Raw genomic sequence first — 72,089 nt, forward strand, 5'->3', positions numbered from 1 at the left:
CCACTATAACATCCGTGGTGCTCCCATGACTGCCGCTTCCCCTGAGCGCGGAGGAGCGGGACCGTCTCCTGGGCCTGTAGGCTGCCCCGCTCCTCTCCTTGCCGCCCCCAGGGCTCCCGCCACGCATCCAGCATCTGCGACGTCAGCGAGGGGGGCAGGAGTTCGTGCCGGGATGGGTCCAGCCGGGATCGCCGCCCCAGCCCGGAGCCCTGCCGTGTGCTCCGCCCGCCCCGCTGTAGCTCCTTCCCGGACCTGCCGGCCGAGCTGCAGGCGGAGCCGGAGAGACACGGAAGCCAGAGGCGCCGTCGGGGTTCTCCTGGCCGGTGTGGGGACACAGGGCCGCTTCCACTTCTGGCTCCAGCGGCTTCCCGGTCTGTAGCCTAAGAGCCGGAGAACGCAGCGCTGGGCCGCTTTGCTGTCTGCACGCTGCGCGCAGGGCCGGCACTGGAACAACAACGCGGGGGTCAACTACACACTGCACCCCGCGTGCTACTTCTTTGATCCTTGTCTCTGGTGTGAAAGGGCCCAGATTTCCATCCTGGGCGAAAGAAATGTTTTTTATAAATGTTTTGTAAAAGGTGTTCTGTCCCCTGCCAAAATAAGATGTTTGGTGCCTTGAACTGTCCGAGTCATCCGCTGGTGCTGGCCGTGAGGTTGAAGAACAGGGCACGGCCCCAACCCCCTTTGGGTGCACAGAAACCACAACAGCTGCCAGACTCCGCTGGCCATTAGCCCTCAGAGAAGCTGGACTCTTAGCGGCTGGACTCCAAGCCAGGGGTGGGGCTGGAAAGGCGGCTTTCTGTCCTTCTGGGAGCCACAGAAGTTAATGGTGAATTGATGGATGAGGAACTGTGCCCAGCAAGTAACTATTGCTCAGAACTCTTTGGCCCTCTGCACGCGGCTGGACAGGGAGCACAGGGGCAGGACAGTCTCACTCACTGCTGGTGGCTGGGGACGCCAACATGAGGGGGCCATACATGAGCAGATGGGGGTACCCTGGGGGAGGAATTTATCCCCTCACATCTTGGGCAGATTTTGGTAATTTGGTTTTTTTTTGATTTTAGTTTTCATATTTTCTGGCGCAGGGCTAGTACAATCAATTTGTTTTGGAATGCTGGTCTCTAAGGAGGGATGTTTGCACTGTAACTCGAGAGAACAGTCCATTGCCTCCTACATCCCATCGGCCAAATTCCACACCCAGCTTGTGCTGGTAGGAACTGCAAGCTAAGAATGGTTTTTATGTTTTTAAACGGTTGAAAATAATTCATAAAAAGACTATTTGCAACACACGAAAATTATATAGCATTCAAATTTCCTTGTGTATAAATAATGTTTTACTGAAACACGGTTATACTCCTTTATTTACATTTTACTGTAGCTGCTTTTTGGCTACAATGACTGAGGTGAGTAGAAACAGCAGACATCATATGGCGAATCTAAAATATTTACTCTCTGGTCCTTTACACAAGTCTGCCAACCCCTGTTCTAGAAAAGCGGGAAAAAAAATTTTTTTAAACACGTATGCTGGGATTTATACTTTTAAAACAGTTAAACTTTTAGGGAATATTGTCCCTGGAAACAAACTTTAGGTAGAAGTAAATATGTTACATTACTCTCAGTAATCTCAGTTAGAATAAACACTAATTCACAATTATTCCTGCACTGAGGAAGGGAATCCACCTGCAGATTTTTTTATTTTCATCTAAGAAATAATCAAAAAATAGTGTAACTAAAACCTAGCACCATCTGAATTAGCATCAACTGCAAAAACTGCTAGATATTTCTGAGCCTCAAAATAAGACATTGTAAGCCATAAAAGTTTTTACTTTAAATTTTGGTTTGGCGACATCTCTTGACTGTGGCAGTGTTGTTTACCAAAGCTAATTGATCATGCAGAATTTCATCAAGAATCATTTTCTGATAGAAAACTATCAAGAGTTAATGCACCATAGGAGGAACCAAGATAGCAGAGTAGAAGTACGTGCTCTCACTCCCTCTTGCGAGAACACTGGAATCACAACTAGTTGCTGGACGGTCATCGACAGGAAGACACTGGAATGCATCAAAAAGGATACCCCGCATCCAAAGACAAAGGAGAAGCCACAGTGAGACGGTAGGAGGGGCGCAATCAGAGTAAAATCAAATCCCATAACTGGTGGGTGGGTGACTCACAGACTGGTGAACACTTATACCACAGAAGTCCACCCACTGGTGTGAAGGTTCTGAGCCCCACGTCAGGCTTCCCAACCTGAGGGTCCGGCAACAGGAGGAGGAATTCATAGAGAATCAGACTTTGAAGCCTAGTGGGAATTGATTGCAGGACTTCGACGGGACTGGGGGAAACAGAGACCCCACTCTTGGAGGGAGCACACAAAATAGTGTGTACTTTGGGACCCAGGGGAAGGAGTGGTGACCCCGGGGGAGACTGGACCAGACCTACCTGCTTGTGTTGGAGGGTCTCCTGCAGAGGCACGGGGTGGCTCTGTTTCACCGTGGGGATGGGGACACTGGCAGCAGAAGTTCTGGGAAGTACTCCTTGACGTGAGCCCTCCCAGAGTCTGTTATTAGCCCCACCAAAGAGCCCAGGTAGGCTCCAGTGTTGAGTTGCCTCAGGCAAAACAACCAACAGGGAGGGAACCCCACCCATCAACAGTCAAGTGGATTAAAGTGTTACTGAGCTCTGACCACCACAGCAACAGTCAGCTCTACTCACCATCAGAGCCTCCCATCAATCCTCTTAGATAGCCTCAACCACCAGAGGGCAGACAGCAGAAGCAAGAAAAACTATAATCCTGCAGCCTGTGGAACAAAAACCACATTCACAGACAGACAAGATGAAAAGGCAGAGGGCTATATACCAGATGAAGGAACAAGATAAAACCCCAGAAAAACAACTAAATGAAGTGGAGATAGGCAACCTTCCAGAAAAAGAATTCAGAATAATGATGGTGAAGATGATACAAGACCTCGGAATAAGAATGGAGGCAAAGATTGAGAAGATGTAAGAAATGTTTAACAAAGACCTAGAAGAATTAAAGAACAAACAAACAGAGATGAACAATACAATAACTGAAATGAAAACTACACTAGAAGGAATCAATAGCAGAATAACTGAGGCAGAAGAATGGATAAGTGACCTGGAAGACAGAATGGTGGAATTCACTGCTGCGGAACAGACTAAAGAAAAAAGAATGAAAAGAAATGAAGACAGCCTAAGAGACCTCCGGGACAACATTAAACGCAACAACATTTGCATTATAGTGGTCCCAGAAGGAGAAGAGAGAGAGAAAGGACCAGAGAAAATATTTGAAGAGATTAGAGTCGAAAACTTCCCTAACATGGGAAAGGAAATAGCCACCCAAGTCCAGGAAGTGCAGTGAGTCCCATACAGGATAAACCCAAGGAGAAACACGCTGAGACACATAATAATCAGATTGGCAAAAATTAAAGACAAAGAAAAATTATTGAAAGCAGCAAGGGAAAAACGACAAATAACATACAAGGGAACTCCCATAAGGTTAACAGCTGATTTCTCAGCAGAAACACTACAAGCCAGAAGGGAGCGGCATGATATACTTAAAAGTGATGAAAGGGAAGAACCTACAACTAAGATTACTCTACACAGCAAGGATCTAATTTAGATTTGATGGAGAAATCAAAAGCTTTACAGACAAGCAAAAGCTAAGAGAATTCAGCACCACCAAACCAGCTCTACAACAAATGCTAAAGGAACTTCTCTAAGTTGGAAACACAAGAGAAGAAAAGGACCTACAAAAACAAACCCAAAACAATTAAGAAAATGGTCATAGGAACATACATATCGATAATTACCTTAAACGTGAATGGATTAAATGCTCCAACCAAAAGACACAGGCTTGCTGAATGGATACAAAAACAAGACACACAAATACGCTGTCTACAAGAGACCCACTTCAGACGTAGGGACACATACAGACTGAAAGTGAGGGGATGGAAAAAGATATTCCATGCAAATGGAAATCAAAAGAAAGCTGGAGTAGCTATACTCATATCAGATAAAATCGACTTTAAAATAAAGAATGTTACAAGAGACAAGGAAGGACACTACATAATGATCAAGGGATCAATCCAAGAAGATATAACAATTATAAATATATATGCACCCAACATAGGAGCACCTCAATACATAAGGCAACTGCTAACAGCTATAAAAGAGGAAATCGACAGTAACACAATAATAGTGGGGGACTTTAACACCTCACTTACACCAATGGACAGATCATCCAAAATGAAAATAAATAAGGAAACAGAAGCTTTAAATGACACAATAGACCAGATAGATTTAATTGATATTTATAGGACATTCCATTCAAAAACAGCAGATTACACTTTCTTCTCAAGTGAGCATGGAACATTCTCCAGGATAGATCACATCTTGGGTCACAAATCAAGCCTCAGTAAATTTAAGAAAATTGAAATCATATCAAGCATCTTTTCTGACCACAATGCTATGAGATTAGAATTGAATTACCGGGAAAAAAATGTAAAAAACACAAACACATGGAGGCTAAACAATACGCTACTAAATAACCAAGAGATCACTGAAGAAATCAAAGAGGAAATCAAAAAGTACCTAGAGACAAATGACAATGAAAACATGATGATCCAAAACCTATGGGATGCAGCAAAAGCAGTTCTAAGAGGGAAGTTTATAGCTATACAAGCCTACCTCAAGAAACAAGAAAAATCTCAAGTAAACAATCTAACCTTACACCTAAAGGAACTAGAGAAAGAAGAACAAACAAAACACAAAGTTAGCAGAAGGAAAGAAATCATGAAGATCAGAGCAAAAAAAATGAAGTAGAAACAAAGAAAACAATAGCAAAGATCAATAAAACTAAAAGCTGGTTCTTTGAGAAGATAAACAAAATTGATAAGCCATTAGCCAGACTCATCAAGAAAAAGAGGGAGAGGACTCAAATCAATAAAATTAGAAATGAAAAAGGAGAAGTTACAACAGACACCGCAGAAATACAAAGCATCCTAAGAGACTACTACAATCAACTCTATGCCAATAAAATGGACAACCTGGAAGAAATGGACAAATTCTTAGAAAGGTATAACCTTCCAAGACTGAACCAGGAAGAAACAGAAAATATGAACAGACCAATCACAAGTAAAGAAATGGAAACTGTGATTAAAAATCTTCCAACAAACAAAAGTCCAGGACCAGATGGCTTCACAGGTGAATTCTGTCAAACATTTAGAGAAGAGCTAACACCCATCCTTCTCAAACTCTTCCAAAAAATTGCAGACGAAGGAACACTCCCAAACTCATTCTATGAGGCCACCATCACCCTGATACCAAAACCAGACAAAGATACTACAAAAAAAGAAAATTATAGACCAATATCACTGATGAATATAGATGCAAAATTCTCAACAAAATACTAGCAAACAGAATCCAACAACACATTAAAAGGATCATACACCATGATCAAGTGGGATTTATCCCAGGGATGCAAGGATTCTTCAATATACACAAATCAATCAATGTGATACACCATATTAACAAATTGAAGAAGAAAATCCATATGATCATCTCAATAGATGCAGAAAAAGCTTTTGACAGAATTCAACACCCATTTATGATAAAAAACTTTCCAGAAAGTGGGCATAGAGGGAACCTACCTCAACATAATAAAGGCCATATATGACAAACCCATGGCAAACATCATTCTCAATGGTGAAAAACTGGAAGCATTTCCTCTAAGATCAGGAATGAGACAAGGGTGCCCACTCTCACCACTATTATTCAACATAGTTTTGGAAGTCCTAGCCATGGCAATCAGAGAAGAAAAAGAAATAAAAGGAATACAAATTGGAAAGGAAGAAGTAAAACTGTCACTGTTTGCAGATGACATGATATTATACATAGGGAATCCTAAAGATGCCATCAGAAAACTACTAGAGCTAATCAATGAATTTGGTAAAGTTGCAGGATACAAAATTAATGCACAGAAATCTCTTGCATTCCTATACAGTAATGATGAAAAATCTGAAAGAGAAATTATGGAAACACTCCCATTTACCATTGCAACAAAAAGAATAAAATACCTAGGAATAAACCTACCTAGGGAGACAAAAGACCTGTATGCAGAAAACTATAAGACACTGATGAAAGAAATTAAAGATGGTACCGACAGGTGGAGAGATATACCATGTTCTTGGATTGGAAGAATCAATATTGTGAAAATGACTATACTACCCAAAGCAATCTACAGATTCAATGTAATCCCTATCAAATTACCAATGGCATTTTTTATGGAACTAGAACAAATCATCTTAAAATTTGTGTGGAGACACAAAAGACCCCGAATAGTCAAAGCAGTCTTGACGGAAAAAAAAGGAGCTGGAGGAATCAGACTCCCTGACTTCAGACTATACTACAAAGCTACAGTAATCAAGACAATATGGTACTGGCACAAAAACAGAAACATAGATCAATGGAACAAGATAGAAAGCCCAGAGATAAACCCAAACACCTATGGTCAACTAATCTATGACAAAGGAAGCAAAGATACACAATGGAGAAAAGACACTCTCTTCAATAAGTGGTGCTGGGAAAACTGGACAGCTACATGTAAAAGAATGAAATTAGAACACCCCCTAACACCATACACAAAAATAAACTCAAAATGGATTCGAGACCTAAATGTAAGACCGGACACTATAAAACTCTTAGAGGAAAACATAGGAAGAACACTCTTTGACATAAATCACAGCAAGATCTTTTTTGATCCACCTCCTAGAGTAATGGAAATAAAAACAAAAATAAACAAATGGGACCTAATGAAACTTCAAACCTTTTGCACAGCAAAGGAAACCATAAACGAGACGAAAAGACAACCCTCAGAATGGGAGAAAATATTTGCAAATGAATCAACAGACAAAGGATTAATCTCCAAAATATATAAACAGCTCATTCAGCTCAATATTAAAAAAACAAACGACCCAATCCAAAAATGGGCAGAAGACCTAAATAGACACTTCTCCAAAGAAGACATACAGATGGCCAAGAAGCACATGAAAAGATGCTCAACATCACTAATTATTAGAGAAATGCAAATCAAAACTACAATGAGGTATCATCTCACACCAGTTAGAATGGGCATCATCAGAAAATCTACAAACAACAAATGCTGGAGAGGGTGTGGAGAAAAGGGAACCCTCTTGCACTGTTGGTGGGAATGTAAATTGATACAGCCACTATGGAGAACAATATGGAGGTTCCTTGAAAAACTAAAAATAGATTTACCATATGATCCAGCAATCGCACTACTGGGTGTATACCCAGAGAAAACCATAATTCAAAAAGACACATGCACCCCAATGTTCATTGCAGCACTATTTACAATAGCCAGGACATGGAAGCAACCTAAATGCCCATCGACAGATGAATGGATAAAGACGTTGTGGTACATATATACAATGGAATATTACTCAGCCATAAAAAGGAACGAAATTGAGTCATTTGTTGAGACGTGGATGGATCTAGAGACTGTCATACAGAGTGAAGTAAGTTAAAAAGAGAAAACAAATATCATATATTAACACATGTATGTGGAAACTAGAAAAATGGTACAGATGAGCCGGTTTGCAGGGCAGAAGTTGAGACACAGATGTAGAGAACAGACATATGGACACCAACGGGTGAAAACTGCGGTGGGGTGGGGATGGTGGCGTGCTGAATTGGGCGATTGGGATGACATGTATACACTGATGTGTATAAAATTGATGACTAATAAGAACCTGCAGTATATAAAAACAAACAAACAAAACAACTAATACTAAACTTTCATTGGGTTATTTGTATGGAAATATGTTAATATAAATGTTTCAGACATTAAAAAAAAAGAGTTAATGCACTATAATTCACACTAGAGTAAAATAAACTAGAAAACAATCATATTGATGAAGCAATGAATATGTAAATTACATAAGAATATAAAAATATATAACAACAAAAAATCACTTATTACCTTATTTTCTGTTATTAAATATAAAAACATATTATACAACTTCTAGGTATTCTTGCATCTGGTAAGCCATTTCTTTCTTAAAAGGGCATTATTGCATAATGAAACACATAGGTAAATGCAGTTTTAGATTTTTTGTATTTAGGAATACATTTAAGTTCAAATTTACCAATACTGTATATAATCGCATTGGGACTATATACACTACAGAACACACTGGGAAATTCTGGATTTTATGATAATAATGTGTTATTTTGGATTGTTTTGGATTATGAAAAAAATTAGAAAGAAATTAAGACTCCAGTATAAAGGGCAAGATAGCAATCTTCTTGTCTGTTATCCTTTAAAATGGGAACCGGTTGAATTTTGAATAAAATGGATGATGAAAGGAATTTTAAGAGCCACGTACAGCAGAATTTTTATCCTTATAAAAATCGTTACTGATTTTCAAACATATAGTTTTGAATTCTAACAATTTTAAAAGTACTTATTCTGGAATATAGAGAACAGCAAACGTGGATCTTAAGACAGGTAATCTAGCTTTGCTCTCCCCAATTCATGCAGACTAGCTTTTCCAAAATTGAGAATTTTGTAAAATATTTTTACTAACCCGTCTTTCTAAAAATATATAACCTTTCAAAGTTCCGGAATTGAGACTGTTTTAAATGTCAATTTTATTTTATGAAGTGCAAACTTTTTATTGTAGACTAGTAGTGATATTTTGTAACTATACAATGTGTGAACATGTCTTTTTTTATGTCAGAAATTATATTTTGCAATTTATTCTTATTACTTGCATTAGAATACAGAGTTCTAGGAAGAGAAAAGCGTTGTGTTATTTACAGTTTCATCATCATAACAATCCAAGTTCTGAAATGTTGGAAGTTCTCATTAAATATTTAATAATTGAAAAGTTGATAAATGACTAAACAAGGTGATTTAGCTTATTTCTCTCCTACATGAATCCTTTATGCCAATAATTCCTGAGTCGCATTTTCCCTTTATGATCAGATAGTTGTTACAGTGTCCCTCCCTTGCATAGGTGTGTGTGTGTGCACTCAGATGCACGTACACACAGTAATGTTGCAGCTAACATCATGGGCTTTTTTAAAAAATATTTTTAAATAATTTTTTTTTTGATGTGGACCATTTTTAACGTCTTTTATTGAATTTGTTACAATATTGCTACTGTTTTATGTTCTGGTTTTTTGGCTGCGAACCATGTGAGATCTTAGCTTCCCGACCAGGGATCGAACCCGCACTCCCTGCATTGGAAGGTGAAGTCTTAACCTCTGGAATGCTAGGAAAGTCCCCATGATGGGTTTTATAGGCCCGAGAATACCATTTCTCAACCCATTAGACTTCAATGGACCTCAGGGCTATAACGAATGTTTTGGCCAACAAAGAAAAAGAAATTGAGCTGAAAAAGGGCCAGAACTCATCATGCAGCCTGTACACTCTCCCTAGCTAGCTTTCTTGAAGGTTTAATTGACAGAATAGACATTGTCTCTATGCTGATCTTTCTCCTGGAACTTTTTTTTAGTACCATTTTCCTATATCAAAGAGTAAAGCTTTAAAGGTAGACTTACCAATGGCTCTCGGAGGGATCTCCTTTGTGTTGACATGATTTAGTATATGCACCCCTTATTGTTCTAATACATTCTTGAAGTAGAACTCTTTTTATGTCTGCAAAGATCGTTCACCTTCTCAGTCCTGAAGATATCTATCTGTTCTTCTTGGACAAAACAAACAAAGAAACCCTTGGCTACAAAATGCTAAGTAGGGATTAAACCACCGTCTGACTCTGAATTCTTGAGTTCTTCCTGTCCATGTACCCACAATTATTCACCGTTGTTTAAATATAATTAATGTATAATTCTTTTTTAAAGTCATGTGGGTAATAGTAAATGAAAGTTAAGTAATAGAATTAATTGAAGCAGCAGAGGTTAATCACAAAGTATGTGTGTATTTATCCTTGAAGCCATTCATCCTGAACGTGTATACACATATTTGGACACCACTGTAAGAGTTAACAAACATCATACTATGTTTTACATTTTCAGTTAACATTCAACGTTGTTTCCTGACTGATCCCTGTCTTTGTAATTATGATTATAATTTTATAAAGACAGAAAGTGTCTAACTGATCAACAGTGACAGAGCATTAACAGAAAACGTGCCCCTTCTTACTCTTCCCAATATTTCATGATTTTGAATGACACATACCCACTCAGTAGTGCTTACATATTTGCAAATACTGATCTACTGAAGCAGGTTTGCTTCGTTTCTTCTTACTTGATACTGAATATTGCTTTCAGCGCTTCTCAAAAGCCTTCACCATCTACATCTTTATATTGTATATTTAATAAAAAGACAATTGCTGAAGGACTTAATTATTGTCTCAATTGCATGCTAACAAATTCTTTATAGACTATATTCCCAGTATGAGTTTTCTGATGTGAATAGCAAGTGAAAGATTTTCCACATTGTCTTTAGAATTGGCATCTCCTCAGTGTGAGCACTTTCTTGTTCACTCAGGAATAAGGAATCCCTGAAGAATGTCCTTCCTTCATTACACTGAGACTATTTTTTCAGTGTGAACCCTCTCATGTCCAATGACTCCATGACTAATGGAACTCTAGCATTCATTTCATCAGATTTCTTCTACAGCAATGATTAGATGGTGTACCCCCAAGAGGGCTCTCCTTGTAGTAAACCTTGGGCTGTTTTCTCTACTGTGTCAGGGATGCAGCCCACTCTGAGTTCGCTGTGTATTCTGAGTCTGGAGCTCCAACTGAAGGCTCTTCCACCACGATTCCAGGGTCAGGGTTTCTCTCCACATGACTTTCCTGGGGGTTTAAAAGGGATAATTTCTGGCTGAAGCCTCCATATCATTGATTACAGACACAGGGTTTCTACTCTGTATGAATTCTCTGGTGTTTATAAAAGTGGGAGCTCTGGGTAAAGGCTGCACCACATGGATTCCAGACATAGGATGTCTCTCCTGTCAGTTTTCTAGTGCATATAAGCATGAGAGCTGCTTTTAAATGCTCTTCCACATTCATCGCATTTGTAGGGTTTCTCATCAGTGTGAATTCTCCCCGATGACTAAGGTTATGGCTTTGACTACATGCTTTCTCACATAAATGACATTCATTGTGATTTCTCTCCTGTGTGAATGTGCTCATGACATCGAAGGGTTGGATGGTCACTGAAAGCTCTTCCACAGTCATTCCAAACATAGGGCTTCTCTCCCGTGTGAGTTTATTGGTGTGAATAAAAGTCACCTCTCTGCTGTATTACCTTTATAAGGTTCGTCTTCTCCAGTGTGAGCTGTTGGTGTATAAATGAGAGGCTTCAGCTGAATTATTTCCCACGTTCAGGACATTTGCCAGAGTCACTCCAGGGTGCACTCTCTCATGTTGTCTAAGGTTGCAGGGTGACTAAAAACCTTTCACATTCTGAGATCTGTATGGTTTCTCTCTCGTATAATTAGCTTATGCCAATTCAGTGTTGAATAACGGCTGAAGTCTCTCCCATTTGGGCTGAAAGTATAACACATGTGGAGTTAAGATTGTTGTATGTGAAATGTCCTCATATTCATTGCATTCAGTGGGCTCTTCTCCAGCATGAAATCCCTGCTATTGACAAGGAAAGGGAGGCTGTTAAAAATTACTCACATAATATTCATTCAGTCATTTCTCTACATGTGAATTCTAGGCGGTTCCCTCAGTGACGGTCTTCATTGAAAATCTCCCCATGTTAGTTACATTCACAGGTAGTGTTACTTTGCTGAATTCACACAGATTTTCTATCTGGTAAACCCTCACTGGTCATAGCTTTCTGATTAATCTTAGGTCTTCTCTATGTTTCAAACACTATATCCATGAGCTATGTTTAATCAATTACCTTTTCAATGAAGCCCAGGTTAGAGTTTGACATGTAATGTCAAGTGACATGGGTCCTCAGATGGTTCCACCTTTCATTAAATTGATAGAAAATCTCCTGGCCACATGTCCAAGGCCATGGAGGGCAGAGCTAGGGTTGAGGCTCTGATGTTCCTGATTCCCACATGGGGAGGAACCAAGGTGACTGAGGGCAAGGGCATCTGGTGGGGCGGGGGGCGCAACAGGGAAGGTGGGGTGCTAAAGGCCTGGAATGGGAGTTGGAGAACAAATGTTGGTGCCTTTCACCAAGAATTAATAAGTGAGAATTTTGCGAGAGGTGTCCTTGCTGTGGAGACAAGACTCTCCAGGAGACCATGGTAAGGGTTACCTGGGAATTAGTGTTAATCCTAGGAACTGAATATTAATAAAATAATAACTTTGAACAGTAAGTCAAATCAAAGTATAACACCCCATAATTTGCATTGTTTTCTGCAAAATGGGGATATTACATCCTCCTTACATGCCGAGTAGCCAATGCAGCCTTTTTTTTGACCATGGGAGGAAAAAGCGTTCCTTATGTCTGCGCATGACTGTGGGTTACGTGGGAGGGGTCTCTCCCAGCTGAGTGGTTGGGGATTCATGCCTGGTGTATCTAACAATACTTTGAAAGACTGGGTTCTCAAGGCTGCTTTCTCTTTCCTCAGATTTATCTGCTTGATTTTCGGATTGTCCCTGCATAAGGATGCAGAGGAGGGCAGGTGGTGGCAGAGTTCCTGATAATGAAACAACAGGTGAGAAAAAAAAACTTACTTTGATTCCTGAATTGATCCATCTTTTGCCAAATGGTCAGGTTTCTACTTTGGGTCCGGATTTTCTAAGTGCACCCAGGAAATATTAACGCCAGTTATGTTCACCACCCTGTTAGGGATATGGCAGGTCAGGGACCAATGAAGAAATACTCTCTTTCCCAACATTTACTTTCACTTGTTGCAGCCTCCATTAAGGCTGTGACCTCACAGAAGATGGGAGAGGTTTTTTCCTTCTCTTTTTTTAAAGGTCATCCCTTGGGCACAGTGGCCTCCTTCATCATGTTACTGGCTGCAGTGGACTTAGGAATGCGGTGAACACAGGGGATAGAGAATGACTCAGAGCAGAAATCTCTAGGCCAGTGGGGAGTAGGCGTTTCATCAGGTGAGTCCTGTGTCATAGGTGCTGGTGTGAGTGGGGGTTTGGTGAGAGATAGCAATAAAGAATCATTTATTTTTCCTAATTTTAAAAAGATTAACTTTTTACAGACTACTCATACACATTTTGATAGCTTCAAAAAGATAAACGTAAGTTCCTTAACAAAGTTGTTCACATAACTATTTTCCTTTGTGTTCTTAACCTTCATTCAATTTAGAAAGTTGAATGCAAGGTCTGCAGATTCTTATTTTCTTAATTTTGACTGTGTATGGAGGAGAAGAGGCATAGTACACAGAACAAAATGTAGAGCACTGGACAGCAAACCACAGTCTGGGGAGCTCCAAGACCTCACTCCGCCACAGTGACATCAATAAAACAACCAGGATCTGCCTGAATGAGCTGGGGTTCTAGCCCAGGGAACCCCAGAAGTGGCAACAATGGGCTTTCTGATCCCACCATTGGCAGCCCTGGTAAGTGTTCCTATTAGACCCGGGGATGTGTGTGTGTGTGTGTGCTTGTGTGTGTGCGTGTGTGTGCGTCTTCCTTCTTCCTGGCACCCCTGGACTTGCCGAGTGTGCGTCAGTGTTTCATGAAAGCCATGGCCATGTGGTGCTAAAGTTATAAGACCGTCTCAGTCTTGTATATTCCTGCGTTGGATACATAAAATTTCTCTAATAGGTCCAGATACAAATGTTCAGCTGTCTCCTTGGCTCCTACCTGCAATGGCATGGGGATGTCTTTTCCTTGGGAAAGCACCTCTAGGCTCATGGAGAGAAGAGCGGCACATGTGTAGGGTGGGCAGAGATAATTGGAGCAAGCAAGTGAATTGCTAAGGTCTCCTGATAAGGAGATAAGAGGCTGGGCGCTAGGGGAACGCAGGTCTGCAGAGTCAGGGTTCCGACTGCAGAATTCTCCACATTAGCGTGAGGAGCGCGTCTCCTTCGCGGCAGCCTCCTGCCCAAATCTTCCCAGCCCTGTCCGCTGCTGGGGTCGCGTCGTGCCGTGCCGAGCCGAACCGGCTGGTAGCTCCGAGGCGGACGCCCCGAGACGAACTCGAGCGTTTGGGCGGTCGGAGCTGATCCCTCGCCCGCCAGCGATCAGAATCCATCCCGCTGACGTTCGAGCCCGTTGTCGGGAGCCACCTGGCGGCCGCTTTTATATTGTCCCTTCCCTCCTGAGTTTTGGCGACCTTCGCGAGGGATGTGACTCGCCCGGCAGGCGCGGGGCAGAGTTCTGGGAGGCCGGCGACGCTGGCGGCGACCATCCCGGTGGTGCGGAGTGGTGGGCGCTTGCTGCTCTCACCGGAGATTGAATGTGGAGAGAAGTGTGTTGTGGGGCCGGCGCTGAGCTTCCTCCGAAGGTTGTGGGGAGGTCTGCGCCGGTTGACCAGCACTCCCTGGTGCCCCTTGGCCCGAGGAGACCTCCTGTCCTGCTACGCATGATCAGGAAAGGATGTCCGTGCACGACGTCTTCCTCCGTGTGTCACGATCCGTCGGTGCGTCCTCGCCGGCTTGCGGCCCCGGGTCCATCCCGGTGCAGTCGAGGCAGTGGGGCTGCACACCGGGGGCCACTTCAGTTTCTCTGTGTTCCACGCGAGGCGTTCATGGGGGCGAATCTTGCCCCGAGGCAAGGGCACGGGATGCGTATCCAGAGACGTGATCCACTCGGCAGATTGAACCGGCGTCTACGCGGGGTGCTCCCGTCCCCACTCCTTGGTCACCTCGTCAGCTTGGCGCTTGCGTCTGTGCAGGTCCGTTCAACGTGGACAGCGTGGAGGGCGCTAGTGGAGGGGCGGCAGTCCCTCCTAGACTTCAGTGGTCGTAGGTCGTAGTCGTTTCTTTGGGAAACAGGGACCGCCTGGGGCATCCGGTGATGGTCGTGAGCAGACACGAGCCTGGCCGCGGTCCTCGGTGGGCGCGGTTGTCGGTAGCGTCTCTGAAGAAGCTCTGCAGACAGGGAACGGTGTAAAGATGCGCGGATGGACGGGAGGATCCCCCAGGGCGAGAAATGGGACCGATGGTGGCATGGGTCGAGGACGGGTGTCAGGGGCGTGGCGGTGCGCCTTCGCCGGTGTGCGATCTGGATCCTTCCTGTTGAGGTTCACACCAGTTGCACGTCACTTGGCGTCTGCAGCGGCAAGGTCGACCAGATGGCCGGATTTCGGTATTGGGGCAAGAAGATAATTTAATGAATTAAATTTTTTGTTGTTGTGAGATTCACTACAAATTAAACATTAGTGAAATGAGAAATCCTAATGTTTACAGTAAATCGACATTACTGTAATAACTACTATCATTTGCAATTTTTTCACAAAATGTTGATTTACGAAATTTAAAATATATTTAGTACAATTTTTTGTGATACAATCTGCTAATGAGAAAAATGGAATTCTTTTGCAAGGGGGATGCCATTTAGGTTATTAGAGATTCCTATCATCAAAATTTCAGTTGTTAATCCTGACTTATAAGGAGATTTTGCATGGTTTACATATTTCATATTTGAAAATTCTTTTCACACAGATATGTACTACCAAATACTGCAGTTCATGAGCATATGATTTTAAATGAGCATATTCATTGCTTGGAAGGAATTTATAAAATTCCATTAGATTCTTGTATTGATATTTGCTTTTTAATATGTCATTACATTGTACAGTAGTCATTTCTAATTCTGTTTGCAGTTAATTTTAAAAACATTGATTCAAGTTTATCTATCCACAGAGGATCTGATTGATTGAAGATGATGAAGGAGGGTTTTGGGATGCAGAATTTTCTAAATCCACTTGGAAGTCTGGGAACCTCTCCCTCCAGCCACAAGGCCCTGCCCCACACCCTGCAGCAACCAATCTGGAAAACCAGACTTCAACCTCTGCAACAATAGGCCCCAAGGGTCAGGACTTGGTCAGTGACTCACAGCTTCGTCATTTTCAGTCCTTTCCATGTAGAACCAAATGCGGGGAAAGCCAAATATGTTCCCCTAAGTAATCACTTAGGATGCCCCTCTTCCTATGAGCTTGTCTCCAGCCTCCCCCATCACAAGCTCTGGGAAGGACATGCCTTCCTTTTTTTGCCACCAGAAAATGTCCCCACTCTTATGTGTGCCTGATTCTCAGCCTGATGTGAGTGGTGGTGGCTGACTCCCGTGCTCTATAGACAAGTTCTGAGTAAATAGTGCTTGTTCTCATTTGGGGGGGGGGGCGGTGTGTGTGTCTTTTTTCATATCACAGAGCTTAGTAGGGCAGGAAGCAAATAAAACTCATTATAATGTTCCCCATGTTATTTTAAAAATCACATTTATTAATCACCATTTTTTAAGTTGAGACACAATTCACGTACCATAAAATTCACCCTTTGAAAAGTGTAGAATTTAGTGATTTATAATCTATTCACAAAGTTGTGCAACCATCGGCACTAATACCAGAACATTTCATCACCTCAAAAAGAAACCCCATCCCCATTAGTCCCTTCTATTCCACCTATGCTCAGGCCGTGGCTACCACAAATCTGCTTTCTGTCTCTACGGATATGCCTATTCTGAATATTTCATGTGACTGGAATCATACAATATGTGCCCTTTATGTCTGGCTTCTTATACTGAATATCATGCTTTTGAGGCTCATGTTTTAGAATGTATCAGTAATCTACTCCTTCGTTTGGCCTAAGAATTTTTCTTTTTAAGCCATTAGATTTTACGTACATTCACATGCCACCAGGGTTTTTTGTTTTTTGTTCTTTGGTGTTTTTTTTGTAAAAAATATATTTTCCATTTTAACCATTTAAAGTCTGCAGTTGACTAACATTAAGTACCACGTCCCTGCCTGGCCCCAACTTACCCCACTCACCTGGAGCTGCCAGTAGGTCCAGAGGACACAAGCCCAGCCATGCTCCCCTTCCTTGGAGCTCCCAACGTCATCCAACCTGACCGTGACACCACTATTAGTGCCCCTCATTGTAGCAAAAAGAACTCCAGACACTGAGGGACTCTAGTGAAGAGGGCAGCTGCCCCCAGGCAAGTTGTTGTGCTTGGGACAAGGAAGCAGTGCCCTGGGACCTGCAGTCACCCAGGGGCCCCATGAGGTACAGTGCTGGTCTCCTGAGTGAGTATTCTGCTGGGATCCGCACCAGGACCCTATGGAGGAGAACCAGTGATCACTTGGGGACATCTCTTGTCATTCTTTTCTTCCTTCCTTCTTTTCTTTCTCTTTTTCTCTTTCCACCCGGAAGAGGTAAAGCTTGACAAGGAAAAAATAAATGACTTTCTAGACCGTCCATATTTCAGGGCTGCCTCATGGATCTGTCCTTATTTTCTCAATAAAAACCCTCTAAGGAACTAAGATGTGCTACGTGTTCCATGCACGCTCACCTGTGTGCCTGCCCCGCAGTCCTCCATCTTCCCTTCCCTCTGCCAACACTTCAGTCCCCTGTGGGGGCTTATTCAAGGGCAAAGATTGCTGTGAGTTCCAGCATGATGTCTGCCTCACCCCCTTCATGACTGTCTTGTTGACTCAATAGCCTGTGTCCTGGCTGTTCAGGAACCCTCGTCTGTCCGCTGCTCAGGGACACTGCTCATTGTTAGCAACGCCCACCTGTATTCTTCACTGTTCAGGCCCTGGGAAATCGGCTGTCCTGACCTGAGACAGCTTTAAATATAAGAAATTGCTACCTTCTACCACTGGGGTCAGAAGGCTGGGTGTGTGGTCCAAGGCTCTCGGAGGTGTTTTGCATCCTCCCAGAATCTCCTCTCACCTCCCTAAGAAAGTCAACTACCAGGACATCTCCAACCAACACCCTCCATTAGGTGCTGAGCTGTCAATATTTCCAGCCCAGAAAGACCACAGCCTGTGCTTTGCAACAGGGAAAACCCTCCCTTCTACCTCCATTCCATCCAAGTCGCCCCCCGTTCCTCAGCTCGTACAGCCCACAGACGGTTTCTGAGTCGTTCAGCAGGCGAGGTCCCATAGGTGCCAGGTCCTGAGTCTTTTCCAGCCACCATGTTCCACCCAACCCTACATGATGAGTCCACGGTCCTCAGGGAGTGCAGGGGCCCCTCCCATGTACCTCTTCTGACACTGTTGCTGGATCTCCTTCCTCCTTAAATCAGGGCAAGGAGCTTGGTTTCTCTTTGCCTGTGAGTGGGGAAGGGTAGGAGGGGACGAGTGGCCTAGAGAGTCCAGTCCATTCTGCATCCTGTGAGCCCATGACCCTGATGGGTGGAAGCAGAGGGGGTAATGGGACAGCGAGGCTCTAGGCCTGCTTGGTGGCTCGGGATTTAGGGCACATTCAAGTGGAGGCTGTACCTACTGGACAATGTTGGTCAACAAACAGTTTCTGCATGTGTAGGAGCTGAACCAGTTCACCAAGCTCTCTCAAAACTAACATCCATTTATAAACACTCTTCTGGCAACAGGGGAAGGACAGATGATGTTCCAGGAAACTGCTCCCTAACCTCCTGGGAACATTCTGACAGGGTCTTTGAATATGCAACAAATGTCTGCTTTGGTTAAGAAGACATTGGATGATTTGAAGGTACATTTTGGAAATGTAGAAAACTACAGTAATTCAAAATTAAAATCCTATTTTATGATTTAGAATCTACTGTACTTAGATGACTGATAAATTGTTTAATGAAGCCATTGGTAAAAATAAAAGCTGAGAGTTAAACAGTTTTAACATTACTTTCTATTTTCATAATTTTTACATTATAGTCTAAAACTGTGTCATGCTTAACTCTCTATCCATCTATCTCTCCTTCTCCCTCTCTCCGTAGTTTTAAGATGTTTGTCACTATTTGGTAGGTGCCAATGCTTCTTCAACACGCACACTTCATTGTGTAGGAGAAGTGGTAACGTTTGTTCACAGGAGTGTAAGTGAGGAGGTGATGCGCGGGCGGGCTGGGCCACTGCAATGTGGTGAAAGAAGGGCAGGCATTGTCCAGGGGAGCTGGGCCCTGGCCCCTAGGCTCCTGCTTTTTTCCAGACATCTGGGGCACCCTGATTCACTCTTGATCCAGTAAACAGGGGGCCTAGAAAAGCTCCGTGAGCAGCCCTGGCCAGGAGCCCTTCACGTACTTCTCTCCATTTACATCGTGGGCATGGAGTTCTCTCAAATATCTTCTAAGTTCTCAGTTCTTCTGATTTGTATAATCTTTGCTTTTCTTCTTGCCAAGGATGTCACTAACTAAATCAGCCTATGTATGATTAATATGAACATATATTATTGATATATTAATAAATATTATATCAAAATAATATTAGTATATAATAATTAACATTTCATTTACATTATATGTAATATATTTATGTAGTATTCTTTTATTATAATAAATGAAATTAATAAATATAAATAAGCTATTAATATGTATATATATTACACTGCGAGTCAGGATTTGCCTCCTCGGTGCTCAACTCTGCCCACTGAGCCACACTGTGTGCCTGGAAAAAATGAAGGCTTCAGGGCAAAGTGAAATGTGAGGGGGAGGCGGGCAGAGAAGAACCAACCTGCAATCACAGTGAAGAATGAGGTGTGTTCTCAAGACCAGCTTGAAATGCACACTCTTAGTGAGGGGAGTGGATGCAAACACCTTTTCCCGCCCCGTGCACCCCGTCTGGAGTAGGGGGGGTAAGAAGTGTCCTCCAGGCATTTCTCCTCCGGCTCCTCCCACCGGACCCACTCTCCTCCCAAGTCTCTGCTGTGACACTTGTGTTTTGCCACCTGGAGGTGAATTTACCCCTCCGCCACTGTTCTCCTGCCTCCTGTCTCTCTTTTCTTTCCCTTCCTTGAGGCTCTCAGGCCTGCTATCAGCCAGGCTGGGGCCCTTCATTGCATCCAGCTTGCTGTCCTTGCCCCATCTTCCTCCTTTAGAGCTGGGATAACTGGGTACCTGCTGTCACTGGAGACTTTCCCTGCTGTTAGTCTCCCCCAGCCTGGTGTTCAGATGTGCAGGACAACTAAAGGCGCCTCTGACTTTCCCCGGGTGTTCATGCTAGCACTGATTGGAGGTTGCTAAGGCTTGCCACCTAAGCACAGGCTGTGCGTCGGTTTAAGATATAGCTCAAAAATGCAATAAGAAAAAATCTCCCCTGATAAGATTGGCATGACTAAATATATTCAGAACTTCATTGAGCCTATTCTCATACACTCAATTAACTACAGCTTTAGAGGTTTCTAACTTCTACTCAGACTTGCAAAGATTGGTCACTGGGAAATTTATTAGCTGTCATTGTTTTCCAGATGACGGAATAAACAGGGACTAAAGGTAGAAACACCTGCAAAATACCTAATATGGTCAAAATTGTCTGACTACTTCTAAAATGTTATTGTTTAACCATCCAGACAAATGAGAAATGCCACAGAAATTCAAATATAGATGTGTTTTCGTTCAGCCAAAAAGATGACAGAGAGAGGTGAGGTGAGGTAGCTGGCCCAGTGTGGGTGGCGGGACCAGGCTGTTGAGACCTTATGCAGGCAGCTGTGGTGGCAGCTCTACCATGTCCTCCACGGGGCTGGTCTCTCAGCCCCCCAGACGGGCAGCTTTTCTTGGTAAACTCAGTGTCATGATAGCAGCCATTCATCAGGCACTTCTTTGGCTTCACACGTGAGCAGGACCCTTGTAGCTGCAAGGTTTACAAATTAGAGCCTTTGCAGTCACTAGTCTGTGCTCTGTGCTCTCCTCAACTGAGGCTTCTTCTGGTGTCTATAACAGCACCTAGACCACGTCCTGAGTGTCCAGGCTTACAGCGGTGCTGCTTGAGACTGGGCTGTGACATTTCCGTGTCTAGCATGTAACAGGCATTGCATGAACATTTATTGGGGACAAGGAGGCTAAACTGCACAAGCATCTACTCCTAAGCTGATTCACACAGCTTGTGACTGCAGCTGAGCTCCAGAGACCTCACTGCCTGTGGTGGGCGCTAAAGCTCTCACAGCTTGTTTCATCTGCGTGTTCTTTTCCCCCTGATAATATGACCCTTTTAGCTTTTCCTCCTAGAGGTTTGCATAGACCAAGTGGGAAGGATCAAAGTTGTTCCAGTCTTGTGTCAGGCTGTTAAAGCTCAACTACACTGGAAGCTCATGAGAGGTACAGTATCACGTGAGGGTGACTTTCAACAAGAGTTGTCACAATGCCACTAACCTCAACAAGCTTATTCACTTTTTGTATAAAGGTTTTCGTCCAATACTTTGCTTAAAGAGTGCAGAATGCACATTGTGTGATGTTTAAGCCCTTTGCTCTTGCTCTAGGGCAAGATTTCTCAACCTGGGGATGAAAGACATTCTGAGCTGGATAATTTTTTGCTGTGGGAGCTGTCCTGTGAGTTCTGGGATGTTTAGCAGCACCCCTGGCTTCTACCCACTAGCATCTCCTCCTGTGTTGCAACCCAAAATGTCTCTGGATGTAGCCACTTGTCCTCTGGGAATGGGGGATTGGGGGGAAATTGCCCCAGCTGAAAATTGTTTCTCAAGTGACACCAGTAGATTGCAAGGAGAACCAAAAAAACAGCTACAAAAACAACAACAAGAAATGACTCACCAAGACTTGCCCAGTGATGGAATTATGACAAACTAAAGAATAGGCTGTCATTGTGTAGTAGCTTCAGGCTATTTTTGGATCCTTCTGTGCAGATAAGATTCGAAGCCCTCCATCTCTTACTGGTATTTGGCCCAAGGCCCCAAGATGCCTTTACCTAAAGTGTGTTTAATGCCACATTTGTTTAATATATTCCCTCAGATCTGCCCCTCTGTGTGCCTGCATCAACAGCGTGTACCTACTTACATTATACAATGTGAGAAAACAGAATCCTCATTATTTCAATAGTCTTCAGGGTAACAACTCACAATGAACCTAAACTAATTTTACTGATAATAGTGTGACTTTGCTGCCAGAATATGTAGTAAATATTAGGAAACAATCTATTTTACAGTAATAATTCAAAATGAAGTTAAAGAAATTGAATCATCATGACTGTTTACCACCAGAATCAGGTAGTATAGCATGTTAGGTGGTGCAGCAAGGTGAAGATGACAAGCCAAATATCTCTAACATGTTCCACACTTACTCATCTCTAAAATATGGGGCACCACTCAGGTTGCACACGGATGTGCCACCCACACCTCTGGCCCAGAAAACACACACTGCCCAGCTGCTGGAGTGCTATCAACAGGCAACTTCCAGCCAAGATCCCCTCAGCAGCCTCACCCATGCACGGGTCCCTCTCAGGGCTGCCACACCCAATGGTCAAGTGCAGAGGGGCACTTACAACACCTATGATTGCCAAATATGCTTCAGAGCCCCCATGGGCTGAGCCAAGGCTTCCTCAGGGCCGGACACCTGCTCAACTATGCCATCTGGCCAATCCTGCTCCCTCTCTGCCCTGTCACAGAGGTTGACACCTAATTTGCACCCTGCTTGCCAAAATCCATCTTAACATTCCCTTCCAGAGAAACTGACTTGTGACGGGGGGAAAGCAGTGATGAGAGGGATTTGGGAGCTAGACTGCTCTGCAGTTGACAGTAACAAGGACTTCTCCACGGGCTAGGTGGAGTACCCATAGTGTCTGAAATAATGATGGTCCAGGTGTGCAAACTCTCACAGGTGACAGGGTAGTGATTGCTAGTCACCATCGAAACCAGCAGAGGAGCTTCCGGGTAGAAAGAAAGCAGAGAAAGCTGAACCCCCTACCCAGACCCAGGATTTTGATAAAAGATATTTTCACATATTGAGGTATGGGGAAGTCGTCTGGCTTATACATGAGTTAACTTGAATGTTACACATACTAGAACAGCCTGCGTGTGGCCTATCAAACATACATTGTGCTTCTGCTTTAATTATTAAAGAAAAGAGTGCATTGTCTAGAAGTAAAGAATGTCCATGTTAAAAATAAAGATGAAATGCCTCCCTTCCTGGGACGCCAATGCTGAAGCTCCTTCAATAATAAGCCTCAAGTCCCAGGTGCCAAGGCCATGCTGACTTGCTGTGTATGGACTGATCTGTACTTTGTTTGTTTGTTTTGGTTTTGGTTTTGTTTTTTTCCCTGAAACTTTAAAGGAATGTATCCCTGACGTGTTTAATGTTCTTTTTTTCTGACAATACATAAAACTGTACTGAAAACCATGCTTCCCTGGGACAGTTCCTCAGAGCTATCTGAGGGGTTGTCTTCCAGGCTATAGTCCACAGTTTGGCTCAAATAAGATGCTTTTCTATTCCTATTATAGATTGTTTATTGATTACTTCATCAACAATTTATTAGTTAAAGTAGCCAGGCTCCAAGTCCCAGACGAGGTTAGTCAGCCACCCACCAGATGTCTGCTAGGCCGTGGGAGGTTAGGGCCGCGAGAGGGACCCTAACTTGGTAGTGGAATTCAGGAGGATGCCCCTGAGTGTTGAAGCCCATGCTCTTCTGAGCCCTGTGAGCCTGCAGAAATGGCCAACCGTCCCTCTGGAGACCAGGTGCCGCCCCTCCATTCTGTTCTTGCAACGAGAATGAGTGCTTCGTCTCTTCTTCCTGCTCAATTTCCTTCCTTACAGCTATCAGCCCTGGGGAGAAATTGGTAACACCCAACAGCCCCCCAAATTGCCGCAGTGCTCACATGAATAGTTGCAGGAAGTAGTTGAAGGAGCAGACGGAATGAGATTTCCCTAGAGCTGGAAAAGTGCGGCCAGATGCGTCACTTGCGGGTAAGGACCCCAGCTGCCACCGTCCCTTTGGCCTTCCAGGTGTAGGGGGTCTGCCGGATCCTTGCTAAGTCTATTTTTCCCCACTCCCGGCCCTTCCCTATCATCACCCCTTCACCTTGAATCATGTTCAAGAAATTGATTAAAACGAAATGTGTTCAGCTACATCCAGTGGAAACCCTGCTATTAAGGGTATTAAGAACAAGTAGAACCTTTCCCAGGCATTGAACCACGGTTTCATCCAGTCATGCCTAAGAAGGAACCAGTTGAAAGCGTGGGATGCCATGAACAGATGGAAATCTTTAAAATCACTGGAGAGTTACTCTATTTAGAAAAAGAGAAGGGTTGTTTTATCCAATCCCAAGGTTATTCCACACAAAAAGAGATAAAAAAGACCCTTTTTCCACACCAGCAGGTGGATAAAGGAGCCATCAAATTTGTACTCAGAGGAGATGATATCACGTGTCTAGGCTTAGCTTCTCCGGGAGCTAAGCTTTGCTCCGCTTCAACAGATAGGATTGTTGCAATTGAGGCAGAAGGAAAACAGCTTGCTCTGGGTGCTGCAGTCATGAAGATGTCTGCAGATGATGCTGAGAAAGTCAACACAGCAACTGGCATTGAAACATGTTTTATTGAAAAGATGGGCTGTGGCATGTAAAAGCATGTAAATAAGCCTCAGAAGGAATACACTTGGGCTCCACATGGATGCGGTGCAATATCTGTGTTTGTGTGTGTGTGTGTGACAGCATGACGACAACACCCCTGTGATAATGCTGAATAAATTCAACACATGCAGAAAAGAGAACCAAACAAAAAAACAAGTGTTGCCGCCTTGCTTGGAAACAGTGCAGACGAGCTGTCCCTGTGTCCTCTCCAGGCCATCAGGATATAACTCTCCCGAAAGAGCTTCATGACCCAGCCAGTGTGCTGGTGGGGCTGCGAGAAGACAGGTGGGACTGAATTCTCAGTGTGTCAGCTGAGGTGCCCTCATGTGAGCGTCTGGACACGACCGAACAGGGAAGAGTCAGGTGTAGGGGCGCTGAACTGGCTGGGGGGCTTCTGTCCCCGCATCCCTGCTGAGTTAGAGCCCCTCTCAGCCCTTCATGGTGGAGAAGAGAGAGGAGGAGACGCCTCAGCCCCTACACACGGACAGGCTGCTCCCGGCTCCTGCGGACTTCCAAAGCCTCATGCTGTGAACTGTCTTGTAATAACTTTGTTTTTGTCATTAATGTGCTAGATATTTTTAGTAGGATTAATCTGAAAACCGGTTATTACCACCGATGTCTGTAATGGAATTAGCTGTGCTAGAGACAGCCTACAGTTTAACCTAAAGTTTACAACGAAGTTTTCGCCTCAAAGTTTTAAGGAATTCAAGACGAGAATAGAGTAAGACAAGACACCACAGAAACTGCTTGGTGAATGGGTTTTATATTCACTTTAAAGAAAATTATCTTTGAAAACTTAGAAACGTTTAATTATGCATATTGTTATTAGCATGAAGGTGCGAGATCGAAATGAAATATGAAACTGGATATGCTTATAGCGGTATTATGTGGTTCTGTGGAAAGCTTTCTGCAGTGTTCTCACATAGCAGCGGAAAACCCCAATACAGGAAATGGTGACACCTCAAAGTCATGCTGTTACCTGACAAAAGCAAGCTTCGAGACAACACAGAGTATTTAAGACAAGTAAAAGTGAAACTATATTATCTGTGAGTAAATAAAAATATATTTCAAAATGTTTTTTTTAAGTTGGAAGAATATATAAAAATGAACCATGGATACCTTGATACAGGTGAACGAGAAATTGTACTTGTACTCTGAATTATCTAGTTTTGTGTGTGTGTGTGTACTTGGAACTCAGGATGAACTTGAACAAGAGTGTACACTGTTTGTATTTTAAAACACGTGCGCACACTCGCACAACTTTACATGTGATTACATAGAAATGTCTTGTCATACAGCCTAGAGTTAAGTCAAATAGTAAGTTACGTGGAAGAGAATGGGTCTTTATTTAAGGATTAAAGACAGAACACACTCGAAGCACAAATAATGAAACCCTCGCTGCACAGTAGTAACTAGAACATTCCTTGAGCACTCGCTGGGTTTAAGCCAGCCTGGAAATCAGTTATTTGTCTAAAACAAGTGAGAATTTATGCCAGGTTCCTAGAAAACACATGTTTTAATTAACTTGGCTGCCAGTATCTCTCCGGGGAAGAAAATGTACATTTTATTCTGAAAACCCATTTGGGCCTGTTCTGTCATGGATTGGTCCATTAAAAACAAAACTCCCAAATCAATATTTAAAACTACCATTTTTGCGTACCTGAAATCTTCCTCCTTTTTAGAGCTTTTTCTTTTTCTGTCATCTGTTCAACACAGTGTAAGGTAAATAGAGTCGAGTCCGCAGCAGGAGCCGCTACTCAGGGGGCTCTGGGCTTCGGTCATCACTAGAGTTGAAATGGCAAAGAGCATGTTAGATGCAGAACCCTAAAGGCATTTTGCTACTGGATAATCTGGATCTACAGAAAGCACATGATAGCCTGATACTGCTTCCTACATCTGCCACAATTTAAAATAATTTTCTAATGTTTTATTTTCTGTAACCTGAGATTGGGAATGTTGGGGAGAGAGTATAAATGTAACTATTTACATAACTCATTATTAATAGAGTATAATTAGAAGGTATAATTAGACATGAGTCTAATTCACCTTCATATCCTAGTTCCTCTGGCTCTCAGTAGACAAGGCTCAGGTTACACTCCGGGCTCATTTCTACAGACTGGACAGTAGGTGGCACCTTCAGCCAGTTTAAAAAACAGTTCACTGGTTTGGTTGGTTGTTGTTGTTGTTTTTCAACCAGTTTACCACACTTGGGCAGGAACCTAAATAGTTTGGTGCATAAGTGCATTAAGTCCTGGCCATTGTTACAGGAGAGTAATTTTAGAAGAGCACAAAGCCATTTAAATAGATCTGTATGAAGTATTTACAAATAACCACAGGAAGAGACTTTCCCTCTCTGTAGATGGAGATTATCCAATAATGAAATGCATTCAGGGTTTTGTGTTATAAATATTCCTTGCCACTTTAATTTCTGGTAATGACAAAAGTCTGCCTGTGACCAGCCCTAAACTAGTTTGTCCTTTGACCCTGGCCAGACACAGAGACTTTATATAGTTAGGTTTTCTTGTCCGGGAGAAAAAAAAAAACTTGACCTAGCTGCTCACAAGTGGAAAACAAAGTAGTAGACCTTAAAATGTTCCAGTAGAGTGCAGGTCAAACACTCCTGATTCCAGAGACTTCATAGAATGTTTTTAAACCTTTTCAGCCACCAGTCGCTCTTGATTCTGAAAGCTTACTTTACTACGTACTGTTCACAATGGAAATGTGTTGAAATCACTGCAGCTATGTTCTGCTCCAATGCACAAGGATCTCTACAGACTAGGAACAGTGATAAAATATTCTGAAGGTGTAAATCCAGGGCGTTTAATTTTATTTGAAAAAACACCTGTGCACAAACACATTTCATACATGACTTCAGGGAGGCCACAGGCTCCCTGGGTTCCCTAAGCCCCTCAGATTAAGAGCCCCTGACCTGGGAGTGAAAGAAAACAAAGGCACCCCTACCACCCTCCCCATTCAGACCTCGGGTCCCATCTCAGCCACACCCGTGGGAAGGCAGGTGGACGATCAGCACATGTACTGTCCCAGCTGCACGGCGGTCAGACGTGTTATACGAAGCAGATCCGCTGCACTGCATCTCTGCTTCCTACATCCTGCTGGCGCAGAAGGAGATTTAGAAAAAGCACAGAGGAGAACATCAACTCAGAAGAGCAGGCTCGAAGCACAAGGGAGTGGAGAAACAGGAAGCACAAATCAGAACAGGGAATGTCTGACTTCTGACGTTTTTGTTGATAACAGATGTGGGTGAAGCCATCCTGCTCCCTGCTGATGGCATCTCTGTATCTGCAGGCACTTTCTCTTTGCCTCGCAATGAAATGCAACTGCTTGTCAGAAGGCCGATCTCTTCTGTCATCCATAGATCGTCTTCTCCCGGTTGTCACCCCTGTAACCCAGGACTGTATGCTGATTGTTTCATTGGTTGTTAACACTTCTATAAACGGAGATCTAACTGCCAAGAGTTCAACATCCCAGTGCTCTGTGAGGTACCACCACAAATTCACTCCCCAGAGTCATCTGTGAAATAGGTATAAATGCCACAAACTCAGGATTGAAGATACTACTGTGGGAACATAAAATAAATTTAGAACGTTAGAAAGTCTAATTGTAAAGGTATTTGTTTCCCTTTAAAGTCTGATAAGAAAATGACCATCTTGCTTATCTTGTGTAAAGAATAAAGATGGACAGGTACTTACTGAAGAAAAGCTACAAAATTTGAGACTGAAGAATGGAATTAAAAGAGAATGGTCTCATGCAGAATAACTACTCTGGGTTTGACAAGTTGAGAGGAAAAAGAAATGGATTCAAGAAAAGATCTTATTACTAGAGCTGAGACCATATGCCATTTAGTCAAATTTCTTTTTCTGAAGGCCAGATCGCCTTGCACAGACTTGTACAGACACAAGCCTGCAACTATCTTCTCTGCTGATCTACAGAGGGGTCCACAGCCACCACTCCAGACCACCGCATTGTGCAGAACTCGAGATGCTCAGGACTCTGTCCTATGTATGCCTGGGGAGTGACTCCCAAAGGGTCCATCCACTGGGCCTAGTTCTACATGTTTTTAAACACCCTTTAAACCTCTGAAGAGAGCTCTCCTCTCTCCCACATGAAATATCCCCTCACGTGTCACATCTCCTCACTGTCAACATGGCTGCTGGGTTTACAATCAGGCTTAAGATATGGTCTCCTGACTAATATTTCTTATTATATTAAAGTCAACGGTTTTATATAATATCTTACTGGCCTTATTAATATGTCAGATGCAGAGAAAGAATTCAAGTATTAAGGCAAATAATTGTCCTCCAGCCATATGAATTACCTAAGTATTGTCTCAACTGATAATGAATCTACAGAGCCTTCTCATAGGGAAAAATGGGACAAAAGGGAAGAAAATTAGATCATGCTTAACTCGTAAAATTAGCAGTGGTAGATGTTCTTTGAAAAGAAGAACACAAAGGATTATGAATCAGAAAACTGCTTCCAAAGTGAAAGAAAATAAGCAAAAGCAACCAGAAATTTCTCATGAGTAGACATTTTAGAGAAGCCGGATAATCTTTCTGGTAAAACAAATTTGACTTTCATTCAGTTGGTAGAAATCGTGCTATAACTTTTAATCTTTAGAGGTTTAAAAAAAATTTAATGTCCATATTTCTGAGAAGTGGATAATACGTGTACAAGGTGCAAGAACCTAAAAATATTAAATACTTTATATTGTATTCTGCCCCCTGCCCTTGCCTAGGACACCCTGTCTTCAAAGTCGGCCACTGTGGTTGATTTCCCAGGTATCATTCCAGAGTGTATTTTTATGTGTATAGAAGCAAATGTGAATATCTATTTTTCCTTCACTCCACATTTTAATACATAAATAGTTGTATAATGTTTCATTATATCTTCCTTATATTCAGTTGACTATATCTGGGGGAAAAATTTTCTATCAGGACGTTGTTTCCTACAAAGCAGTCGACTGAGTGGATGATTTACTATAATGCATGTTGTCAGTCCACATTGGGATAAACACTAATATTCAGCCATCTTTTGACATTACAAACAATGCTGCAATGCATATCTTTGGCCTATGTTATTCTACTGCTAAAATATGTATAGGATAGTTTCTAAAGAATTTGTAGCCTGAAGTATTTCTAACTGAAATAGCATTTGATAAGATGTTACCGGTAAGATAGCAGGTACTGAGTTTTTCTGAGGAACCTAGAAATGGTCATTTCTCTTTATTTTATTATAAATTCAACTTCTCCACTACCAGATTTCTCCTCGATCTGTGTTTAAAAACATTTTCCAACCTCTTCTACCCTTGTGACTTCTCTATAATCTGTTCCTCTTCTTAGCAGTGTCATTCATTCTCATGCCCACGACAGCCTGACATGGTCCCTAACTTCAGTCTGCCCATCTCTCTTTGTCCATCATTGCTCAACCCACTCCACTGGAGATAGACTCAACATGGCCAGACATCTTGTTGAGTATGAAAAAATGGATCATGGATGATTGTGACTCACTGAGCCTGGATGAGAGGAGACATCCAGAGGGAAGTTTAAATTAGCTGGGGAAGGAGAAGAGGATTTAGGTTCCATCCATGGTCATCATTCAGGGGAAGATGTTACTGAGCCTTTACATAGGAACAGGAGAAGACAGAATTGGAGGCAAGTACTTGCAATGGCCCAGAATTTACAGCTGAACTGAGAGGCAGGGACTTCAACGGGAAGAGCAAGGGAGAGAACATAGTGAGTTGGGAGGTCCAGGGGGCGATAATTTGTGGGTCAGGGCATCCAAAAGGAGGGAGCTACCCAGAGAGAACGCTCCACAACTGTCTGATGATCCCTCTGAGTCTCTGTCGAGTACCAATCTGAGCACACACAGGTGGAATTTCACAAGTCGGGGCAGGAACAATTTCTGTGGAAAGAACAATTACTGGAGAACTGTACATTGAATAATTTCCAAAGTTCATGTATGGCTGAGAATCCTCACCAGACAGAGTGAAGAAACCTCCTTGAATACATGAAACATTCAATTAGGACACCAGAAATTGAGCATATTAGAAGTGGAACTAATCACAAGCCCTAGAATAAAGGATACCCTAAGACTGTACAACAGGAAACTCTAGAACTGTACTAACAAACCTTAAAAATAAGACTTGAAAGGGTCTAAGTGATATGCAAGTAATCGTTTCCTACCAGAAAAAAAAAAATTAAATTTACACTTTAAAAAACATAGAAAAAAACCCTCACTTTTATAACCCAGGAAACTCCAAGGGATTTAGGGGCCTTGTGTGAGACCCCAGGTCAGATAGATATATATATGTATGTATACATTAGAATATTCAAGAAATTGACTACTTTCTGGAAAACTATGAATTCTCAAGACCAATATTTAAAACAACTAAAACAAAAGAAGAATAAGCAAGGAAGGACATAAAATAAAATTGTTCAACAATTACTTCTGAAAATCACGTATGGGCTATGCAAGTAAAAAAAAAAAAAACAGCTGACTACAAAAGTAACAAATAGTTTCAGAGAATCAAGAATAGAAGAATAGCAGAAATCTGTATTTTGTGAAAATAATTTAACCCTGATATCAGACATAAATGATACGAAACAAAACCGCACACCAGTTGTACCTTTTGGTGGAAATGGACATTGATACAGCTACTATGGAGAACAATATGGCCGTTCCTTAAAAATCTAAAAATAGAACTACCATATGACCCAGCAATCCCACTACTGGGCATATACCCTGAGAAAACCATAATTCAAAAAGACACATGCACCCCAATATTCATCGCAGCACTATTTACAATAGCCAGGGCATGGAAGCAACCTAAGTCTCCATCAACAGATGAATGGATAAAGAAGATGTAGTACATATGTAAATAGAATATTGCTCAGCCAGTGAAAGGAATGAAATTGGGTCATTTGTAGGGACGTGGATGTACCTAGAGACTGTCATAGAGAGTGAAGTAAGTTAGAAAGAGAAAAACAAATATCATATATTAACGCATATATGTGGAATCTAGAAAAATGGTACAGATGAACCTATTTCCAAAGCAGAAGTAGAGACACAGACATAGAGAACAGATGTATGGACACCAAGGTGGGAAAAAGGAGGCGGGATGGATTGGGAGATTGGGATTGACATATATACACTACTGTGTATAAAATAGATAACTAATGAGAACCTGCTGTATAGCACAGGGAACTCTACTCAATGCTCTTTGGAGACCTAAATGGAAAGGAAATCCAAAAAAGAGGGGATATATGCATACATATAGCTGATTCACTTCGTGTTACAGCAGACACTAACACAACATTGTAAATCAATTATACCCCAATTTTAAAAATCCTATCTTATTAAAATACTAATTAATAATATATGAATTGTTGAATGCTAAAGGACATTTTCAGAGATTATGAGATTTCTCAATAGTTAATGAAAAGGCACTGAAAATCCTTAAAAATATAATAGTTCAAAGGACAAGAATCATAAAAAAATGCACAAAGCAACTGACTTTCTACTTTTAAGATATAGAAAGTATATGTATAAATCTCACCCATAAAAAAGCAACTAAAATTTAAAATAAACATATTTTAAAGGAATATAGAGAATGAATAAGTAGAAAAATTCAAATTTACAAAATACTATTTAAAAAGAACAAAATAAAAAAAAGAGAGAGAAAATGCCATGATTCTGTACAACACCAAATATTATAGAGATATCTACCTTTCTCGATTTTAATTCTCATAAACGTCCAATCAAAATCCTAGTGTGTTGTTAAGAAAGTGATTAAGATTTAGCTGAAAGTCAAGTTAGAACTTTTTTTGAAAAGAATGCGTGAAACATGCTTTACTAATTATATATATAAAGCTAAATTAAGAGTGTGGTTCTAATACAGAAAAAGATAAACTAGTGTCGACTTCAAAAAAAATGCACAACGTGAGAGCTGCAAGTTAAGTTTTATTTGGGGCAAAATGAAGACTATAGCCCAGGAGACACCATTTCAGAAAGCTCTGAGAAACTACTCCAAAGAGGCAGGGAGAAGGTCCGTATATATGTGATTTTGGTGAAGGGGGAGTACATGCAATCGAGCACATATATTTTTTGCAGAATGTTTCTGTTAGTCTCGTGAAGGTCTCGTGAAGGTTACTGCTAGTCTCGAGGAGCAGACGTCACCATGAAAAATCTTAGTGTTTTTCTAGATATGAGGGGATACAAGAATTGGGCTCCTAAAATCTTCTCCTGAAAGTATCTAACTCTCTGAAGAGCTGTTCTGCCAGTTTCCCCAGAGCACACACGGCCTCATTTCTGCTCTCCACCCTGAACTCCTTTCAGGGGGTGTTGAAGGTCAGTGGCTGAAGCAGCTGCACCAGCACATGATTTAATCCTTGTCGGGGTAGATGACAAGTGCCAATTTGTAGCTGAGACTAGCATTACCCTAAACGTAGATTCTAGAATGAGAGCCTATATGACAAAGGTATTACAATCAATAGAAGCCATTATGGACCATACAATAAGTGGTGATGCAAAACTGGGTAGTTAGTTTTCTTTAAAAAGTATTTACCTCTTCAATCAAAACCATACATAAAAATAAATTTGATATAAATTTAAACAGGGTTTTATTTATATATATATATATATATATATGAGATTTCTAGATGGGAAAATCTCAAACATAAAAAGGATAGAAGAAAAATTACATAAAAATGGGAAACTTCAAGAGGTTAATATTTATATATGTTAATATTTTTAACATTAAAACATTAACACAAATTGATTTAAACACAAAGAATAAAACAGCTCTGAAACACACACACGAATGATGTGCACAGAAAATTCCTTTGATTAAATAAAAATACAAACGTAAAACATTGATCTCACAAGTGAAAAATAATACAATCCTTTCTACCTTTAGGAAAACTCTCAAAACATGGCACAATTAAATCAAAAGTGGTGAACAGCAACATACATAAATTGGTACATTTCTAGAAAGCAGTTTTTGAAGATTTGTTAATAAACCTCTTGTAATTCCATCTTTAGAATTCTAATACTAACAGGGGGGAAAATGATATGGGGATGTGTTTTTACATAGAAAAGGTATTCAAATACTTTACTTTTAAGATGGAAAAATTGTGAAGAGCCCTAAATCTACAATCTAAATAACAAGGAAATGGTTACACTATACTGCACATGTTCCTGACATAACATTATTCAGGCATTATCATAACGTCTATGAAGATATTTAAATACAGGTCAATAAATGCATCATAGCAGCTACTATTTACATTCCGTGTTACATACATTGAACCCTTAACTTTGGGAATCAAATTTAAATCCTTAGAGCAGGCCTGGAAAGTGGGTTGTGTCATCTGCAAATCAGATGCCCAATCTCGCATTCTTTCAATGCATTGCTCCCAAAATTATATATTACATTACATTATATATACATGGAGAGAGAGAGAAATCAACAATATATACATGTGAGTTTATTAGGAGTGTAAATATATAAAAATGTTACTAGCTCTTTCTTTGCGATAGAGATGTGCATGATTCTTATTTTCTTGGTACTTTATAAATTTTGACAACACATTACTCACATAATCAGGGTAAAAACCCATTTAAAAACGATGAAGCATCCAAAATATAGATGAAAATTTCTGGGATATTATTTTTAATTAGGTAAAGATTTATTGATATTTCTTGGAGTGCATTTATTTTAGAGTTGTTTAATCAAAGTAAGTTGAAGATGTTGTTAAGACAGTGTGCGTCTCCAGAACAAGAAATGTTCAGAAACTGGCTTTAAGCATCTCAGATAGTCAGGGTCATTACTTTTTAAAATCTAAAGTTAGAGAGTAGGGACTATAGTGCCTATGGAACTACTAACCCTCCTTTATGGATTTTCATTTCAAAATGTTGTTCTCCACACCTATTGGAGCTCATACTACAATAGCATTATATTATAATATTCTATATTTAACCATACAAAAGCCTACAGTTTTTGTGATTGCATAATCTGAGAACTGAATTCATTAAGAGAAAATGACTCAACGGAACATGGAAGCCAAGGTAGGCTTTACACCTTACTACTCCTTTTTTCCATAATGTGTTATATTAATTATTTACAAATAATTTTTAAAGTCCCTTTGCTTCAATTCCTCCAACTGCAGTTCGTGATCCTTAGGGATCTCCAGATTTAAGGCCATATATGCTCTTTCATAGCCATGTTGGAGAAAGATATTAATACATTGTCAGAGATGCAATAAGGTATTGCTCTAACATGCCTGACATACAGGGAACAATTTGAACATATTCTGAATCTCACTTGTGTTCACATGTAATTTTGTCCGGAGAAACAGTTGGTGAATGGATGCACAGCTGCACCCAGGGGAACCTAGCCAGGTGGAAAAACACAAAACACACACTTGCACACACCTCAAACAGCTACCCCACTCACATCAGACGTTACAGCTTTTTATGGGATTTCAAATCACCCTTCTCTCACTGCTTCACAATCACCCACAAGCTGAAACCCTTCTGCCACCCAGATTAACCAGCAAACTGCAGGCCCTTTTCAAGATAAAGTGCCATATTTGTTGTGGGTAAATATTTAACCATTTAGCACATATTATTACACTACCATTTTAAATAGGGTTTGTCTTAGTTTGGAATGCTGTAACAAATATACCATAGACTGGGTGGTTTTGACAACAAACATTTATTTCTCACAGTTCTGGAGGCTGGGGAGTCCAAGATCAAGGTGGCAGCACTTGTCTGGTGAGAGCTGTTTCCTGGAGACGTATTCTCTGGGTGAAGAGCAGAGAAAGCATGCTCTTGGGTGTCTTTTTATAAGGGCACTAATCCCATTGATGAGCGCTCCACCCTCCTGACTTAATTACTTCCAGAAGTAACATCACATAACTTCCAAATAACATCACATTGGGAATTGGTCTTCAAAATATTAATTTTGAGGGGACAGAAACATTCAGTCCCTAGCAGGGTCTTATTTTTTTAATGTACCAATGAGAGTTTTTGAGTATTGGGCCCTAAACCCATTTCCCCACAAGCCCTGTGGTTTTCGTTTTTTTGTTTTTGTTTTTCATTTTAAAATAGATTTTTTTTCAGCTTTATTGTGGTATAATCATGAAACCTTCATACTGTTTTCCATAGTGGCTGCACCAATTTACATTCCCACCTACAAGTGCACAAGGATTTCCTTTTCTCCACATCTTAGCTAACACTCATTCTTTTGTGCTTTTGAGGGCAGCCAGCCTAATGCGTGTGAGGTGATATCTCACTGTGCCTTTGATTTTTATTTCCCTGATGATTACTGATGTTGAACATCTTTTCATGTATTGTTGCCCATTTGCATGTCTTCTTTGGAAAAATACCTATCCAGTTCTTCTGCTCACTTTTTAACTAAATTGTGTTTCTTTTTGTTATTGTTGTTTTGCTATTCACTTGCATAGGTTTTTATACAATCAGCATATTAACCCCTTATTAGATATTTGCAAATACTTTTTCCCATTACATAGTGTGCCTTTTCACTTTGTTGATGGTTTCCCTTGCAGTGTAGAAACCTTTTAATTTTATGTATTTTTGCTGTCTTTGTTTCTGGTGTCAAATCCAAAAAAAAACATTGCCAAGACCGGTGTGAAGGAGCAATTCCCGTATACTTTCTTACAGGAGTTTTATGGTTCCAGATCTTAAATTTTTCTCCAATCCACTTTCAGTTGATTTTTATGAGTGGTATAAAATACAGATCCAGTTCTATACATTTCCATGTGGCTGCCAGTTTTTCAAACACAATTTATTGAAGAGACTATCCTTTCTCCATTGAGTATTCTTGGCCCTGCTGTCACACATTAGTTGACTGTACATGCAGGGGATTATTTTAGATTTCTCTGTTCTGTTCCATTGGTCTTTGTGTCTATGTTGATGTAAGTATTATACTGTTTTGATGACTATAGCTTTGTATTGTAATTTGAAAGCAAGAAGTGTGATTCCTCCAACTTTGTTCTTCTTTCTTGGGATTGCTTTAGGTATTCAGGGTCCTCTGTGGTTCCACAGAAATCTTAAGATTTTTTTTTTTTATTTTTGTGAGTAATACCATTGGAAATTTGATACATTACATTAATTATTTTAATTACATTAAATCTGTATGTAGATTGCCTTGGGGAGAATGGAAATGTTGCCAACATTAATTCTTCCAATCTATGAACATGGAATATCTTTCCATTTATTTTGTAAACACTTGTACCTAAATCTTTGTCAGCACCTCTGATTATTTTCTTTATATGTATTCTCAGAAGTAGAATTACTAGCTCAAACACCATAAGTATTTTACAATTTTAAATGCATATTACCAAATGATGCTCCAGAAAAATTGGTGCCATATACATTTTTCCAATCCAGCATCTAAGAATGCTGGTTTCACTGCATCCTCACCACCTTTACCTTTGCATTTTTTACTGACACCTTGCTAGTTAGATATAGAAAAATAAATAAATAAATAAATAAAGTTACTTTCACATCTAGATGAAGTGCTTATGGAGATTCTGACTAGTGGGAAATTCTAAGGAGGATAATTTTAAGTGTTTAGATATGAATTTAGTTAATTGTAGCTGTTTCTTCCCTACAAAATTATTTTGGGGGTTGAATACAGGAGCGTGCCTGTGTTTATTTTCTTCCTGGGGATTGAAGCCTCTGCCTGTCACCCTGTTGATCTCAGATTGTACTTTACTATTGTTGTCCCACTACACTGCCCTGTCGCCTCCCCTAGCCAGAGACACTGTTAGTAACGGAGTTCCACCAGCAATTTGCCAACGAGTCTAATGAAAAGCACCCACAGGCTGATGATTTTCATCTGTGTCCTGAAATATGAATTAATGTGATTTGTCTGGAAAAACTCACATAAAACATGAACTCTGTTAGGGTGTGGGTGGGTGATGAGAGAAAACAGTGAAAACTGTGTGGGGGGCAGAGACATCCATTAGGCTCACAACAGCCTGGCCCACTTCTCTCCTAGAGCAACTGAACACTCGATATTTAACTGAGCGCAGGGTTGCCCGGGACTACAGACGTTCCCGTCCTCCTGTGCAGCTGGGTTACTTGTGTGACTAAGGTCTCCCTCCAAGATGGAAGGAAAGAAATTTGTGCAACTTGTAGGATATTTCCTACATGGGAGAGGCAGGCCTTACTTTCTCCTTTTCCCTCTGTCCTACCTCACGAAAGTAAACACTGAAACTGTAGCTCCATCTTGCCCCACGTCCATCCCGGAGAAGGCCAACTCCCCTAGGATGACAGAGCATCAGGGATGACAGAGAAGCTTCCTGAAGTAGCCTTGCGAGAGCAGCCCCGGACTGCCTGCCTCCAGATCACAATGTGACAGAGATGTAAATTTCTGTTTGGCATAATTACGTGAGGGGGGGTCGTGGGGGGTGGGCGGTGTGTTGCAGCAACTGAACTCTAACCAACACAGGAATCCTGGAAGGGGTTCTTCTCTGCACTTCCCATGGGTCAGGCTGCTCCAAGGACCACAGCTGTCTGATACTTTCAGCTCTCCCTTTCATGGGTGGTGGGGGGACAGCCAAGCTCAGCAACAATGCAATATCCTCTCCAGGCGCTTCTCCGGAAATCTACTGGGTGAAGATGGATGCTCCCAACACAAGGAATCTGGAGCTAATATTTTCCGGGGATACGGTCTTGTTCTTTCCCCCAGAGCGTGCACCCCGGCGCTCTCCTAAACACATAGCTTGTTTTGAAACGTGCTGTGCTATTTCCCTGCTGATACGTGCAGATTCTAAATAAATAACTCAGGGCACAGACAATCTTACGTCTGTTGTAACTTGAATGTTTCTGGAAAGATGAGTTTAGAACTAAGTCCTGTGAATAAACGAATACATTTAAGAGCTTAATTTGGAAAACCAAAAAATTCCAATTGCGTCATCCACCCACAAAGCGGGACTCACTCAAGCCTTGGTCTGAGCTCCCCATTCAAGTGCAGGTGTATGGGACTTTCCAGGTCTCTGGTCTTGTCCATGTAACTTCTCATATACTCTCCAGCCTTACGGACCCCACAATTTTATGTTGAAAACACAGCCTAATATATAATAAAATATTAAAGTGATTGAGAACATTGTAAAAAGTTTCATAGTTCATTTGTTCTTTATTTGTTCATGCTTAATTATCTACAGAGTGTCTTTTCTTTCGGGACTGGTTTAAAATATAGTTTATTAATAGGGAATTTGAGATAAAGTAAGGCTAATGGATCACTAGACGACTGTCACTGAAAAGATGGTTGGTTACTTGCAGCTCCCAAGAGGAGGGGAAAGGCTGCAAATTGGTCAGCAGGCAGAGGGAGGGAGGGGAATTCGGGACAAGTGGTTTTTCTGTGATTCCCCGGGAAGGAACAGTGAGGAGGTGAGCAGATTCAGGACTGACTAGCTTGTAGGATGTCAGGGTCTGTCCCTGGTGTCTGGGTGATGAGGGAAAGGAGACAGTGGCCCCCAGCGTGAGAGCCACAGAGGAGGTGGATGGTGAGGGCTCTGGATGGATTGGTTTTTATTTGAAAAGCAGGCCTGGGAGCAGGTCTGAATCCAGGGAGACGGGAGAGGAAGGACCCAGAGGCCGAGGCAAGGGGACCCGGGCTTGGCACAGGGTGGTCTAGAACAAGGCGAACCCGGCATGTGCACGTGACGAGATGTTAAAGCGTCAGGTTTACAAAACCTGGAAACATGGTCCACACTAGGGCGCAGCTTAAGCGTCACCTCCTCAAAGACACGTCCCCTGCCTGTGCATCTGCAGAGAGAGCCACCTCCGCCCACGTGTCCCAACCATCACCCACCTCATTCCTGCACAGCACCCAGGGCCCACCCTGTCAGCACCCACTGTGGCTGCCCCACCCAGAAGAACTGTCCTCACGGAGTCCCAGGCCTGCGAGCTCCTCTGCCACCTCTGTGTCCTCTCTCTGCCACCCCAGCCCCACCCGCGCCCCACTCTCCTGCTTCCCCTGAGGCCTGCCCTTCCCTGCACAGCGCCGACCCTTCTACACGCTGTTCGGCTTACTGTCTGTCACCTTCCGCAGCGTCAGCTCCATGGGAGCAGCAGGTTTGTTTCTTTCAAAATTGTTCTTGTTTTTGTATGTTTTATTCTCTGCGCTGCCTACAGCCCAGGTCAGTGTGGAGACCGAGGTAGAGACTCCACAAATACTGAATGAGCAGCTCCTATCACAGCCCTGAACGCGCCTTTTTGTGATTTCCATGTTGGGTGAGTCTCTGTCTCCTCGGGAATGGGAGTCCCTTCCCCCGGCACAGGCCTGGCACAAAGCAGATGCTGGATCAGCATTTTGAGTAATGACTATGCCACTCACTGTGCTTAACACAAGCACCCAACAATGATGAACCGTGTTGCTGCCCTCAGGGAACAGTTAAAATCAAGACAACAGCCCCAAAGGAGTGGCTTAGTAAGAACCATGTCATCAAACTTGGACTTAAATGCAGTTTTGGCTCCTCCAGTAACGGAATCTTAATCCAGTGAATCAGGAATCCTCTGATCAGCACTAGCTAAGTCATCTGCCTGGGAGACCCCTGCCATCCTCTAATGCAAAGAAACCTTGCAAAAACTCACAGGATTCTTTGCCCAGTACAGCTTCCTTGTTTCAGCTCCCTTCTGCCTATAAGCGTCTTTCATTTTGTGCAACTCCTCAGAGCTCTTTCTATCTCCGAAATTGAATGCTGCCTGATTCATAAATCTTCAAATAAAGCCAGTGATTTAAAAATTTTACTCAGTCGAATTTTATTTTACTTTTTTTTTTTTAATGGAGCTTATAGTTTATTTTAGCGTTATATTTTGCTTTAAGAGATTGTCCTAGAATCAGTCGGGTTTATTACTGCTATGTAAGAAACTATTACAAAACGTTGTGGTTTGAAATATAATTCACTATTATCTCTGCTACTTCTGTGGGCTGTCTGTGCTTAATTGTGTACTTCTTGCTTAGAGCTCCTCGTGCTGCTGCAGTTGGAGGGCAGCTGAGGCGGCATCACCGAGAGGCTCCAGCAGGCCACTCACAGGGCTGGCTGGGGGTCACCTGTGCTGTGGGCCAGAGTGTGCACGTGACCTCCGCACGTGGCTTGGTTTCTTCGCAGCAGAGCTTGTGTTTCCAGGGACCTCAGTGTATCAGCAGCAGTCTGAGTATAGAAAGGGGCAGTGACCTGATCTCTTATAAGGCCGGTTCAGGACTGGCCCAAAGTCTCCTCTACAGTTCTCTATGGGTCAAAGCAGTCACAGGCCAGGCCAGATGTAGGAGTTTGGAGAAACAGACCACTTGTCTCCTCAGGGTGGTGTGCCTTGTTTTGTATAAGGAAGGAAGGAATTGAAGGTGGCTGCGTCTTTCAGATAAACCACCACGAAGATTCTGTGATGAATGCTACAACTGGGCAACAGATGCCAGGGTCCAATACAGTCTACCTGAGCTCTTGGAGTTCAGAAGGTGAAGCACATGAAAAAAGACAATTCCAGAACCTTCCCTGAAGGAGGAAATAGTGTGGGACTTGTCCTCACTATAAACGCTGAGAAAGTGGGCAAAACATATAAAACAACATTTTATGGTGTTTGGACAATAGGAAGCAGAGGAGAATGGGGCTGGGAGGGACCATCCAGGGACAAGATTTCTGTTTCCTCGGCACTGTGTTCCTCAGGGCCTTGCGAGTCTAAGCAGGATCTGAGCTTTGTCTAATACACAAGATCATCTTTGTGACGTTCAGAGTGAGGGGACGGGTGGGTAGGAGTTAACACAATCAGGGCTCAGCTTTGCAGGGTTCATAATCTGAGACCACAGAAAGATAGAAGGCTCCCAGCGGTCCCAGAAGCTGCCCACAGAGGGGTCTCTATCCACACACGAGGACCATGGACTCGTCACATTATGTTTGGGTCCCTGGGTGAGCCCCAGCCCCTAACACCTAGTGGGGGCTCATTTGCTGAATGAAGATGCAGAAACTCTCTTGGAGATGCAGGATGTTAGGAGTGGGTTGGGCTTGGATGGACTGAGGGTGGAGGAAAGATTCTTTTAAGTTCTAGAGAGGGGAATGAGGTCTTTCTGGGCTGGAAATGCTGCTACTTCCGCCCAGCCTCCATCAATTGGAAGGTATTCCTCAGAGGTGTCCTGAACATGGAGCTCCTTACATCAATGGAGGAGAGATTAGGAGGATGTGAAATGTCCCTAGGACACTTGGACCTGACACCCACCCATGTGACCTCAGCTCTGGGAAGTAGCAGCATAGCATATTTAGGGCTGTCCCCAAATCAGGACAGCAGCTGCTTTCCCTGGGTCTAATTTTGCATGTTTATAATAACAGTGAGAAATTTCCAGAAGAGCAAGATACCAAGACCTTCAGGAGATTGTCCTTCTGACCCCTTCTTTCTCGATCTAGGGCAATGCTCTATGACCCCCAGCTGCCCCCCCCCCCTATACATTCAGTGCTCACTCACCCAGCACATGGCACACCTTCACTGAGGCCCTACTGTGTGCCTGACCTGGTCCAGACACCAGAGGACAGCAGTGGGTGAAATCGGTGGAGGGAGATCCCAATTCACATGCAGGTGACAGACTCATGGGGAAAACAGATTAAAAAATAGAGGTCCACAATATCAGGAGGTGATATGTACCATAAAGAAAAGTAAAGTAAACTTTTGAAAATTCCTGAAGAAGTTTAGGGAGCTAACATGTAGAAGACACAGTGTTCTAGGCTGAGAGAATAGCAAGTGCAAAGGTCCTGAAGTCACCATGGGCTGCATGTTTGAGAGTGTTAGTTTTTAGCTGGAATAGTTGTCTTGTGCTCAGTCTGTTTTGCTTTTATTTGGAAGCCTTGATTTCATTTTCCTAGCTCATTAGCTTGAGGTTGATCACACCAATCTGGTAAATTCAATCCCAGTGATTTATTTCAGCAAATTCTACTCCAGGGATTCAAAGTGGAAACATGTGAATTTGGGCCCAGCACTCTGTTAGCAACTAGCAGGCTGTGGACTGAACTCCCATGATGACTGTAGTTAATAAACTTCCTCAGTGTCCTCAGGCCCCCTCCGCTCCACTTCCTCCCCATCTCATCTGGGTCAAAGCTCTGATCCTGCTCCTCTGTCACACCTTCGTTTCCTATGCTTAGCTCACCTGTCATCTCTGCCCAAAATTCCCCTAGGCTTCTTAAAGTCCTAGGTCCCAAACTGAGTTCATCCCTTGTCTCCTCTTGTTGAATCCCTATCAGTGAGGGAACCCCTTGATGGCCCCACCCTCAAGCTCTAAGACACGACCTCTGCCCCATCCTCCCCCCTTGCATCCCAACCCATGATCCCATTGTTGCAGCACTCCCTGTCATTCTCTCCTTCCACCTTTCTATCTTGAGCTGCCCACCACCCTCTCCTTCGTCAATGGTTCCCCTTGAGATGAGCACAATTACATATAGGATCACTGAGGCCACACAGGCAGGTGTTGCTGGGAATGTCAGGCAATATCCCAGAGCAGAGGACAGACAAGGCCTCCCTGAGAAGGCAGAACACAGGGCATCGTGGTGTCAAGACACCCACATATGTCAAGACACATAAAGGGAGTGAGGCAGGTATCACGCTGTAGCCCCTCCCCACTGATCCCCCATTGTGCCCTGTTTCCAAGTTTGCAAACCCTCAGTGGGCCAGGCCTCCTTGTCTGTGTTAGGGGGATGGCATACATTAGTGTACCTATCCACTCATTCATTGATCTTGTACTTGGGTCCTGCTCAATGCCAGTCTTTGGCTAGATGTTAACTCATCCTTGAAGAGCCTCTTCATACATCACCTTCTCGATGAAACCCTTCTTGAAGAACACCCCTTCTCCTGGCTGCCTCTGGCCTCATCTGGAACACCATCGCCCTCAGTGGTGTGATCATGCTTTGAGTAACTCTCCTGCCTGTGAGCTCTGTGAAGACAATGGGCCAGAGAGAGAAAGGATCTTGAAAAACTGTGATGACTAAATAACTGAATAGATAAAAGGTTTAAACACAGGACATGTGTAGAGTAAGTTCACCAAAGTTTTATTCTTTCTTCCTCCTCTTTCCTTCCTTCCAGGACTAGGAGCCCAACGGTTCTTCTTTCACCCTCACCTCATGTAGACCTTCAATGACCTGGATGATTTTTATCTTTTGTGTACTTTAACACTTTGAAAACATTTCATGGCTGTACTAATCAAAATTGAGAAAATTATACCTTGAGGGGCAGGCATCCTCCTGTGGTGTCTGAGTCAAAATAGGATCATATAAGAACAAAGGATATTGAGGAGGAATTGGCTTGGGCCCCCTGGGCAGCAGCAAGTAGGGAAACAGAAGCAGAGGGAGGAAATTTCCACCCCGTACCCACCGTGACACACCTGTCCCTCTTTGTACTGAACTAACCTGATTTTGATTACCTGGAGTTGGACGTGTCTCCTGGCAGATGGCGTGGCCTTAGGCGACAGCATTAGAAGTCACTAGACTTCAGTTCGAAGCCCTCTGCCTGACGTAGGACAAGTCTTCGGTGCCTTGGATCCCCTGTTTGTAATCTTAACGAATGTGATAGCGAGGCTGCGTACATGAGCGTCCAGAGGTGGTGGAGGCCGGGTGCCTGGCGTTGGTCACTGGGGGATGCTGCCGCCCTGTTAGTGCTGCCACTGGAGTCCCAGCCTGGAACACAGCTGTGTGTGTGGAATATCCAGATGGAGCCATGAAGGCACCAGAGAGACAGTGTCACTCGGTGTCCGGGCAGCATTGAATTACAGAAGACTCGGCTTTCCTCCAGTCACTTCCAGCTGCTCAGCCCTGCTGCCACTGGCCACATACCCTGTCTGAAAACAATCTCCTGGGAAGTCAGAGTCACAGCCTGGTGGCCTGGCCCCCAGATGGCTGAGGGTGTGTCAGGAGCAGTTTGCCCACAGGAGGCTGGGGCCCCAGTGCTCTGACATGAGCTGAGGAGTGGAGCTGGCATGGCAGGTCTACACAGCATGGGGTATTGGGTGCCTGGTCTGGGCTGCCATCATCCAGGTCCGCATCACCATGAAGTCACCTGCCAGCTTCTGAGCTTAGAAGCTGAGCAGGTTTGAGCCTGGTTAGTACTTGGTGGTGAGACCGACTGGGATACCCGGTGCTGTAGGCTTTGCCACTTGTCTCTCCTTTCATCCCTGTGTCCCTTTGCCACTGCTGGCCCCCTCCCCTTGCACAGGTGGTCACCTCTTTGGCCACTGGGTGGTGGCACAAATTGGTGGAGTTTTGGAAAGGGTGGGTGGTGTGGAGAGTTCTGAGAAAGGGCAGCAGAGCTGGGCTGGTGTCCTCTGTGCTTGCTGGCAGCTCTGGTTTGGTGCGGCAATTTGGGGCCCTGGAACTGTCTGCAGAAAATGGTTATAATAGCAATTTTGGTACTCTATTTTCCACATTAAAAACAATGGTAGCACGTGTGTGTGTGTGTGTGTGTGTGTGTGTGTGTGTGTGTATTTTTTTTTTTTTGCCATATTGCACAGCTTGTAGGATTTTAGTTCCCCCACCAGGGATCAAATCCGGGCCCTTGACAGAGAGAGGGTGGTGGAGTCCTAACTAGTGGACCACCAGGGAATTCCCTGTGTGTGTATCTTAAGGAATTACAAAGGAAAGTTCTGAGGCCAAAGAGACGAATTAATCGCATAATAAAACATGGATGAGCCTCAAAAACATGACACTGTACAAGAAGCCAGACATAAAGGCCACAGTTGTACAAATCCATGTTCTTGAAATATACAGAAAAAGCAAATCCACAGGGATGAAAAGCACACATTTAGTTGCCTACGGCTGTGGGGAAGAGGAATAGGAAGTGACTGGTTAAGGGGCACTAGGTGTCTTTGTAGGGAGATAAAATATTCTGGAGCAGATAGTGATGATGGTTGCACAACTTTGTAAGCAGACAATAAATCACTAAACTGTAGAGTGTTCAAAGAGAATTTTATGATATATGATTTCTATCTCAACTTAAAAAATGGTGATTAATAAATAAAAGGTTTTTGAAAAATAATTGGAAACACATATTATCTTCATTGCTTGATTTGGTTCCCACTCTAAGCTCTGTACACATGAACAAAGACCCCCCACCCCCAAAATGAGAACAAGCACTATTTACTCAGAACTTGTCTATAGAGCACGGGAGTCAGCCACCACCAGTCACATTCCGCTGAGACTCAGGGCAGGCATAGGGGTGGGGAAGCCTTCTGGTGGAAAACGAGGGAGGCATATCCTGCTCACACCTTGTGAAGTGGGGAAGCTGGAGAGGGGCTGACAGGAGGATGGGCATCCCACGTGATTGCTTAGGGGAACATATTGATATTTGTACAACTTTCCCCCATTTGGTTCTAAATGGAAAGGATGAAAAATGAGGAAGCTGTGAGTCACTGACCAAACACTGACACTTGAGGCCTATTGCTGCCGAGGTTGAGGTCTGGTTTTCCAGGTTGGTTGCTGCAGGGTGTGGCGCAGGGCCTTGTGGCTGAAGGGAGAGGTTCCCAGACTTCCAGGAAGATTTACAAAATTCTGCATTCCAAAACCCCTCTTTCATCATCTTCAATCACATACTCTGTGCATACTGAAACTTGAATCACTGTTTTCAAAATTAACTGCAAACAATGGTAATAATTACTGTAATTTTGAGTAACATCGACAATGGTAATATTCATTACTATAAATCTCAGGATTTCTCATTTAAATATTGCCTACATTATAATGAATATAACTTGTAAAAGAAAAAAAACAGTACTTTTTTTTCTTTTATTCCCAGTATCGCCGTCGGGCCATCTGGTCGACCTCGCCTCAGCAGCCACCTGGTGAAGAATCACTAGTGCGAATGTCACCCAGGCGGATCCGTGTCGCACACCGACGAAAGCGCTCCGCCGTCACCTTGACACCCCGGCTCGACCCAGTCCACCATCCGTCCCATTTCTCGACCCGGGGCAAATAGAAGAGGGGACGCTGGGCGCTCCCCGCGTAGGCGCAGCCAGACCTGCGGGAGATTTGGTCTGCAGAGCCCCGTGGCCGCTTCGCGTGGAACCTGAAGAAATGAAAGTGGCCGCCGGGGAGCAGCCCCACTGCCGCGACGGCACTGGGACCGAATCGGGCCCCAAGGCAGCGAGGACGCACCGCCGGGCGGCCTCTGGGCCGTGGCGTCGCGGCTCCGTGAAAGGAGGACGGTGAGGCCTGGGGTCGTCCTCCTAGGGCCTCCTCGTTTCGACCACCCGGGTCGATCCCCACTACCTGGAGAAACGTAAACATTTGGGTGTTAGGGTGATCGGAATCCACGGTGGAGGCCATTGAAAACTGGGCGATGTCTGCGTACATCCGTGTTGTTCCCAACCTCCAGGCGAGTTGGAAAAGTTGAGAAAGTACGACCATTGGGACACACGGAGGACGACGCCGGGCACGGACACCCTCTCCTGTTCACACACAGCAGCCCGAGCTGTCCCCGCGGCCCGAGGGGCACCACGGCGTGCTGGTCGACCCGGCCAGCATAACCAACCACTTCCAGAGTTCAGCGCCAGCCTCAGAAGCTATAGACCTGCTCGGTCAATCTCCGGCGACAGCATGAAGCGCCCACGCCTCGGCGCCACCGGGACCGTCGCCGCTAGCGTCGTCGGCTTTCCGGAACTCTACCTCGTGCTCGGCGGCTGAGTCTCAGCCCTCGTGAAGGTCACTGAAGCTCCGGATGGAAGGGACGGTCTCAAAGCGGCCGCCACTTGGCGCCCGACAAGCGGCGGGAAAGTACGAGGGACGGATCCCGATTGACGGCCGGCGAGGTTGCAGCGCGGGCCGCCCAAACGCCCAGGCTTGTCCCGGGACGTCCGCCTCAGAGCTAGCTCCTGGATCGGCACCGCGGGAAGCGACCCCGGCAACAGAAGAGGGCGTGGGACTGTGAAGAGGTCGCCGGGAGGCTGCCGCGGAGAAGCGCTCCCCACGCGATTTCCGGTTGGGCGGGCGAACTAGCGGCCCAGAGCGCTCGGGCGGGTCCCTGCTCCTGGGAGCACTTAGGGATTTTGTGGAGACTTGGGCTGCGTGGACTGTAAAACTGAATCCATGAAAGTACACGTAGAAAACATGTATGAATGATTTTTATTCTGTGGTTTCAAAATGGAGTCCTTGTCAAGCATTTTTTTAAAAAGTCCAGAAACCATCTAAGAATGAATGATAAACTTGACCACAAATTCATCTTTACATAACGCACAAGCAAAGTCCAATGATAAGAAACCGGTGTGTGAGGAACATTTGTGCAAATACATGTGTAATAAGATTACTGATATCAGAATTACTTAATATAAAAACAGAACATTCAGAAAGCATAGCCGTTCAGAGACCAGGTAAGGAAATTTTAGTATGTCTACACAATACAATATTATCAATTTGTGTTTTAGTTATTGATATTTTTAAATGAGGTAAATCTATAGGTGGAAAGATGTTGACTTGGAAAGATGTTGATGATGGACTGTCCAATGGAAATAGCAAGTTGTAGGACTTCCACTGGTGCTAAAAATAAAATTTAAAACATACACACACAAACACACAGGAGAGACTATAGCATCCATCTGATGTTACGGGAAAATGTGACTCTGGAATCAACCACATAAATGAGGCATTCAGGAAAAAGATCATCTAAATCACCTTATTCAGTCCTTAATCAAACTTTCACTTTTTAACAACTATTTTCTGAGAATCTCCAATATTTCAGAATTTGAACTGTTATGAGGATTGAAAGGTAAATAATACTATGTCCTTACCTTCATAGACTTCTACTTCTTAATAAGTAAATTAAATTACCCTGCAAAATAAAACTTCTGATATTAAAAATTAAATGTAAATAAGGCTTTACACTTTGTATAATTCCAAAATTTTGCTACTAGTTTACAAAGAAAAGTTGGCACTTTATAAAATAAAGTTGACATTTCAAACATTGTCAATTCTGGATCCTTGATTAGGCTGTATATTTTCAAAAAGGCTGGGTTATTAAAAATACTGTCTAAAATTCTGAACTTTTGTAAAGTTGCTCTGCAAGATTTAGGAAGAGTAAAGCTAGATTTCTTTTCCTAAGAGCCAGGTTTCCTGTTTACTGTATCATGAAAAAAGTATTTTTGAAATTCATTGTTTGCATTCGAAAATAAACTTTTGAAAACCAATAACGGTGTTTATTAGAATAGAAAATCTGCTGCACATGCCCCTTAAAATTCCATTTATCTGCCATTTTATTTGAACATCCATGGGACACCATTTTCAAGAATACTGTACAAGAGGATCTCTATTTCAATCATTATTTTGGGCTCCTAATTTTCTCTTAACTTAATTTTAGATAATTCAAAACACCCCAAATAACACAATATTGCATATAGACATTTCCTGAAATGTGCTATAAGCTATATACATTATTGATAAATTTGAAATGAAATATATTTATAAATACATAAGAAAAAAACAAAATGTATTTTCTTTGTGTTATTATTATGCAAGAATGCACTTTTAAGAAAGAAATGTTATACCAGATGCAAGAATCACTGGAAGTTGCATGAAAATGCTTTTGTATTCAATAACCGAAAATTATGTAGTTCTAGACGTTGGTTATTTTTGTTAAGTTTTCAGAAGCATATTAAATTATATATTCATTATTTCATCAATGTGACCATTTTTAGAGTTTGCTTTACTCGCAAGTGTAAATTAGAACTCATTAACTCCTGATAGCTTTCTATCAATAAATTTTTCTTGTTTTTAAAATAAATAAAATAAATAAAATAAATAAATTTATTTATTTAAAAAAAAGGATCCTATAATGAAAGAAGCTTCTCTTTTAAAAAGCAGTGATGCACAGGGATAAGAGTTCTTGTGCAATGTGCAGATAAATAAAAATGAAGTTGGTTGCTATCATCATCCTTAGTGCAATTTCACTACTCTGGTTTTTCTCAGTATACCTGGAAAATTATATCTGTGATCACTCATAAAGTCATATCATTTTTTTAAATACATCTTCATTAGAGTATACTTGCTTCATATTACTGTGTTAGTTTCTGTTGCACAACAAAGCAAATCAGCCGTATGCATACACATGTCCCCATATCCACTCCCTGTTGAGTCTCCCTCCCATCCTCCCTATCCCACTCCTCTAGGTCATCACAAAGCATCGAGCTGATCTCCCTGTGTTATGCTGCTGCTTCCCACCAGCCAACTGTTTTACATTCGGTAGTGTAAATACGTCGTTGCTACGCTCACGTCGCCTCAACTTCGCCCTCCCACCCCGTGTCATCAAGTCCATTCTCTATGTCTACGTCTTTATTCCTGCCCTGCAACTAGGTTCATCAGTATCTTTTTTGTTTTTTTTAGATTCCATATATATTCATTAGCATACGGTATGTTTTTTTCTCTTTCTGACTTACTTCACTCTGTATGACAGACTCTATGTCCATCCACCTCACTACAAATAACTCAATTTCATTTCTTTTTATGGCTGAGTAATATTCCATTGTATATATGTGCCACATCTTCCTTATCCATTCATCTGTCGATGGACATTTAGGTTGCTTCCATGTCCTGGCTATTGTAAATAGCGCTGCAATGAACATTGTGGTGCATGTCTCTTTTTGAATTATGGTTTTCTCAGGGTACATGCCCAGTAGTAGGATTGCTAGGTCATATGGTAGTTCTCTTTTTATTTTTTTAAGGAACCTCCATACTGTTTTCCATAGTGGTTGTATCAATTTACATTCCCGCCAACAGTGTGGGAGGGTTCCCTTTTCACCACACCCTTTCCAGAATTTATTGTTTCTAGCTTTTTTGATAATGGCCATTCTGATTGGCGTGAGGTGATACCTCATTGTAGTTTTGATTTTCATTTCTCTAATAATTAGTGATGTTGAACATCTTTTCATGTGCCTCTTGGCCATCTGTATGTCTTCCTTGGTGAAACGTCTATTTAGGTCTTCTGCCCAACTTTTAAGTGCTTTGTTTGTTTTTTTGAAATTGAGCTCCATGAGCTGTTTGTATATTTTGGAGATTAATCCTTTGTCTGTTGCTTCATTTGCAAATATTTTCTCCCATTTTGAGGATTGTCTTTTTGTCTTGTTTATGGTTTCCTTTGCTGTGCAAAAGTTTTAATTAAGTCCCATTTGTTTATTTTTGTTTAATTAAGTCCCATTTGTTTATTTTTGTTTTTATTTCTGTTACTCTAGGAGGTGGGTCAAAAAAGATCTTGCTGTAGTTTATGTCAAAAAATGTTTTTCCTATGTTTTCCTCTAAGTGTTTTAGAGTGTCTGCTCTTACATTTAAGTCTTTAAACCATTTGGAGTTTAGTTTTGTGTATATTGTTAAGGAGTGTTCTAATTTCATTCTTTTACATGTAGCTGTCCAGTTTCCCCAGCACCAATTATTGAAGAGGCTGTCTTTTCCCCATTGTATGTTCTTGTCTCCTTTGTCATAACTTAGGTGCCCATATGTGTGTGGGTACCTGTACCATCCTGTACCATTGATCTATATTTCTGTTTTTGTGCAAGTACCATACTGTCTTGATTATTGTAGCTTTGTGGTATAGTTTGAGTTCAGGGAGCATGATTCCTCGAGCTCCATTTTTCTTTCTCAAGATTGCTTTGGCTATTTGGGGTCTTTTGTGTTTCCATACGAATTGCAAGTTTTTTTGTTCTAATTCTGTGAAGAATGCCATTGGTAGTTTGATAGGGATTGCATTGAATCTGTACATTGCTTTGGGTAGTATAGTCATTTTCACAATATTGATTCTTCCAATCCAAGAATATGGTATATTTCTCCATCTGTTTATGTCATCTTTGATTTCTTTCATCAGTGTTTTATAGTTTTCTGACTAAAAGTCATTCACCTTCTTAGGTAGGTTTATTCCTAGGTATTTTATTCTTTTTGTTGCAGTGGTAAATGGGAGTGTTTCCTTAATTTCTCTTTCTGATTTTTCGTTGTTGGTGTATAGGAATGCTGGAGATTTCTGTGCATTAATTTTGTATCCTGCAACCTTACGCAATTCAACAATTAGATCCAGTAGTTTTTTGGTGACATCTTTAGGATTTTCTATGAATACTGTCATGTCATAGGCATATAGTGACAGTTTTACTTCTTCTTTTCCAATTTGGATTCCTTTTATTTCTTTTTCTTCTCTGTGGCTAGGACTTCCAAAACTATGTTGAATAAGAGGGGCGAGAGTGGACATCCTTCTCTTCTTCCTGATCCTAGTGGAAATGCTTTCAGTTTTTCACCATTGAGTATGAGGCTTGTGGTGGGTTTGTCATATATGTCCTTTATTATGTTGAGTAAGTTCCCTCTATGCTCATTTTCTGGAGAACTTTTTTTTATCATAAATGGGTGTTGAATTTTATCAGAAGCTTTTTCTGCATCAATTGAGATGGTCATATGGTTTTTATTCCTTAATTTGTTAATGTGGTGTATCACATTGATTGATTTGCATATATTGAATAATCCTTGCATCCCTGGGACAAATCCCACTTGATCATGGTGTCTGACCCATTTAATGTGCTGTTGGATTCTGTTTGCTAGTATTTTGTTGAGGATTTTTGCATCTATGTTCATCAGTGATATTGGCCTGTAGTTTTCTTTCTTTGTGATATCTTTTTCTGGTTTTGTTTGGTATCAAGGTGATTGTGGCTTCATAGAATGAATTTGGGAGTGTTTCTCCCTCTGTAATTTTTTGGAAGAGTTTGAGAAAGATTGGTATTAGCTCCTCCCTAAATGTTTGATAGAATTTGCCTGTGAAGCCATCTGGTCCTGGACTTTTGTTAGTTGGAAGATTTTTAATTACAGTTCCAATTTCCTTACTTTTGATACATCTGTTTATATTTTCTAATTCTTCCTGGTTCAGTCTTGGAAAATTATACCTTTATACGAATTTGTCCATTTTTTCATGGTTGTCCATATTATTGGCATATAGTTGTTTGTAGTAGTCTCTTATAATCCTTTGTATTTCTGCAGTGTCAGTTGTGATTTCTCCTTTTTCATTTCGAAGTTTAGTGATTTGTGTCCTCTCCCTTTTTTTCTTGATGAGTCTGGCTAAGGGTTTATCAATTTTGTTTATCTTCTCAAAGAACCAGCTATTAGTTTTATTGATCTTTGCTATTGTTTTCTTCATTTCTATTTCATTTATTTCTGCTCTGACACTTATGATTTCTGTCCTTCTACTGACTTTGGGTTTTCTTTGTTCTTTTTTCTCTAGTTGTTTTAAGTGTATGGTTAGCTTGTTTATTTGAGATTTTTCTTGTTTCTTGAGGTGAGATTGAATGGCTATAAATTTCCCTCTTAGAACTGATTTTGCTGTGTCCCATAGGTTTTGGGCCAACGTGTTTTCATTGTCATTTGTTTCTATGTATTTCTAAATTTCTTGTTTGATTTCTTCAGTGATCTCTTGGTTATTTAGTAGTGCACTGTTTAGCCTCCATGTATGTGTGTTTCTTACAGTTTTTTTCTTGTAATTGAATTCCAATCTCATAACGTTGTGGTCAGAAAAGATGCTTGATATGATTTCAATTTTTGTAAATTTTCCGAGGCTTGATTTGTGATCCAAGATGTGATGTATCCTGGAGAATGTTCTGTGTGCACTTGAGAAGAAAGTGTATTCTGCCACTTTGGGGTGGCATGTTCTATAAATATCAATTAGGTCTATCTGGTCTATTGTGTCATTTAAAGCTTGTGTTTCCTTATTTATCTTCTGTTTGGATAATCTGTCCATTGGTGTACATGGGGTGTTACAGTCCCCTACTACTGTAGTGTTACTGTCGATTTCTCCTTTCATGGTTGTTATCATTTGCTTTATGTATTGAGGTGCTCCTATGTTGGGTGCATAAACATTTATGGTTGTTATATCTTCTTCTTGGATTGATCCTTTTATCATTATATGGTGTTCCTCCTTATCTCTTGTAATAGTCTTTATTTTAAAGTCTATTTTATGTGATGCAAGTATTGCTACTCCAGGATTCTTTTGATTTCCTTTTGCATGGAATACCTTTTTCCATCCCTTCACTTTCAGTCTGTATGTGTCCCTAGGTCTGAAGTGGATCTCTTGTAGACAGCATATATATGGGTCTTGTTTTTGTATCCATTCAGCCAGTCTGTGTCTTTTGGTTGGGGCATTTAATCCATTTACATTCAAGGGTATTATTGATATGTATGTGCCTATTACCATTTTCTTAATTGTTTTGGGTTTGTTTTTGTGGGCCTTTTTCTTCTCTTGTGTTTCCCGCTTAGAGAAACTTCTTTAGCATTTGTTGTAAAGCTGGTTTGGTGGTGTTGAATTCTGTTAGCTTTTATTTGTCTGAAAAGTTTCTGACTTCTCCATCGAATCTGAATGAGATCCTTGCTGGGTAGAGTTATGTTGGTTGTAGGTTTTTCTCTTTCATCACTTTAAGTATAACCTGCCTTCCCTTCTGGTCTGCTGAGTTTCCACTGAAAAATCAGCTGATATCCTTATGGGGATTCTTTTGCATGTTACTTTTTTTTCCCTTGCTGCTTTTAATATTCTTTCTTTGAATTTAATTTTTGTTAGTTTGATTAATATGTGTCTTGCTGTGTTTTTCCTTGGGTTTATCTTTTATGGAACTGTCTGTGCTTCCTGCACTTGGGTAACTATTTCCTTTGTCATGTTAGGGAAGTTTTCCACTATAATCTCTTCAAATATTTTCTCAGACACTTTCTTTTTCTCTTCTTCTTCTGGGACCCCTATTATTTGAATGTTGGTGCATTAGTGATGTCCCAGATGTCTCTGAGATTGTCTTCAATTCTTTTCACTCTGTTATTCTGTTATTGATTCCTTCTAGTGTATTTTTCATTTCAGTTATAGTGTTGCTCATCTCTGTTTGTTTGTTCTTTAGTTCTTCTAGATCTTTGTTAAACATTTTTTGTATTTTCTCAATCCGTGCTTCCATTCTATTTCCAAGATTCTGGATAATCTTTTTTTTTTTTAATTTTTATTTATTTATTTATTTATTTATGGCTGTGTTGGGTCTTCGTTTCTGTGCGAGGGCTTTCTCTAGTTGCGGCAAGTGGGGGCCACTCCTCATCGTGGTACACGGGCCTCTCACTATCATGGCCTCTCTTGTTGTGGAGCAAAGGCTCCAGATGTGCAGGCTCAGTAATTGTGGCTCATGGGCCCAGCTGCTCCATGGCATGTGGGATCTTCCCAGACCAGGGCTCGAACCCATGTCCCCTGCATTGGCAGGCAGATTCTCAACCACTGAGCCACCAGGGAAGCCCTTTAGATCATCTTTACTGTCATTACTCTGAATCATTTTTCGTTTAGGTTGCCTATTTCCTCTTCATTTATTTGGTCTTGTAGGTTTTTACCTTCCTCCTTCATCTGTGACATGGTTTTTTGCTGTGACTTTTTTTTTAATTTATGATTGGGATGGTGTTCCTGTTATACCTGTGGTTTGGCCTGAGGTTTCCAACTCTGGAGTCTGTATGCTATTGGCTATTGCTGGGTCTTGCTGCTGAGATGAGGAACTCTGTGAGACCTCACTCTGATGAACATTCCTTGGGGTCTGAGGTTCTCTGTTAGTCCAGTGGTTCGGACTTGGACCTCCCACTGCAGGAGTTTCCGCCCAAACCCAGGCTCGAGAATCAAGATCCTGCAAGCCACATGGGGTAGCAAAAAAAAAAAAAAAAAAAAAAAGAGAAAAACAAACGCCCTCCACTCATCTCCTGCTCTTTCTGGGGAGTCACTCCCACCTGCCTCTCCTGATCTCCCCAGCCTCAGGGGCACCAATCTTGTCTGGCTTCCACTTCTCCTCCCCCTTCAGTCCCCGTATGTCCTTCCAGTTCACTCTGGGGTTCTTCCCGTCTCCTTGGGGGTCAGAGTTTCCCACCAGCGGCCGACTGGTGCCCTAGTTGTGGGGAGATGCTAACTCTCCATCTTCCCACACTGCCATCTTGAATCCTCCCCCTATTCTTTTAAAAAATTTACATATTCAATGAACTCTGGCAAACACTGTCACAGTCAAAACAGATGTCTCAAACCAAAGTTCAAACTAAATAGTTTTGTGGTTTATGATGCCCTGTTTTCATACTCAGAAAATACCTGGTAGTTTTTATAGTTGAAGCTCATCCAGATGGGAGCTGTATTTCAGTAACAGGGATTTGTAATTTTTTTCTTAGATGAGAGAAGGCAGCAGGTGGAGTCTCTCCCCAGAGCAGTAAAATTGTACGTTTTGTGTCTTAGTCTGTCTTCTAACGAAGATTACTGAGAGTAATGTAACCAGTTTTATATTTACCAAAAAAAGGTTTATTTCACACGGCAAAATTTCCTAAGTTTAAGTGCTCTTTAGGTAAAACTCCAACATGTAGTGTTAAAAAATACTACTTTCCTAACCCAGGTCTGACAAAATGTTCTAAAGGGCAGATAGTAAATCTTTTAGGCTTTGTCACATGACCTGTGTTGCATCTACTCAATTCTGTTATTGCAGCAGGAAAGCGGCCACAGATAAAAGGTAAATGAATGAGCATACCTGTGCTCCAATAAAACTTTATTTATTTATAGACACTGAAATTTCATGGTCATATAATTCTCACGTCTCACAAAATTTTTTTTAAATTTCTTAACATTTAAAATTATAAAAACCATTCTTAACTTGCAGGTCCTACTAGCACAGGCTGGGGCAGAATTTGGCCCACAGGATGCAGGATGCAATGGGCTGATCTATAGACCCACAGTGGAACCGACACTTTTTAGAGATCAGCATTCCAGAATAAACTGATTGCATTAGACACATGCCAGAAAATATAAAAACAAAATAAATACCAAATTACCAAAGGCTCCCCATCAAGTCCTCCCCAAAGATGCCCCAGCCTCCCATGCACGGTCTCCTCATCTTGGCATCCACAGCCACCGGCAGTGAGTGAAAGGTGTCCTGTCCCTGTGCCCCGTGTCCTGCCGCGTGCAGGGCCCCCATTATTTCTGAGCAGCAGTTACTTGCTGGGTACAGTTCCTCATCCGTCAAGTCACCAGTAACTACAGCGTCTCCCAGAGGGACATAAAGCTGCCTTTCCAGCCCCACCCCTGGACGTGGAGTCTGGCCACTGAGTCGTGCTTCTGTGATGGCTAATGTCCAGCAGAACGTGGCAGCTGTTTTGTGCTCTGTGCACCCAAATGTGGTTGAGGCTGTGACCAGCTCTTGAGACTCACAGCCAAAGTTTAAGGATGACTGGCATTTCGATTCATGAATCGTCTTGTTTTGGCAGGGGACAGAACGCCTTCTACAAAATAATTTTATAGAGCCGTTTTTACCAGGATGGAAGCCTGGGCCCATTCACACCAGAGAAAATGATCAAAGAAGGGATACGCGGGGTGCGGCGTGGACTTGGTGTGGCCATCATTGCTCATCTCACTCCATTAGAGTTGGACTCAACATGGCCAGGTAACCTCCCGTGTTTAGAGAAATAGATCATGGATGTTTCTGAACCATGGAGCCTGGGGGCCCAGGAGAGAGGGGTCATTTACAAGGGATGTAGCTGAGGAGAAGAAGAGGGAGAGGAATGAGGTTTCATGCATGGTAATTATTCAGGGGAACATGCTACAGAGCCCAGAGGCGGGCACGGGGAAGTCAGGTTGGAGATAAGTCCTAGGGAGCTGCTGCTCAGTAATGACGGCTGACCTGGGAGGCAGGGGCTCCAAAGGGAAGAGAGAGGGGGGAGGCTGCTGGGAGTGGCGGGCAGAGCATACATGGGTCCACGACGCAGCAGAGAAGCAGGAAGGCATAATAAACATCCCAAAGGAAGGACGGAATGTCATGGCGATAAGGATGTGTCTGTAGTGACATGTGTCACAGAAGGGTGGAGAAGAATGGAAAAGAGGTAACAGGAAGGGAGATTCGATGTCATTGATAAACTCAGACAGGGGTTTCACGACAAGCTAAGGGCAGAAGCCAGAGCATAGGATACACTGAAGGATGCATAAAAATCAATAAATACAAAACATACATGTTCAAATCGAGAATTTGTTGAAATGCTCTTTCAAAGAATATAGAAGTAAAATTGCACGTGAGAGGACATTGATGCTGAGGTGATGGCTGACAAGAATGATTCCCCCGCCTAAAAAGGGATCCCGTCAGGAACAATGCTGTGCAGGGGCAAGCAGGGAGGCCACGTGACACTGGTGAAATGATGGGACAGGGGACACATGTGTCAGGTGGAGACCCTGCGCCTTCTCTGGAGGAGGGGGTTCCTGCAGACTCCACATGCCCCTGAGCTGAGAACGTCAAGTGGGAGCTAGCTGAGTCAGTAGGAGTTACTTCAGCTGAATTGCGTTTGTAAGTGGTGCAGATAAAGCACAATACGAATGATCCTGGCAACAGGGGAAGGAGTGTGCAGCACTGAGCGGCTGCCTACCACCAGACACAGCCTGCTGGCTTAGAATGAGCCCCTTCACCCCTGAACTCTTCTTACTTTTCCGTCTTTTCTTTCTCTATTTTAAAGCTACACGTTCCTTAAACTCTCCAAGCAATTTCTTGGTGACTTTCTTCCACAGAAGTAGGATTTCTAAAGTCTGGTTCCCTTGTAGCCTTTCTATGTGACCTTCAGAAAGATGAACTTTTTCTTTGAGACAATAGTTCTGCAAATTTATAAATGAATTCATTTTGGCTCATGCTGAGGAAGACTGCTGAACTTGGCCTTCAGTCTCCTGTGTTAGAAATTGGCTGACTGATGTCACGAAAGTCCCTGCTGATTTCAGATCCTGTGATCTTGCTGGTGCCTCGCCTACTTCATCCAGCCCAATACGACGACTAGACCCTCTGTCTTCCGCCTGTGTGGGCACATGACATCTAATGTGCACTAGGAACATAGAGCAGCGTTCACAGCAGGAGGAAATCTCAGACCACAGACTCCCAGCCTGAGCCAGGCCCTGACTCGGCCCATCCCTCCCCTTCCCCCTCCACCCCATCATTCATGCCCCTCACTCAGGACAATGGAGCCACAGTGTTTCCTCACCATCCGGCTTTGGACCCATCTGCAACTTTCCGACCTTGCTCTTCCCTCTGCCTAGGATGCCCTTGCCCTAGACCTTCAAAGGGCTGGTGGCTTCTTCTCACCTGCATGGCGGATCAGATGTTAGCTCCTCAGAAAAGCCTCAGGGCCCCCCTCGTCTAACGCTGGCCCCTCCCCAGCCCATTGTACATTAGAGCTTTCTCTTTTCCTATCACATCTCAAATGCCATCTGTAATGAAGGAGACTGAGTCAGCAGCAGAGAACGCCCCTCTGTGGTGAGACTGGCCAGCTGTCCCGGCAGCAGCGGCCCGGGCGCTCTGGGCTTCGGTCATCGCCAGCTTTGTTGTCTTGGTAGCGCTCTTCAAACTTATTTTTCTTAGACTTTCATTTACAGGAGTCTGTGTACTCCCCCCAGCAACGTGAGAGCAGGGTCCCTTGTGTTTTGTTCTCTAATATGTGCCCAGTGTGTACAATCCTCAGGAAATGTGCAGAAGAATGAACACAAGGGACCTTAAAGTCCCATTCGTCCAGACCCTCAGTGATGGAGGAGTTAAGTGAGCTGCTATAGTCACTCAGCTGGTCACCTCAGGCCCATCCAGAGATGCTCACTGCACACTTCAGAACAGAAACAACTGCTAATGACTACACAAAAACATGAGTGCTGAGATCCAGGAAAAAATATTCTCTACAATATCAACTGTGGGAAAGTGTATTACAAATAGACAGCAGAAATGTGTAGATGGTGAAGTATCTTGAGAAATGTTGACTGCAAACTTTGGTAACAAGTAACAAGAAATAAAGCAACCCCACTTCAGTGGATCAGCGCTTGGACATACGTAAGCACTACTGAGCGAGCGTGTGTCTTTCAGAACAATGAAACCTTGTGCTCAGTAAGAATGAGCCAGTTTTCCTTCAATACAGTTATTATTGATCAGTTAGTGACTTTCTATTTTTATGAGGTTGGAAATATATTTAGAAACATTAGGGTTAATCAGGAACTAACTTTGCACGGTAACTAAAAAGTAGAACACAAATGATATTAACTGTTATATTAGTGTTCACATATGTATGCACACGTCAAGGATGAATGGCCACGAGAATAAACACATGATTTGTGATTAAACTCTGGTGCTTCGATTAATTCTATTGCTTTTAAATTTTATTTAATATCTTCCTCATAACTGAAAAGAGAATTAATTTAACCTTAACAAGAGTGCTAGTCCTGAAGAACTGTTTGTACCTGGAGAGGAACATTCCAAGAATTCAGAGTCAGGCATAGGTTCATCACTTACCTTAGACTTGTAGTCAAGGGTTTGTTTTGTTTTGTTTTGTTTTTCCACCAAAAACAGGTCGATATCTCCATGACTACGAAGGTGGAAGATGATTGCAGACATGGTAAGAGTCCCATTTTCAGAATATGTTCAAACACCAGGGACGTGTAAACTCATGCACAGTGACACAACCCCCCTCCCCCCAGAGATCCATGTGTATGTCTACCCTCCAGAGGTTTCTGACAAGTGTTCATATTTGTACAATTATAAGCTGTTTGCATCTAGTCTACAATGATAAGTTGGCCCTTGATAAAATAAAATCCATGTTTAAAACATTGTCAATTATAGGACTCTGAAAGATTATATATTTTCAGAATGATTGGGTTATTACAAATATTTTACAGAATTCTGAACCCTTGGAAAGCTATTCTGCAAGATGCAAGAAGAGGAAAGCTAGATTTCCTTTCCTAGGAGCAAGGTTTACTGTTCACTACATTATAAAATAAGTATTATTAAATTGAATTGTTTGAATTCTAAAGTATGTTTTTGAAAATCAGTATGCTTTATAAGAATAGAAAATTTTCTCTACAAGCCTCTTAAAATTCCATTTACCACTATTTTATTTGAGATTTAATGAGTTTCCATTTTAAATGATATTAGACAAAATGATATCTATTTTGATTATTTTATTGGGGTCCTAATTTTATTCTAATTTAATTGTAGATAATTCAAAACAATCCAAAATAACACGTTATTACCAGATAAATCAGCCTTTCCCAGAATGTATCACAGGCTTTATACACTATTGATAAATTTCAACTAAAATGTACTTATAAATACAAAAGAAAAATACAAACTGCCTTTATCTATGTGTTCTCATTATGCAGGAATGCATTTTAAGAAAGAAACGGTGCACCAGATGCAAGAGTATACCAGGAAGTTGCATGAAAATGCTTTTTATTTAATCACAAAAAAATAGTATGATTCTAATTAGTTATTTTTGCTTTTATAAAATTTTCATAAGCATATGTAAATTATATAGTAATTGTGTCATCAATGTGACCATTTTTATAGCTTTCTTTCCTCTGAGTGTAAATAGAACTTTTTAAATCCTGACAGATTTCTATCAATAAATTATTATTTTTTTTTTGATTTTCTTGTTCAATAAACTTTGGCAAACACTGCTACAGTTATAAGAGATGCCTCTAAAGCAAAGATCAAACCTAGTTTTATGGTTTACTCTGCCCCATTCGTAGGATTGGAAATACTTGGTATTTTATGTAGTCGATGCTAATTCAGATAGGAGATGTATTCCAGTTATGTTAGTTTGTGGTGATTTCTTGGATGAAAGAAGTCAGCACATGAATTCCCTTCTCAGCCTAGTAATAATTGCACATTTGGTGGCTAGGTTTATTATGAGATTCCTGAGAGTAATGTAATCAGTTTTACAGCTACCCAAGGTTTATTTCCAGGGGCAAAATTCACCAAAAGTTTACCTGCTTATTAAGTGTAACCCTCAGCATATAGTGGTAAGAAAATACTACTTTTCTAGAGAAGGAGCTGGTAGACTTTTCTAAAGGACCAGAGAGTGAATAACTTAAACTTTGCCATATGACCTCTGCTTTATCCATCAACTCTGCGATTGTAGCAGAAAAGCAGCCACAGATAAAAGGTAAACAAAGGAGCTGTGCTCCAATGAAACATTATTTATAGACACTAAAATGCGAATGTCATATAATTCTCAAATGTTGCAAAATATTTACATTTTTTTCAACATTTAAAAATACAAAAATCATTTTTAGCTTGCAGGTCCTACAGCACAGGCTGGGGGCAGAATTTGACCCATGGGTTGTAGGATGTTATGGCCTGTAAGGCTCCAGCTTCTCTGACAGCTAATGACCCAGGGGAGTCGAACAGCCATGTTCTGCTACCAGTGCCTAAAGGGTTTGGGGCTATGAGCTGCCCTTGCTGCTCACAGCAAATGCCTACAGATGACTCTGGTAATGTTCGTTTAACCGACATCTTATTTTGGCAGAGAACAGAACGCCTTCTGCAAAATATTTGTAAAGAATAATTTTTGCCCAGGGTGGGAAATCTGGGCTCTTTCACACCAGAGATGAAGGATTAAAGAAGGGGCCTGCCTGGGCATGTGTAGTTTGCTCCTGCCTTGTTGTCCAGTGCCAGCCCTGGGCTCAGGACAGACAACACAGGGGCCCAGCGCATCCCGCTCCAGTTCTTTGGCCTCAGTCTGGAAGCCAGCAGAGTGAGAAGTCTAAGCGCCCCTGCCCCCAAACGGCCCGGAGCCCAGGGCGGCACCTCTGGCTGCTCCAGCAGGCAAACAGCTAGATGTGAACAGACAAAGGGGGTAGGGCCAGATGGCAGGAAACCATACACCTTGTAAACAACGGGGGTCTCTAGGCAGACAAAGAAAAGCAGGAACTTCTGGACAGACAGAAAACCATACATTTTGGGGTGACAAGTGTCCTGGAGGCAAAGGAAGGTGGGAAAACGGGAATCTAAGGCCTCTAAATGTAACCTTTTGCTCATTATGCCCTCATTACAATAAAAGTAGCCTTGCAGATGAGAAGTTCCCATCATGCACCGGCGCCGGGACACTTCCCAGCAAGGCTAAATAAGGACGAAACTCCCCCCTCTGCTCAGAAAGGTGGAGCTGGGGTGAAAATCAGGAAGTGTGACCCCAAGCCCCACCCTCCCCAATGAATACTCCGCCCCTTCATTTTCACGCCCCATGTAAGCAGCCTGTCCAAGCAGCTCAGCGCTGCTCCTCACCCCCCTCGGCCCTCTGTGCCCCAGAAGTCCTCGCTGTGCCTTCTCCTTCTTCCTGTTGTCTCTGAATTCTTCCTGCGACAAGACGAGAACCTCCTCTCTGGTGAGGAGGCGGCTGTGGATCCAAGGGCTCTTCCTGCAGCTGGGCCGGCGGGTCTGAGAGGAGCCCCTCGGTGTGGGCGGAGCCAAGGCCCCCGGGCCATGGCCTCTCTGCTCCGCGCCCCGGGCTTCCGGGCTGGGCAAGCGCTGCAGGTACAAGGAGCTCCGCTGCAGGGGCCCGGCCGGGAGCTGGAGGAGAGGCGGGAAAGGCGGCCAACTCCCTGTCCAGAGCCGCCCAGAAGCCTCCGCCCGCAGGGAAGGCGGCAGAGGTGGGGAGCCGGCGGGCGGCACCGCGCTCCTCGCAGAAGCCCTTCCGGCCCCAGGCTCGTCCCCCAAGGGACCAGAACTGCCCTGGCTTCCTGCACTCGGGCCGCTGCTGGGCTGGGCGCCTCTTCCTCCCGCTGGCCACTCGCTCCCCCCGGGCCTCCGCCTCTGCTCCTGCGGAAACTCGGAGCCCTAAGATGGGCCAGAGGAGAGAAGGGTTCGGAGGCCGCTGTCCCAGCAGCTCCTCCTTCCCCCAGAGTGGCCTCTTCAGGGGCAGGGGTCCGTCCAGGAGCTGATGGGGGCTGGGCACCAGGAGTGAGGTGCTGTCCTCCCATGTCCTGCAGGGTGAATCCAAGTCCCCCTAAAACAGAGTTCCCTCACTGAGTTTACATATGATCTCTCTATCCAAAACTTTCTTCCTTTTCTTTGTCACCTCTGACCTCAATCCTGTGCTAACTGAACACTCATCAAGCAGAGTCAGGTGACTACACTTCTGTTGTTAACACCAGCAATATACCAGTTGCTGTTGTAGATGTCATCGTTCACTCCAAATTCAGGCTGTTTCTCCAGGGCAGGATGAGCTCAAAGACCCCTGAGCCAGGGACCACCTGGCCTGAGAATCATAAACCAGAGATAGCCTGACTTCTGAAGCTATGATGAACAAATGTTACATATAGTATGGGATTAACAGTTACACAATTCTGTTCATAAAATAGGTAACTAACCAGGATTCACTGCATAGCACACGAAACTATATTCAATATCTTGTAATAACCTATAATGGAAAATAATCAAAAATATGTGTGTATATATATATGTAACTGAATGACTTTCCTATACACCAGAAAGTAACACAATAATGTATCAATAAGTCAACCATACTTCGATTTGTTAAAAAAGGAAAAAAAGAGTCACAGAAATGTCAAATGATGATGATGAATAGCAGCCTATTTTTTCTTCCCTTTAAAAAAGCCCCTAACTCAAAGGCCAAATTGGAGTGTATCTGTGGCTTGTCTCCCACTCCCTTGCTTGGAGATCTGTAAATAAACCCTTACTTTGATTAAAACACCTGCTGTCAGAGTTGGCCTTTCTGCACCTCAGTCACATGAGCCCTTGCTCCATAAGAAGAGGACCTCAGGTTGGCAGTTCCAGGGCTTGGAGTGTCATCGCCGGAGATGGTCTCTGAAGGGTGCAGGTCTGGACACCTCCCAACTCATAGTCATGTCCCCAGGGTCTCCATGATGCTTGAGCTGCTGTCCCCACCCCGCCCCCCCAGGGGCGGCACAGTGGGCTTCAGAGCAGCTGGGAAGAGCAGAGAGCTGTCGAGGCCTGCCTTGCTGGGCCCAGAGCACGTCCCTGTCCCCTGCCCTTGTAGCAGCCTCCGTGAACTAAATGAAAGTGGGCTTTAGTATCTGTAACTCATATTTTAGCTCTTCATTATATTCTGAACTGTTATAAAGAAACTCTTCGGCTTCCCTGGTGGTACAGTGTTTGAGAATCCGCCTGCCAATGCAGGGGATACGGGTTCGAGCCCTGGTCTGGGAAGATCCCACATGCCGTGGAGCAACTGGGCCCGTGAGCCACAACTATTGAGCCTGCACGTCTGGAGCCTGTGCTCTGCAACAAGAGAGGCCACGATAGTGAGAGGCCCGAGCACCGCGATGAAGAGTGGCCCCCGCTTGCCACAACTAGAGAAAGCCCTCACACAGAAACGAAGACCCAACACAGCCAAAAATAAATAAATTAATTAATTAATTAATTTAAAAAAAAGAAACTGTTTAATTGTGTTGTCAATATAAATAATCACTAAATCAATCTATACTAGGAATAGAAAAGAATTTTATTTGTGCCAAACTTAGGTCGATAGCTCAGGAGAGACAGATTCTAGAAGGACCTGAAATGTGTTCAGCCAGACTCCAAGATTGGGGAGGCTTATAAAGGCAAAAACCTCAAAATGGCATAAGTTGATTGTCAAGAATTATATATATATATTTTAATGTGATGGTAAATGGATTTGTTTCTTTCATTTCCCTTTCTAACTTTTCATTGTTAGTGTATAGAAATGCAACAGATTTCCGTGTTTCAATTTTGTATCCTGCAACTTTACAGAATTCATTGATGAGCTCTAGTAGTTTTCTTGTAGCGTCTTTAGGATTTTGTAGGAATAAACCTACCTAAGGAGAGAAAAGTCCTGTACCCCAAAAACTATAAGACACTGATGAAAGAAATCGAAGGTGACACAAACAGATGGAAAGATATACCATGTTCTTGGATTGGAAGAATCAACATTGTTAAAATGACTATACTACCCAAGGCAATCTACAGCTTCAATACAATCCCTAGCAAGTTATCAGTGGCATTTTTCACAGAACTAGAACAAAAAAATCTTAAAATTTGTATGGAAATAGAAAAAACCCTGAATAGCCAAAGTAATCTTGAGAAAGAAAAACAGAGCTGGAGGAATCAGGCTCTGTGACTTCACTCTATACTACAAAGCTACAGTCATCAAAACAGTATGGTACTGGCACAAAAACATAAATATATATCAGTGGAACAGGATAGAAAGCCCAGAAATATACCCACCCACCTATGGTCAATTAATCTATGACAAAGGAGGCAAGACTATACGATGAAGGAAAGACAGTCTCTTCAATAAATTGGTGCTGGGAAAACTGGATAGCTACATGTAAAAAAATATGAAATTAGAACATTCTCTAACACCATACACAAAAATAAAGTAAAAATGGATTAAAGACCTAAATGTAAGACTGGATACTATAGAAGTCTTAGAGGAAAATATAGACAGAACACTCTTTGACATAAATCAAAGCAATATCTTTTACCATCCATCTCCTAGTGTCATGGAAATAAAAACAGAAATAAAAAAAGGGAACTAATTAAACAGAAAAGCTTTTGCGCAGCAAAGGAAACCATAAACAAAATGAAAAGACAACCCAGAGAATGGGAGAAAATAATTGCAAATGATACAACTGACTAGGGAATTAGCCTCCAAAATTTATAAACAGCTCATGCGGCTCAATATCAAAAAAAGAAACAACCTAATGAAAAGATGGGCAGAACACCTAAATAGACATTTCTCCAAAGAAGACATACAGATGGCGAAGAGGCACATGAAAAGATGTTCAACATCACTAATTATTAGAGAAATGCAAATCAAAACTACAAAGAGGTATCACCTCACGCCAGTCAGAATGGCCATTATCAAAAAAGCTAGAAACAATAAATTCTGGAAAGGGTGTGGTGAAAAGGGAACCCTCCCACACTGTTGGTGAGAAGGTAAATTCATACAACCACTATGGAAAACTCAATGGAGGTTCCTTAAAAAATAAAAAGAGAACTACCATATGACCTAGCAATCCCACTACTGGACATAAACTCTGAGAAAACCATAATTCAAAAAGAGAAAGGCACCACAATGTTCATTGCAGCACTATTTACAATAGCCAGGACATGGAAGCAACCTAAATGTCCATTGACAGTTGAATGGATTAGGAAGATGTGGCACATATATACAATGGAATATTACTCAGCCATAAAAAGAAACAAAATTGAGTTATTTGTAGTGAGGTGGATGGACATAGAGTCTGTCATACAGAATGAAGTAAGTCAGAAGGAGAAAAAAAAAATACCGTATGCAAATGCATATATATGGAATCTAAAAAAACCAAAAAAGGTACTGATGAACCTAGTTGCAGGGTAGGAATAAAGAGGTAGACATAAAGAATGGACTTGATGACACGGGGTGGGAGGATGAAGCTGGGGCAAAGTTAGCGTAGCATCGACGTATTTACACTACCGAATGTAAAATAGTTGGCTGGTGGGAAGCATCAGCATAGCACAGGGAGATCAGCTCAATGCTTTGCGATGACCTAGAGGGGTGGGATAGAGAAGATGGGAGGGGGGCTTAAGAGGGAGGTGATATGGGGACATGTGTATGCATATGGGTGATTCGCTTTGTTGTGCAACAGAAACTAACACAGTATTGTGAAGTAAGTATACTCTAATAAAGATGTATTTTAAAAAAAGATATGACTTTGTGATCACAGATTTAATTTTCCAGGTATACTGAAAAAAACCAGAGTAGTGAAATTGCACTAAGGATGACGATAGCAACCAACTTCATTTTTATTTTATCTGCACATTGCACAAGCACTCTTATCCTTGTGCATCACTGCTTTTTAAAAGAGAAGCTTCTTTCATTGTCGGATCTTTTTTTTTAAATAAATAAATTTATTTATTTTATTTATTTTAAAAACAAGAATAATTTATTGATGGAAAACTATCAGGAGTTAATGAGTTCTAATTTACACTTGGGAGTAAAGCAAATTCTAAAATGGTCACATTGATGAAATAATGAATACATAATTTAATATGCTTCTGAAAACTTAACAAAAATAACCAAAGTGTGGAACTACATAATTTTCGGTTATTAAATACAAAAGCATTTTCATGCAACTTCCAGAGATTCCTGCATCTGGTATAACCTTTCTTTCTTAAAAGTGCATTCTTGCATAATAATAACACAAACAAAATACGTTTTGTTTTTTTCTTATGTATTTACAAATACATTTCATTTCAAATTTATCAATAATGTATATAGCTTATAGCACATTTCAGGAAATGTCTATATGGCAATATTGTGTTATTTGAGGTGTTTTGGATTCTCTAAAATTAAGTTAAGAGAAAATAGGAGTCCCAAGTAATGATTAAAATAGAGATCCTCTTGTAGAGTATTCTTGAAAATGGTGCCCCATGGATGTTCAAATAAAATGGCAGATAAATGGAAGTTTAAGGGGCATGTGCAACAGATTTTCTATTCTAATAAACAACATTATTGATTTTCAAAACTTTGTTTTTGAATCCAAACAATGAGTTTTAAAAATACTTATTTCATGATACAGTAAACAGGAAACCTGGCTCTTAGGAAAAGAAATCTAGCTTTACTCTTCCTAAATCTTGCAGAGTAACTTTACAAAAGTTCAGAATTTTAGACAGTATTTTTAATAACCCAGCCTTTTTGAAAATATACAGCCTAATCAAGGATCCAGAATTGACAATGTTTGAAATGTCAACTTTATTTTATGAAGTGCCAACTTTTCTTTGTAAACTATTAGCAAAATTTTAGAAGTATATAATGTGTAAACTCTTATTTACATTTAATTTTTAATATCAGAAGTTTTATTTTGCAAGGTAATTTAATTTACTTATTAAGAAGTAGAAGTCTATGAAGGTAAGGACATAGTATTATTTACTTTTCAATCCTCATAACAGTTCAAATTCTGAAATATTGGAGATTCTCAGAAAATAGTTGTTAAAAAATGAAAATTTGATTAACGACTGAATAAGGTGATTTAGATGATTTTTCTCCTGAACGACACATTTATGTAGTTGATTCCAAAGTCACACTTTCCCGTAAGATCAGATGGATGCTATAGTCTCTCCTGTGTGTTTGTGTGTGTATGTTTTAATTTTTATTTTTAGCACCAGTGGAAGTCCTACAACTTGCTATTTCCATTGGACAGTCCATCATCAACGTATTTCCAAGTCAACATCTTTCCACCTATAGATTTACCTCATTTAAAAATATCAATAACTAAAACACAAATTAATAATATTGCATTGTGTAGACATACTAAACTTTCCTTACCTGGTCCCTCTGAACGGCTATGCTTTCTGAATGTTCTGTTTTTATATTAAGTAATTCTGATATCAGTAATCTTATTACACATGTATTTGCACAAATGTTCCTCACACACCGGTTTCTTATCATTGGACTTTGCTTGTGCATTATGTAAAGATGAATTTGTGGTCAAGTTTATCATTCATTTCTTTGATGGTTTCTGGACTTTTTAAAAAAATGCTTGACAAGGACTCCATTTTGAAGCCACAGAATAAAAATCATTCATACATGTTTTCTACGAGTACTTTCATGGTTTCAGTTTTACAGTCCACGCAGCCCAAGTCCCCGCAAAATCCCTAAGTGCTCCCAGGAGCAGGGACCCGCCCGAGCGCTCTGGGCCGCTACTGCGCCCGGCCCGCCGGGAATCGCGTGGGGAGCGCTTCTCCGCGGCAGCCTCCCGGCGACCTCTTCACAGTCCCCCGCCCTCTTCTCCTGTTGCCGGGGTCGCTTCCCGCGGTGCCGATCCAGGAGCTAGCTCCGAGGCGGACGACCCGGGACGAGCCCGGGCACTTGGGCGGCCCGAGCTGCAACCTCGCCGGCCGTCAATCGGGATCCGTCCCTCGGACTTTCCCGCCGTTTGTCGGGCGCCAAGTGGCGGCCGCTTTCAGACCGTCCTTTCCATCCGGATCTTCAGTGACCTTCGCGAGGGCTGAGATTCAGCCGCCGAGCACGAGGTAGAGTTCCGGGAAGCCGACAACTCTAGCGGCGACGGTCCCTGTGGCGCCGAGGCGTGGGCGCTTCATGCTGTCGCCGGAGATTGGCCGAGCAGGTCTATAGCTTCTGAGGCTGGCGCTGAACTCTGGAAGTGGTTGGGTATACTGGCCGGGTCGACCAGCACGCCGTGGTCCCCCTTGGGCCGCGGGGATCGCTCGTGCTGTTGTGTGTGACCAGGAGAGGGTGTCCGTGCCCGGCGTCGTCCTCCGTGTGTCCCGGTGGACGTACTTTCTGAAATTTTCCAACTCGCCTGGAGTTTGGGAACAACACGGATGTACGCAGACATCGCCCAGTTTTCAACGGCCTCCCCCGTGAATCCCGGTCACCCTAACACCCAAATGTTTACCTTTCTCCATGTAGGGGATTGATTCGGTGGCCGAAACGAGGAGTCCCTGGGAGGGCGAACCCGGGCCTCACCGTCCTCCTTTCCACGGAGCCGCGAAGCCCCGGCCCAGAAGCCGTCCGGCGGTGCGTCCTCGCCGCTTTGGGCACAGGTCGGTCCCAGTGCCTTCGCGGCGGTGGGGCTGCTCCTTGGCGGCCACTTTCACTTCTCCAGGTTCCACGCGAAGCGGCCACGGGGCTCCGCACACCAGATCTCCCGCAGGTCGGGCTGCGCCTACGCGGGGAGCGCCCAGCGTCCCCTCTTCTATTTGCCCCGGGTTGAGAAATGGGACGGATGGTGGACTGGGTCAAGCCGGAGTGTCAAGGTGGCGGCGGAACGCTTTCGTTGGTTTGCGACAGGGATCCGTCTGGGTGAGGTTCGCACCAGTGACGTTTCACCAAGTGGCTGCCGAGGCGAGGTCGACCAGATGGCCCGACGGCGATATTCGGAATAAAAAAAAACAAAGTAATGATTTTTTTCTGTTACAAGCTACATTCACTATAATGTGGGCATTAGTTAAATGAGAAATACTGAGATTTATAGTTATGAAAACTACCATTGTCGATGTTACTCAAAATTACAGTAATTATTACCATTGTTTGCAGTTAATTTTGAAAACAGTGAATCAAGTTTCTGTATGCACGGAGTATGTCATTGAAGATGATGAAAGAGGGGTTTTGGAATGCAGAATTTTTTAAATCTTCCTAGAAGTCGGGGAACCTCTCCTCCAGCCACAAGGCTCTGCCCCACACCCTGCAGCAACCAACGTGGAAAACCAGACCTCAACCTTGGCAGCAATAGACCTCAAGTGTCAGTCTTTGGTCAGTGACTCATAGCTTCCTCATTTTTCATCCTTTCCATTTAGAACCAAATGGGGGAAAGTTGTACAAATATCAATATGTTCCCCTAAGCAATCACGTGGGATGCCCATACTCCTGTCAGCCCGCCTCCAGCTTCCCCACTTCACAACCTGTGAGCAGGACATGCCTCCCTCGTTTTCCACCAGAAGGCGTCCCCACTCCTATGCCTGCCCTGAGTCTCAGGGGAATGTGACTGGTGGTGGCTGACTCCCGTGCTGTATAGACAAGTTCTGAGTAAATAGTGCTTGCTCTCATTTTGGGGGTGGGGGGTTTTTGTTCATGTGTACAGAGCTTAGAGTGGGATCCAAATCAATCAATGAGGATAATATGTGTTTCCAATTATTTTTCAAAAACCTTTTATTTATTAATAACTTGTTTTTAAGTTGAGATAGAAATCATGTATCATAAAATTCTCTTTGAACACACTACAGTTTAGTGATTTATTGTCTATTTACAAAGTTGTGCAACCATCATCACTATCTGATCCAGAATATTTTATTTCCCTACAAAGACACCTAGGGCCCCTTAACCAGTCACTTCCTATTCCTCTTCCCCACAGCCGTAGGCAACTAAATGTGTGCTTTCCATCCCTGTGGATTTGCTTTCTCTGTATATTTCAAGTACATGGATTTGTACAACTGTGGCCTTTATGTCTGGCTTCTTATACAGTGTCGTGTTTTTGAGGCTCATCCATGTTTTATTATGCGATTAATTCGTCTCTTTGGCCTCAGAACTTTCCTTTGTAATTCCTTAAGATACACACACAGGGAATTCCCTGGTGGTCCAGTGGTTAGGACTCCACCGCCCTCTCTCTGTCAAGGGCCTGGGTTCAATCCCTGGTGGGGGATCTAAAATCCTACAAGGTGCACGGTGCAGCAAAAAGAAAAAAAATACACACACACACACGTGCTACCATTTTTTTTAATGTGGAAAATAGAGTACCAAAATTGCTATTATAGCCATTTCATGCAGACAGTTCCAGAGCCCCAAATTGCCCCACCAACCCAGAGCTGCCAGCAAGCACAGAGGACACCAGCCCAGCTGTGCTGCCCTTTCTCAGAACTCTCCACACCACCCACTCTTTCCAAGACTCCACCAATTTGTGCCACCACCTAGTGGCCAAAGAGGTGACCACCTGTGCAAGGGGAGGGGGGCAGCAGTGGCAAAGGGAGAGAGAGATGAAAGGAGAGACAAGTGGCAAAGCCTACAGCACCGGGTATCCCAGTCTGTCTCACCACCACGTACTAACCTGGTTCAACCCTGCTCAGCTTCTGAGCTCAGAAGTTGGCAGGTGACTTCATGGTGATGCGGACCTGGATGATGGCAGCCCAGACCAGGCACCCAATACCCCATGCTGTGCAGCCCTGCCATGCCAGCTCCACTCCCCAGCCCATGTCAGAGCCCTGGGGCCCCAGCCTCCTGTGAGCAAACTGCTCCTGTCACACCCTCAGCCATCTGGGGGCCAGGTCACCATGCTGTGACTCTGAGTTCCCAGGATATTGTTTTCAGACAGGGTATGTGGCCAGTGGTAACAGGGCCTGAGCAGCTGGAAGTGACTGGAGGAAAGCTGAGTCTTCTGTA

General features: G+C 42.6%; 1 pseudogene; it reads left to right on the forward strand.

Moving 5' to 3' along the window:
* The first annotated feature begins 23,910 nt into the window (after window positions 1-23,910).
* LOC133083697 (malignant T-cell-amplified sequence 1-like) lies at window positions 23,911-24,430 on the forward strand (annotated as a pseudogene).
* The last annotated feature ends 47,659 nt before the right edge of the window (window positions 24,431-72,089 follow it).

The sequence above is a fragment of the Eubalaena glacialis genome, unplaced genomic scaffold (assembly GCF_028564815.1).
Source record: "Eubalaena glacialis isolate mEubGla1 unplaced genomic scaffold, mEubGla1.1.hap2.+ XY scaffold_56, whole genome shotgun sequence".
In the NCBI taxonomy this organism is placed as follows: Eukaryota; Metazoa; Chordata; class Mammalia; order Artiodactyla; family Balaenidae; genus Eubalaena; species Eubalaena glacialis.